This window comes from Phoxinus phoxinus (assembly GCF_949152265.1).
Source record: "Phoxinus phoxinus genome assembly, chromosome: 8".
NCBI lineage: Eukaryota > Metazoa > Chordata > Actinopteri > Cypriniformes > Leuciscidae > Phoxinus > Phoxinus phoxinus.
The window spans coordinates 15573292-15645380 of NC_136883.1; the positions used below are offsets into that span (position 1 = coordinate 15573292).

At 42.6% G+C, this 72089-nt stretch overlaps 2 protein-coding genes across 5 annotated transcripts in view; both read right to left on the reverse strand.

The window, feature by feature from the left end:
* dhx36 (DEAH (Asp-Glu-Ala-His) box polypeptide 36) overlaps positions 1 to 5251 on the reverse strand; it is a 57103-nt gene extending 51852 nt beyond the window's left edge. The window contains exons 1-4 of one of the 2 annotated variants that reach the window (XM_079621831.1): positions 4740 to 5251; positions 4057 to 4196; positions 3705 to 3936; positions 3566 to 3604 (exon numbers count right to left, since the gene is read on the reverse strand). In XM_079621831.1, the coding sequence (XP_079477957.1) occupies positions 3566 to 3604; positions 3705 to 3936; positions 4057 to 4196; positions 4740 to 5033 (705 nt within the window). In that variant the 5' untranslated portion in view covers positions 5034 to 5251. The remainder of the gene's footprint in view (positions 1 to 3565; positions 3605 to 3704; positions 3937 to 4056; positions 4197 to 4739) is intronic. The other variant, XM_079621830.1, reaches the window with a different exon arrangement.
* A 13908-nt stretch (positions 5252 to 19159) lies between these two features.
* Positions 19160 to 53923, reverse strand: LOC307003508 (putative G-protein coupled receptor 149). Of its 3 annotated transcripts, XM_079622020.1 has the most exons (5): positions 53400 to 53845; positions 52591 to 53321; positions 49838 to 50021; positions 49162 to 49601; positions 19160 to 21726 (listed from the first exon to the last, which is right to left on the reverse strand). In XM_079622020.1, the coding sequence occupies exons 1-5, from the start codon at positions 53527 to 53529 to the stop codon at positions 21136 to 21138; spliced, it is 2076 nt and encodes a 691-aa protein (XP_079478146.1). In that variant the 5' UTR covers positions 53530 to 53845; the 3' UTR covers positions 19160 to 21135. The 3 variants fall into 3 exon arrangements, with proteins under 3 accessions (XP_079478146.1, XP_079478145.1, XP_079478147.1); XM_079622019.1 differs by having other exon boundaries at positions 52591 to 53923; XM_079622021.1 differs by having other exon boundaries at positions 53077 to 53845.
* Positions 53924 to 72089: the final 18166 nt, after the last annotated feature.

A 72089-nucleotide genomic window follows, 5' to 3' on the forward strand; every position in this document is an offset into this window, starting at 1 on the left:
AATTAAAATAATAATAAAACGTCCATGTTTGGTAATGCTAATCAATAGTATTATTCATTGATTAATTAAATTGAATATCCCCAACTGAGCAAGCCAAAGGCAACAGTGGCAAGGAAACGAAAAACTCCATCAGGTGACCTAATGGTGACCTAAAACTCCATCAGGTGACCTAATGGTGACCTAAAACTCCATCAGGTGACCTAAAACTCCATCAGGTGACCTAATGGTGACCTAAAACTCCATCAGGTGACCTAATGGTGACCTAAAACTCCATCAGGTGACATAATAGAGAAAAAAAAAACTTGGGAGAACCCAGGCTCAGTCGGGGGCCAGTTCTGTTAGTGTGTTTTATGTTACATTTTATGTTATTTAGTTCATTTTTATTGCGTTATTTTAGTGTCATGCATATTCCCCAGATGTTTTTTTTGTCTTCACGTGTATGACCTTGTGCACAGTCTTGACCATGTTTTATGAACAGACCACTTTAAGATTAACTCTGACTCATCATGTGACTTTCTATTGTGCCACCTGTATTATTGTGGTGGTTATCGGTATATTTTAAAGTCCCCCTGTGGTGAAAATCAAGCTTTAAATGTTGTTTATATGTCTATGTAATGTTTTTAATATGCTTTAAGACAAACCATGTGCAAATTCATAAGTCAACACCATTGCTGAGTATTTCCTCGTTAAAACTGCAGTGAACCAAAGATAGTCTCAAAAATGCGGTTTGAAATCGCTGGTGTTTCTGACGTCACAAACTACCTTGTAACCAATCACGACAATGTGTGATTGTCAACAAGTGGATCTCTGAGCTGTGTGAGTGAGTGGAGGCGGGGCTAATTTGCATATTCATATAACTGCATATACAAAATGAGGCAAGGGTGTAGAGTTACATTTAAGCTATTTTAAGGCATGAAGAATTTTTTTTAGAGGAAAAAAACTTTTAAATATGTCATGTTGGTGATCAAAGATGAGTTTTAAGGTTTACAATGATTGACTACAGGGGGACTTTAAGGTACAAAGGCAGATTTTGGAAGTTAAAAGTAGGTATATTAACATTATACCACTTAATGACATATATGGTTATAAGTTACAAAAAAGGGTTTTTCCTGGCTCAAAACGAGGCGGTAAAATCCGGTCATGTATTTTAATAATAAGATCATTCAATTTGGATTTTTTGTAGACCATCATATAGCCTACTGTGTTTCCCACAGTATTTTTGTGGGTGGATCTCGGTACCTCCAGGAGGGTCCAGGGGCATGCACCCCCCTTGAAAAAAACTTCCACACGTAATAACCTAGAGTACTGTCTAACACTTGATGGCTGCTCTGTTAAGTCTTCGTTGCCGGTTAGGAACCTGGGTGTGCTCTTTGATACCAATCTTTCATTTGAAAGTCACGTGTCTAGTGTCTGTAAAACCGCATTTTTCCATCTTAAAAATATATCAAAATTACGCCATATGCTCTCAATGAAAAATGCAGAACAATTAGTTAATGCGTTCATGACATCAAGGCTAGATTATTGTAATGCTCTACTGGATGGTTGCCCTGCACGCAAACTACAAACTACAAACTACAGCTAGTTCAAAACGCAGCAGCTCGAGTTCTTACCAGAACCAGGAAGTATGATCATATTAGCCCCGTTCTGTCAACACTGCATTGGCTGCCTATTAAACATCGTATAAATTTAAAAATATTGCTGATTACTTATAAAGCACTAAATGGTTTAGCTCCGCAGTATTTGAGCGAGCTCTTAACGCATTATAGTCCTTCACGTCTATTGTGATCTTAAAATTCCGGCCAGTTAATAATACCTAGAATATTAAAAATCGACTGCTGGCGGAAGTTCCTTTTCCTATTTAGCACCAAAACTTTGGAAAAGTCTTCCTACCATTGTCCGGGAAGCAGACACACTCTGTCAGTTCAAAGCTAGATTAAAGACACATCTCTTTGACCTAGCATTCACATAATGCATTATAGACTTCGATAACTCAATGTTAGGCTGCATAGATTAGGTCAGCCGGAACTGGGATACTTCCCTTAAATCCTGATGTACTCGTTAAATCATAAGAAGAATGGCATGTACGCTAATTTTAGTGTCTTTGTTTATCCCGAGGTTTTCCCGCAGCCTGCCGGATCCAGGCCGTATCCAGATCTGATGAAGGACCTTCGCCTGGACCCGATATCAACGCAGTGCTGAAGTGCCAACTAGCCTCTCCTTATGGAGGATCCCTTCACCACTCTACAGATAAAGCGTTGTCGGGATAATTACGATTTCGCGTATCTACCCCGAAGTGATAAAATTCTGTATCAAAATTTTAAGGCCAGACAAGTAGTTTAAGGCTTGGTTTGTACGGAATTACAAATCTGTGCACATAACAATCTACATTGTTAAAAGCGCTAAATAAATTAAGATGACTTGACAGAAAATTTTGTACATTCTAACGATAAATTCATTAATCTGGTGCACTTTGAGTCCCCCGAATCTGCTGTTAAAAATAAATAATCCACCCGCCAACCGCCCAAACCTATGATATTCTCTGAATTAGATATCTGCATCTGATCACCACATTACAATTATTAAAATTCTCAGTGTTAAGCATGATAACAAAGTAAAATATCACACTGAAGCAGGCTGCTTTAAAAATAACATTTAACAACACAATAAAAGTTCTTCTTTTGGCAAAATTACATTTCCTTAATAGCCTGAACAGAGGCTCCCTTCAAACTTAAAATGTGTCAATGATTCATTACATTCACTGTTGGAAAACACTCTTATCAGAATTCCTTTATAAAGGCCATTTTTCCCCTCATTTTATTAAATGCTCCATCTTTCATTTCAAATTGAAACAACTTTGTTACCGTCAGTACATTATTATCAACTATAGGCTATCAATCACCACTTACATTAAATTAAATTAAATCAGAATCATCCTTGCGTTTTCGGTGATTCCAATTGTTTTAATCAGGGCATTTGTCCGGTTGGGCAAGTACAATTCTCTTTCACTTGTCCCTTAAAAAAAACACACACACGTGTCCCGGACAAGCGTTATTGTCGAGCCCTGATATGTTTTCTTTGATTGGTTTTCCCTATAGAGAATTACGTTGTTGAAAACGGAAGTAAAAGAGTGACGCGCGTTCATTGCGTTTTACAGTTATGAGAGATCTGTCTTTATTAAACTCAACACATTATAATGATTTATCTGTCATCCAACCCTCGCTTAATTGTAACGTTATGTTTTTATTACTTGCCCCGCTGACCCTATCCGCAAACTATATGGTTTGAGAATGGACACAGGCCGGGAACCTGCAACTTAACCGTCACGGTGGAAAAAGTGTGAGCATGTGACTGTCTGTCCGAGATTTGTTGAGAACCGGAGGCGGCACGAAATTTAACGGAGGCGGCTCCTCATAATTTTCTATGCACGAAAAACCCTGCAAAATATACAGGCATGCTGTAAAAATGGAAACATTGTCATAGTATTTTTACGGTGAATTTCTGGCAACCACTACAGCAAATTTTACAGTGATATAACTGTATATGAATCACAAAAGGAGACATTTACCTCTCTCATCCCATAAGAAGGTAGCTTCTCTCTGAATTTCTGAAAAAGGAAATGCCACATTAAAACAAAGTTATGGGCAAAAGCGCATTTCTTTTTTTGACACATGAAGGTTTAGTGAATAGTTCTCGGTCTGTCTCACCAGCATATCATTGTATCTAGCGTTATATTTTTTCTTCTCCTGATCTTTCTTGAGCTCCTCATCCAGGGAGGGTGTCCGCACTACATCCTGGAATAAGTATTCCAGGTCAGTGTCATTAAGCTCCTCTTTCACATTTGCTCCCAGCTCATCCTCCCGGTTCTCCTCTTTAGGCTCAATTTTTGGCACTTTCACAATGTTCTGCAGTTCCGGAGGATCATCTCCGTCAAAGTAACTTGAATGCAGACACAATTTCGTTAAGCATAATTATGGAAAACACTTTTAAAATACCTTGACATGTCCATGATTTCAATGACTATGTGGACTAAGATGATTGTACAATATTGTTTTGCACCTGTGGCCACTGGGCTCCTCCTTCACCCTCCAGCTCTGAGACGTGGAGGGATGCCCGTCTCTGCCCGAATCTCTTTGGACAGAATTCAGCAACTGAGTAATGTGCTGCTCTCGTGATTCATCCATCTGAACAACTGCCCTCTAAAATGACAACCATTATCAGTCTTAAAATATGCATAATCATATCATAGATATTGATTGGTCAAATAAACATTTTCCCAGACTGTTTTAAATAGTGTTGCACAAAATGGTACCACACAAAAACTTAATATTGATATACCCAACAAATGTTTCAGCATATTCGACTTTCTCGTGATCTTAATCCATTAGATCTAAAGACTTTTGCTTAAATGTTTGAAATTTGTTTAGTAGACACACATACATTTTTAGCAATTATGAGTTTCTTAAAAAATCTTACTTCAACTTTTTAGAATGACTTTGACCAAGTGGTGATGGAAATCAGCCACAACCACATAAGGTTAATAATACAAATGTGTTTATTTCAGTTCAGAAATGTTGTGTACATTTTTATATATATATATATATATATATATATATATATATATATTATGCCACTGACTCAGAGTGGTCAATCTCAGACAACACATTACTAAGTACTAGCCTAGAATTCAACATATTTTATAAACAAACAATCTGACACCACTGTAACCGTCTACTACTCACAGACTTCCTCTCTGCCTCAGATCTTTTAATGCCGCCCCATTTGGCATACCACAGTCCAATTTCTCGACCCTTTAAATGAGGTGGATGTTTGCCTCTTCCTCCTCCTCCTCCTCCTCCTCCTCCTCCTCCTCTTCGCCCCCTTCCATGTCCTTGCTCTTCCCTTGAGTCCCAGTCGGAGCTCCTCGGGTATCCTGCACCCCCACAGGAACCAGCCCCTCCATCCTTGGACCCTCCATCTCCGAACCGCCAACCCCCTCCTCTCCGACCGCGTCTATTACCGTACCCATGATTCATGCCGCCGGACTAATAGCACCGCTCAGCGATCATGTGAACCAGAGCAGTGCTGCAACTCTGATGCCGGTTTAAAGATGATAAAGTGTTATGCCTCTGATTGTCATTTATCACTACGTACTACAGTCCAACATAACGATATTTTCTCAAATATCTGAAATGTCGTACAAATATGACGATAAGGTAAAACCGAGGCGACTAATATTGACGCAAAGGTATGCGATTGGTGCTGGCTGCGCATGCGCTGTAAATCAAAAAAATCAAGCGGCTCTGCTGTGATGTGACTTCTTTTTTTCTTTTTTTTACTGACTTTTTTTACTCATCTAGATCCGAATCAAATAACAGGTAGAGATAATATGACAGAAAAAAAGAATAAAACAAAAATAATATACTTAATCTTGTTTTATTATTTATAATCTATATTCTTATTCACCCTGGGGAAAAAACACACAGTTTAATCCAGCCTAACACCGCTGAATTTTTTTCTTCTTCTAGTTTTAGCGGGTCTCCCAGTCTGACAAGCAGAAAAGTGCTCAAAACCAGCCAACATATACTGTATTCATCACTAAGAATAATGTGTTTTATTTATATTGCGCCTTTCAAGAACCCAAGGACACTTTACATGAGTCATTCCACGAAACCGGTACGATTTGGACGTACACCTTTTGGGATTGTTTTACCAATAAGTATTACTTTTCTGAACACCCCACAACATTAATTACATTTTTAACTTCCAGAAAAACATATTTTCCCACCTCAGGCATCAAATCCCTATTATTATTGGTAATTATTTTAAGATATGGACTATTTTAAGAGCTCTCTGAATATGATTATAAAATATATTTGTAATGAAATCAACATTTTCCTATTAATCAGATGTCCCTCACACTAATTCAGTAATTGTAAATGTAAAATTTAGCCTTAAATGGGCACTTTTTGTGACAGCAACCTCATCATTTTTTATCAAATATGTGGCTTAACTTCAGAATTTGAACTAAAAATCAGTATTCTTATAGCTCGGAACATTTATGACTAAGTTCAACAAACATTAAATTACTTATTCATAAACTTTAAAAGATAATGAATAAAAATGTAGGTGTGACGGGGTTGAGACTAGGGTAACAGGGTTGAAGATGGTAATGGGGTTGAAGAGAAAAATACAGCTTAACATATAGTTGTTTTTTTTCACTGTAATCTTTTCTATAAGCACTGTATTTCATTATGTAACCAAGAAAAACAACAGGTATAAATTGCAATTGCAACTCAGTTTTATTAACCCGACTGCAGGAAAAACAACAATCAATGAGTATACATTAGATAGAACATTATAAACGGACTAAATAGGTCATCAAAATAAAACATATAACCTGTGTGCTTTTTTGATGTGTGTGTTTGTGTGTTTTTTTGCATGTGCGTGCGCTTCGTGGCAAAAAAAGTAATGGGATTGAGTATGATGGGGTTGTGATTTTTTGCTCGAAAATGGCCACTGCTCTACATGTAGTGAATAACAGCATGCATGCTATTAAGAAATCATGTATATTGTTGAAATAACAAAGATAATTTTCACAAGTAATAAAATTCTATCTTTACAGTATTTGATGTAACGGGGTTGAGTCGTTGAGCTTGACTATCACAATTCTAAATAAGTTATAGTTATAAAAGAAGGTGGTAACTTGCCTGTGTCTACACACAATGTTGTTCAGAAGACTTCTATGATGTTACTTCCTGTTATTGACGTCACATAAGTATCTGTTCATTGTTTCCCTATCAAGGCTACGGAACTTCGACATTACGGATGTCGTATATGGGAACTCCTCTCCTCCTTCACTTCCGCTGAAATCTTATAGGCTAACGCCAGCAAAGCTGGCCAATTGACGCAAATATGCAAATACTGAAACCCCGTTGCAGTTATAATGCAAGTGCAGTGTCAATTACATCAGAATCTCTCTCTTCACGCTCAAATCGTGTGCTAGAAAGCTGATACTGAAGTTGCACCGGAGATACTTGCACTGTCTCCTGCATCCGATGGCAACTACTTGCAACCTGTGCTCGGTTGATTCGGACCGACAACACTTCCGTGGTCTCGTACATAAATCGCCAAGGCGGTGTACATTCCAGAGCCCTATTCAGGCAGGCGGAATCCCTTCTGCTGTGGGCGGACCGGTTTTTCCTCTCGGTGAGAGCGGCGCACATCCCCGGTGTTCTAAATCACGGGGCGGATATGCTCTCGAGAAGCGGGATTCCCCAAGGGGAGTGGAGGCTTCACCCCGGGACGGTTCAGCTGATATGGAATCGTTTCGGCAGAGCGGAGGTCGACCTTTTTGCGACGAGCGAGAACGCGCATTGTCAGATGTTCTTCTCGCTGTCCCGTTCCCCCCGGGAGGTGGACGCGCTGTCTGCGCGATGGCCGAGAGTCTGTCTCTATGCTTTTCCTCCGGTGAAAATTTTGCCCATGGTGTTGTGCAAAATCAGGGAGGAGAAGGCGGCGGTGACTCTGGTAGCCTCGAACTGGCCGAATCAGCCCTGGTTCGCGGATTTGGTGGAGTTACTAGCAGGGCAGCCATGGGAGATCCCGCTCAGGAAGGACCTTCTGTCTCAGGCGAGTGGAACGATCTGGCATTCCAGCCCCGGGCTGTGGAGCCTCCATGTGTGGCCGCATCAGGGTCGCTGAGCGGGCGGGACGTGCTGCACTCGCGAGTTTTGAATACCATCGCGGTGGCGCGAGCTCCGTCCACCAGGCACCTGTATGCTCTGAAGTGGGGTGTGTTCTCAAAATGTTGTCAGGATGTCGGTATAGACCCAGCGAACTGTTCTGTGTCGGATATTCTACGCTTCCTTCAGTACAGGATGGGTGAAGGGAGCCTACCATCCACTCTGAAGGTTTATGTGGCCGCTATTGGCGCGTTTCACCCCCCTGTTGACGGACAGTCTACCGGTAGACATGCGTCGGTGACACGGTTCCTCAAGGGAGCTAGGAGATTATGCCCTGCACGGCCGCCTTCGGTGCCGCCGTGGGATTTAGCTTTGGTCTTGGAGGCTTTGTCACGACCGCCTTTCGAGCCATTAGCCTCGATTGCCATTAAAGAGCTATCGGTTAAAACGGCACTGCTTCTCGCTCTCGCTTCGGCGAAGCGGGTTGGGGATTTACAGGCTTTCTCTGTAAGTGAAGATTGTATTCGCTTTGGACCGGGAAACTGTAATGTAACTCTCAGACCGAGGCCGGGTTACGTTCCTAAGTCGCTCAATACCCCGTTCAGAGCGCAGATCGTTTCTCTGCCTGCCCTGTCCGCTGAGTCATCAACCTCTCAGGGTTCGGATGCTCAAAGTGCTATTTGCCCAGTCAGAGTGCTCCGGGAATACATTTCTCTCTCTGCCGCTTTTCGACAATCCGACCAGCTGTTTGTGTGCTTTGGTGGGTGCAACAAAGGACAGGGGGTCTCTAAACAGAGGCTTGCTCACTGGATTGTGGACGCTATTGTTTTGGCTTATGATTGCCTGGGGCAGGAATGCCCCCTCAACGTGAAAGCCCATTCGTTCGACCAGGGCGATCGCTTCCTCATGGGCCTGGACTAAGGGTATGTCTATTCAGAATTCATGTCTTGCAGCTGGCTGGTCTTCTCAGAACACGTTTGCCAGGTTTTACAAGTTGGATTTCCTCTGTTGCGTCTCGGGTGCTTTCGGTGAGTTTATTTTATATAGCATTCTGTGAGCTGCTCTGCGCTTTGCTCATGAGTTGTTCTATGTGCTATTGTGTATGTTTTGCAGTTGTCACCGCTATGCGTTGATTTCTATTACTGTTGTTGCCCTGTTGCTCGACAGTGCAAACTTCCCTAGTTTAAACTGCTCGGGATATGCAAATTCTGGCAGTGTTTTGAGAGCTTGTGATTGGTCTCTTTGGACCAATCAGAGGTTTGAGGTTCGCTATTGGTCAATCTCGGCCTATCAGATGCTCGCATACTGGGAGGGCGGTCTTGGTATTGGGTTCTGTTGTTCTGTTGTAGTGGTCGCTATGCTACCACGGCCGGGATTCTATACAGTTCACATATACGACATCCGTAATGTCGAAGTTCCGTAGCCTTGATAGGGAACGTCTCCGGTTAATTTCGTAACCTCGGTTCCCTAAAAGGCAAGGAACTAGACATTATGCTCGCTGCCGTGTTCGCTATTGATTTTAGCGTTTGTTTCGATTCTAATGTAATTGACGCTGCACTTGCATTATAACTGCAACGGTGTTTCAGTATTTGCATATTTGCGTCAATTGGCCAGCTTTGCTGGCGTTAGCCTATAAGATTTCAGCGGAAGTGAAGGAGGAGAAGTTCCCATATACGACATCCGTAATGTCTCGTAACGTTCCTTGCCTTTCAGGGAACTGAGGTTACGAAAGTAACCGGAGACGTTTTATGGGGGAGAATGATTTGTGTAACGGGGTTGAGGGATTAGTGAGGTACGGAACTAAATAATGTGATTTTAATGAATAATCATGAATTTACTTAGAAAAAAACATTACCAGCAAAAAATCACAGATAGATATTCATAGGAATGGCAAAATGTATTAGCCTGGTTCTACCAGACTCTCGTACATTTCATTTGTATATAGAGGCCTCTCTCCATTGACAAGCGTTAACTTCCTTGAAGGCGGGTCCTCTGTTGAAGTTTAAAACTATTGGATCTGCCCCGAGTCACTCTGGATCTGCCATAACCAATCGCTAACGTTTGGTCGTGACGTATGACGACTCAAACTAGCACACGACCTCAACGTCATCGTTCTCAGCCACTCCCTCTGTTCACTGATTGGACCGGTTAAAAATTGACAGGAGAAAACCCAAGAATACACCACAATCCCAGACGTAGTTCTGAAGGAAAATTAAAATTGAGCGGAAGCACGTAGGAGGGCGGAGCCAGGCTAAAAATGTATGGTCTTTTTTCTAATTTTATTATTTACATCCCAAATACACTTTCATATCATAGAAGGCCTTGAGGGACATGACAAAATAGGTGGTGTCAACTGATAAAACAAGATAATTTCTAATATAAAGATAATATGTATGTCATTTGTTTTGTTTTTTACTTTATTAAAGGAGACATTTCAATTGATACAAAAAACACCCAATAGGTAAAATACACTTAAAAAGGTCAGAGGGACTCAAATCGTACCGGTTTTGTATGACTCACATAATATTGACAAATAACACAAATGATACAGATGAATAATCAGGGAACAACAAAGTTAACAAGCAGTCAAACAGTGATTATATAACACAATAACCCAAATAAGTATGGATCTGACAATGTTTAAAGTATGTAGGCAAGACTATGAAAACAAAAAAAAAATCAGTGTCAGTGGCTAAACTCACCCATGTAAATGTCTTAGATGTGTCTTGCATGTGATTGAATGCATCAGAGGATCACCTCACCTTACTGAAACATCCATGAAAAATCCTGTTCTATCCCACTATCAACTGGAATAAAATCATTAACCGTTGTGGTTGAACATGATGTAACCAAATGGAGATAAAATGCATACCTCTTGAAAAAAACTTTTTTTCCAGAGAAACAAAAAATGTGAATGAGTTTTCCCACACTGATGATAAGGCAGTATCATGAAGGTTTAATGTTCATCTCAAGACCCGGGAACACTAATTATGTTCACTTGTGTAATCTTATAGAAACATTTAAAGTCTAAGATAAGTTATTGTCTCCTGCTTTCCTGCAGTATCGCACAGCAAAAAATACAGTATCAACAAAAGGAGGCAATTGTCCTAATGCTTATATTCTAATTGGCCTCTGCTCATATTGTCAACGGTGTCTTGTTTAAAGGCAGCAGAGCATACAGGCAGGGATTAACAGGGAGCTGAAACAGCGACTGTCTGAACAAAAGGCAGGGAGCTAATTAGAACCCTGTGGCGTTGTGGGAGAACTGCGTGGGGAAGGTGCGGAGGACTTATCCTGCGGAAGCTTCCAGACCCCGTCATGAAATATGTATTGCATTATTAAATGAACCTACACCCACCATTCTTTCTCTTCCTCTTTCTCTCACTTGTTATGTCCGCATTCTACCATAAACACACACTCACACCTTGAATTGTGTTTTCAAGAAAATGTGTAAACTTTAAAAATAGCATTGATTGATTTTGAAACATAGTTCTAGAACTTTTTGACTCCAAGGCCCCCACATTGTCCACAACAATATTCAAATAAAAAATGTATACTCTTTATATATATTTATAAAAAAAAAAAACACCCAAAAAAATTAAGGGAAAAAATGTCATCAACAGATTGAATTTAGGCTTTTATTCATTATTTCATATATAAACATTGATCAGCGAACATAAACAGAAGGTCAACCGTACTTGATGTGCAGGAACAAACCTTATTGGCTCTTGCAGAAGCTCAAACGTGCTGTGTATAACACACGAGAATGATCCTCATTGGTTCCCATTTACCATAACTGATGTGTGCGGTGCAGTGCGTTGATTAATGTTTATGTGAATAAAATCTGTTTATCATATAAAGCAATCATGTCTCTTCAGAAAATTTGGACTGAACCACTTCATATGGCTTTGTTTTTCGGCCGGAAGCTAGTTATTTTATTTTATAGTAAAGTAAAAAGTTTAAGTTTTAAATATTAATATTTTTCTTACATAAACTCATCGCTTTGCTTCACAAGAGCTTTATTAACCCCCCGGAGCCGCGTGGAGTTCGTTTATGATGGATGGATGCACTTTTTTGAGCTTCAAACAAATGGTTGCAATTCACTGCCATTATAAAGCTCGGAAGCGTCAGGGTGTTTATTAATATAACTCTGATTGTATTCGTCAGAAAGAAGAAAGTCATATACACCTAGGATGGCTTGAGGGTGAGTAAATCATGGGGTAATTTTCATTTTAAAGTGAACGACTCCTTCAATGCTGATGGTGAGGAATTACAGATGAAACGTCTCATAATGTACCTCAAACTGAGTAGCGGATCACTGAGAAATGTCCTGTTGAAGTCGTCCTTGCAATAGCGGTTCGGGTTGAATAACTAGTTATTCCAATGTTTCATAATTGGACTCGCGCTCAGATTGATATAGTAAAATCGACGTCATCGTTACTGTCTTTACAGTTTAATCGCTGAACTGTAGGAAGCCTCCGGACAGAGCTGACGTTCATTTACGGTAATGACAGTTTAGCTTCCGACAGGCGCTGTAAGCGGTAGACCAATCACAACAGACTGGGCCATCTGGCCAATCAGAGCAGAGCAGGCTCTTGGAAAGGAGGGGTTTAAAGAGACTGATTCATCCGAGTCGTTTGAGAATTATTGAACAATGTGGTGATGCACAATGTATATTATGAGAAAATTAAACGTTTTTTTATTTTTTTTACTTTTTATGCATGTAAACCTGTTGTAGGAGACATCCAAAACAAAATTAGGAGCCTTTAAAGGGGTGGTATAATGCCATTTTCATAAGATGTAAAATAAGTCTTTGATGTCCCCAGAGTGTGTATATGAAGTAGTAATAGCTCAAAATACCCCACAGATATTTTTATATAGCATGTTAAAATTGTCACTTTTTTGAGGGTGAGCAACCGTCGACCTACCAGTCGTTTGTTGTAGTCCTTAAAAAGCAATTTCTTTAAAAGAAAATATCTCCCTTTGCTTTGGACTGAGCGTAACTTTGCAGATGTTGTTTATGCTCAAATAGCAACATTACACACTAACTAAAGTTATAAAAGTGAAATCATAATCAACCACACCTTTAAAATAGCATAATAGGGGCACTTTAAGATTTGATTAATAGGCTACCACAATACCCATGTTTTCCAAGACAGGGAGCAATGGTTCTTCAATGAAAAAATACAGTTGTTGATTAGGTGAATTAACATGATGGAAGCATCTTAATTTTGGTTGTTTTAGCTTATTTTAATTCTTGTTTAGTCTTATTTTAGATAATTGTAAGTCATAGTGAGGCCCCCTAGTGGGCCCTGACCCCTTGGTTGAGATCCACTGTTCTAGACAAGGGGGTAATCCAGCACCCGGAAAGCGTACCTTCCATGGGGGCAGCCACTGGCTAGCAAGCCATCACCTGCTGTTAGCATTCCATTGACTCTCATTCACTTTGACAGCGAATAACTTTACATCTGAGGCGTTTAAAGAACCCATTTGTCCATTATTTATTTAAAAAGGAACATAACAATGTATAAAATGCTCCATTACCTTGTATATTATGGCCTCGTTGAAGCTGGTTTTGTAAAAATAGGCTAACGATTGCGTCATAACCACGCGACTGTCGCACAGTAGAGAAATTACCGTATAGACAGGAGGAGAAGCTCGTAGGCAATTGGGGGAACGTGGATGCATAAAGTCAAGGGAGAAGCCCATAGAGAGTGATAAAGTTGCTCCTGCTGCTAGCTCATGGACAGCTCCTCACACTCTCCTTCTCTGCAAGATTCGGAAAGGAATGATTCAGATTTCTCTTGGCACAGACTTACAACTGTCAGACAGGTTGCTCACGTCACATCTACGTCATCAAGCTTAGTTTGAGCCTGCGCAGAACGCTCAGCCATCAGGAAGTGAGTGCTTCTAATTGACTTCACTTTTCTCTGTTGAACTCTATGGGGTCGCTGTGTCCATTTCTTTTACTGCCTATGGATCTATCTATTTCTGAAATATTTAGAGAGTCCTTTGGATAATAAAGGTAGCCTACTTGTAAAAAAGTCTTTTAAAGGAACACTCCGACTTTTTGGGACTTTAGCCTATTCACCTTATCCCCCAGAGTTAGATAAGTTCATACATACCTTTTTCATCTCCGTGCGTGTTATAAGTCTAGCTAGCATACTAATCCAAATAAGTGACAAAATAACGCAAACATTTTCCTATTTACATGTTGTGATTTGTATAGTCACAGAGTGTACAAAAAACAAAGTCACATGAGACACAGACATATTTTAACCGTATAAATACTGGGAACTATATTCTCTGAAGGCGAAGCACTGCTACTTGGGCGGAGTGATAACCGCAGCACCTGAGACGCGCCGTTGTTTCTTCTGTCAACAAAACCAACGGCTCGTCTCAGGTGCTGCGGTTATCACTCCCAGAATATTAAAAACAGTTTATAGTTTTGATAACATAATTCACAAAAATATTCTAATTAAGACAGTTCTAAGAAAAGAAAAATGTGCTGTTAAATTTACCCTATTGTGAAAAAGAAGTACATGCTATTAAAAAAAAAGCTAACTTTAAAGAATATACTTAACAGAATGTAATGTTGTCAGGCACTTAAATGTTAACACACACATGTATTTAATTGCAATTAAATGTAAATATATTATAGCTTTTATTATAGCTAATTTATATTACAGGTTTTCTTTTACAGTTTGCTTACACACAATTTCACAAACTATGAGTCCTTTACTCTATTCTACTCACAAAACACACACACAACATGCAACAGTTCAAGACAATGCAACATGCCTCTCTTACAAACAGAGTAATTCAAATTGTTTTGTTTTGTTTTGTTTGTGAACTCATACAGGTTTGGAACAACTTAAGGGTAAGTAAATTATGACACAATTTTCATTTTTGGGTGAACAATACCTTAGATTTGTGGCCTTTTATTTTTGTTAATACTATATTATCTGTAAGTGCAGTTTAAAAAAAACACTTTAAAGATTTTAAGTACAATACAAGTGCACATTTAATTCAATTAAGTGCACCTCTTTTTAAAAATGGAAAGCCTTTTAAATTACTGAGACATAAACTATGTGACAACTGGCCTCAGTCTCCCCTATTAACACTTAGGCTACATGACACATTTTTTTCTAAGCTTTAATCATTATTTACAATTAATAAACACTTTCTCACTGACTGTTACGTATGCTCTGTGTCGTGTTTCCCTGTGACCTAGGCCCCGTTTACACGTAGGCCTACGTGGTTATTTTGAAAAACGGAGACATTTCCCTTCATTTACACGCAAGCGGAGAATTCGCCTCTGAAAACGATTCTTTCTAAAAAAAACTCCGGCCAGAGTGGAGATTTTGGAAAACTTTGTTTGCACATTTGCATGTAAACTGAGAAAAACTACTCAGTTACTATCGTAACCTCAGTTCCCTGAGAGTAGGAAACGAGTATTGCGTAGCTATACGCAGTGGGGAAACTCTTTTTCCTTGATTTACTGAAGCTAAAAATGTAAAACGCATTTTGCAACTGCACAGCTAGCACATTGAGTGTCTGGCTCACTCATTGGCTGTGCTGCGGCAAGGAGCGGTAGCTATATGCAGTGGGGACGCCATGTAAAACGCTGCACTATAAGTAGCATGGTTGCCTGCTGCAGCTCAGGACCCCTGAGCTCACAGAACAAGCCAGAAACCAAACATATAATTACCAGACCAGACACCGTCGGGTCTAGTAACATATATATATATATATATATATATATGTATATGTCAGAGCTAACCAACATAATATACCAGTAGGACTGGACACCGTCGGGTCTATTAGTATGGAGAATAACCGGCCAAAGGCGGGTTTTATAATAATGTAATGTGATTGTGCACAGTGACATAATTTGTAGACAAGACCAGACACCATCAGGCCTTGATCATACCGAAAATAACTTCGCCTGCAGGGAAGGTACCTCCATATTATAAAACTTCATAAATGTGGAAGGCGAGGACCAGCCGGCCGCATCACAAATATCCTGAATGGAAAACCCAGAGGACCAAGCCCAAGACGAGGCCATGCCTCTAGTCGAATGAGCCTTGATACCTATAGGGCAAACCTGACCCACTGAGGTATATGCCATAGATATGGCATCCACAATCCATCTAGACAGTCTTTGCTTAGTAATATAACTGGATAACCCTTAGATCGGCCACCAAAGCAGACAAAAAGCTGTTCTGATTGTCTGAACGACGCAGAACGCTCCAGATAGATTCTCAGTGCTCTGACAGGGCAGAGCAAATTAACCTCCCCATCCTCAGCAGAAGGGGGAATGGCTAATAGCGTGATAACCTGTGCTCTAAACGGTGTTGAGAGCACTTTGGGTACATAGCCATGTCTGGGTTTGAGGATGAACTTGGAGTCCTCCAATCCAAACTCCAAACATGAAGGGCTCACAGAGAGGGCCTGCAGATCTCCCATTCACTTGATAGATGCCAGTGCCATCAGGAGAGCAGTCTTTAGCGAGAGAGGTTTAAGATCAACCGACTGGAGCGGTTCAAAAGGAGGACTTTTCAGGGCCCTAAGGACCGTGGAGAGGTACCAAGGTGGCACGGATGGAGGTCTGGAGGGGTTCATCCTCCTAGCTCCTTTTAAAAACCATACCACTAGGTCGTTTCTTCCTAGTGACTGGCCAGCCACTGGAGCATGATGAGCTGCAATGGCTGCCACATACACTTTGAGCGTGGACGGGGAGCGGCCCGTGCCCTCTTGCAGGAAGGAGAGTATCACGGATACCTCACATGACCCTGGATCAAAGAGCTTTTCCGAGCACCAGCTGGAAAACCCCGACCACTTCTGAGTATACAGGCCCCTAGTAGACGGGGCCCTAGTCTCAGTGATAGTGTTCAAAACCTTCTCAGGAAGGTCCCTGGGTACCCGTTTAGGGGCGAAACATGGAGGGCCCATAAGTCGGGACGCGGATGCCATATCGTCCCTTTTGCCTGTGTGAGGAGATCTTTTCTCAGCGGAACAGGCCAGGGGACTCTGTCCGATAACTGAACCAGCTCTGGAAACCACGGTCTGGATTCCCAGAGCAGGGCCACCAGAAGGACTGGGCATCCGCTCTCCCTGACACCTTCTATGACCTGGGGGATCATTGAAACGGGGGGATACGCAGGGAAACGCATTGCCCCGTGAGAGCATATCCGCACCCAGATTCTGAATGTCTGGGATATGCACCGCTCTCAGAGAACTCAGATTGGTCTGTGCCCACAAGAGGAGGTCTCTCGCTATGGCGTACAGGTTGCCCGACCTGATGATTTATATAGGCCACTACTGACGTGTTGTCTGTGCGGATTAAGACATGGTGCCCCCTGAGGTTTGACTGAAAAGCTTTGAGGGCCAAACAAACTGCTTTCATTTCCAGACAATTGATATGTAAGCTCTGCTCCGTGCTCGTCCAGAGGCCGGAAGCAGGCTTGCCCTCGTCCCAACCTTGGTTGGATGCGTCTGTAAAAAACACTTTCTTCCTGGAAACTACTCCCATGGTCACACCCTCTTGGTACCAGTCCCGAGCCCGCCAGGGAATCAGGGTTCGTAGACAGCCATGATTCACCATGATGCGTAGGCTGCCTGACTGCCATGCATGGGTCGGCCCTCTGCGTTTGAGCCACCATGTACAGTTTGGCCTGGAAAGCCTGCAACACAGACATCGTGTGCAGGGCCGAAGCAGCCTGACTGGAGGCAGAGTAAGCGCGTCCGGCGAGGGCTGAGGTGTTTCGGCATGGCTTGGATGGATGAACCACTCTACTTTGCCAGATAGCAGCGGTGGTCGGGCAAAGATGAGCGGCCACAGCCTCTTCGAGGTGCGGCAATGACTCATAAACCTTTTCCGCCGCGCCGTCCATGGAGGAGAGCGTTGTGGAAACTGAAGAACCCACACATGCAGAGTAAGGTGCTCGCCTCTCACTGAGACGCTGGCAGCCGATTGAGTCGATAGAACCCAGCCATTCCTTTTCAGATGCTGCGATGGGAGAGGCTGCCCGTTGAATGCTGCTCGCTTAGGCTGAAGGGCTTGTTCGACGGCGAAGGCTTAAGAGGGTTTCAGAGACATGAAAGTTGTCGCTGAAGGAGTAAGATCTGCTAAAATGCGTTTTACATTTTTAGCTTCAGTAAATCGAGGAAAAGGAGTTTCCCCACTGCGTATAGCTACGCAATCCGAACGTGACCGTTCGAAAGGGAACTGAGTTTTAGGCAGCCGACGTCACAGTATGTGATTATTTTCAGGATTCTGATTGGCTAATGTTGGCTTGAGCTTCTCGTAACTCTGCCACCAACAGGTTTGGCATGCTCTTGACAGCATATACATGGGTTCGTGTAAAACACTTTTCTGAAAACTGACAGGTGTGCACAATGTTATTTTTGAAAACGGAGAGGGGTGAAATGTCCGTTTATGAAAATAGCCGTCCACGTGTAAATGTAGCCCAAGTTTTCCCCAATCTGTTTTATTAGTTATTTCTTTCACCTGTGTCCTGTTCATTATCTAATTAAAGGGATAGTTCACTTTAAAATTCTGTCATCATTTACTCACCCTCAATTTGTTTCAAACCTGTATTAATTTATTTCTTCTGCTGAACACAAAGAAAGATATTTTGAAGAATGTCGGTAACCAAACAGTAGACTGTACCCATTGACTTCCATAGTATTTTTTTTTCCTACTATGGAAGTCAATGGGTACAGTCTACTGTTTGGTTACCAACATTCTTCAAAATATCTTTCTTTGTGTTCAGCAGAAGAAATAAATTAATACAGGTTTGAAACAACTTGAGGTTGAGTAAATGATGACAGAATTTTAATTTTAAAGTGAACTATCCCTTTAAGTTCCTTTGTTTGCTCTGTGTATTTAGACCATGTGTTCTCCCGCAGTCTTTGTCCGTTCACGTTAATGTTAAGTGTGGTTTTCTCCGGGTTCAGTCATTAAAGACTATTATCATCATCCTCTCTTCGCGCTATTTCCACTACCACGTTACATAACACAGACATGTATTTGCTAAATAATATATAAAATAAAAAACATTAATTAAAAGCTTTAGATATTGAGCTGTTTTTGCTGCTACATAAAATGTAAGTTATAATTTGCAAGAGATGTTTTCTTAAAAACATCATTAAGTATCCAGACATGGGGATTTCTGTCTCATTTGCAGATGTGGATAATTTATACAGAGACCATGGGAGTCAGTTCAAAGAAGAGCTGTGGTACACAAATGGGAATTAACCCATCTACACTCTTAAATGAGGCTATTTTCTGTGAATAAATATTTAATGAGAACACTGGATAGATGAAAATAATATAGCATTAAGCCTCAGCTATTTTGTTGTTTGACAAATAAGACAAATAATATACTATTCTGAATATGCAATACGTGTATTTAAAAACATGTATTTTCACATTTGAAAATAATAATAAATAATGTCTACAGTAAATTATAAATAATTATTAGAGCTACACGAGCCTCCACGAATGGCCTTTGTATTTAATTTTCTCATTTTTAAATAGTTGTTCAACACACTGATATGGCAGAGCTCAAATGAAAAACAACGTAATCATGCCTGCATTTTACTGGGATCTATTGAATCATCCATGAATGTTCCATTTCAGAGCTGAATTTATGCCAGTATTAAATGCAAGCAAGTGGCCAGGGCCACATTTCTGATTGCAAATGCAGTGCACTGAAAATGGGGGAAAGGATTCCTAAGTGGCTCAAAAATGAGCACACTTGCACACACATTAACACATAAAATAGGCCCATGCATCACACTCACATCTACATTTGTGGAATGTTCCATTGACAGAATTTCTTTCTTGCTGCTTTTTTCAACAGTCAAGCCGGGAATGTAAGCAGAATGTAAGTTCAGGCGTTTAGTACTACAACAAAGATGTACAAACACCCACACATACAGAAGCAAGCATATCAGCATTTACATACACTCATACTAAGATGGCAACTAAAGGTATATTGTTGGCTTAATGTAAATCAAGCTTTTTTGACAGCATTTTTGGCATAATATTAATTAATTAATATCCACACTTTTCTAGTTTTCTTTTAAAAAAAGAAAGAAAGAAAAAAATAATCAAGGTTACTGAGAAGCTCTTCCAATGAAAGTGAATAGAGCCCAATTTTGGAGGATTTAGACGCATATGTGAAGGTTGTAATTTTTTTTAAAGCACTAACATTAATTATTCATTTAAATGTGTGTATTATTTCAGCTTCCATGTTGTTCTTATCATTTTTGTTGTCATGGCAACAAAGTTGTAAAATTGGATATAAATTTAAACAGAAGTCTTTTTGTAACAGAATTTTTTTCACACTGCTTAACTTGTTCTACTTAAAAATAATCCTAACACATTTTGTTCATTACAAAATATTACATTTATGGCAATCAGCATTACGCCACAAGTGCTGTCGATTTCACTTAACTTTGTTGAACCCAGAATATTCCTTTAACTAGTCCCACACACGAGATAACGAAGTTAATACACATTGATTATGTTATGCAAAACATAATAAAAAAATAAAAAAACAAAAATGCAAAAAAAAACAATGATTAACAATATACACATTTGAAATGTTTTATTTCAGTATTTCATGGTCTAAGCCTGAGCTAGAATACTAAAATGTATTTATTTTAACTTTTTTTCTTTCTTCCACGCCCTTGGAAACCTGTTCTTTGTCCATCTTAACAGACGAACATACACATTACTTATCCTTCCCTTTTCAACCCTCTCCTCAAGCCCCTCTTTCTACGCACTTATATTTGTATTCAATAAATGAAAGAACATCAGAGAAGTGAGTCCATTTCTCCTCCTTTGTACCCAATAACCTTTATTTCACATCACTTTCAACCACTCAAGGACTTCAGCCTTATTCTCCAGTGCTTCATTCATACCATGGTAGCCCCACTTCAAATAATCCAAGAGTCAACATTACCGCCGTGTGATCTATCCTCACTGAGGCTTGAAATTGTGGGCAAATCTGACTCATCTTGAAATTTGTTGCACCTCTGAGCACATTTTAGTTGCACTTTGCCTGATAAATCACTCCCCTTTCCAAACCTCCAGCTATTCGTGTGGCATGCTAACCTTGCATTTTAATTGTAAAAGCATTTACCATATCTCATCATGCTTCCAGCCGATTTTTTATCCCACAATTGCTTACTAAAGACAGCTTGGCAGATTAATGCCACTTTTGTGGTTCCTTGAACTGGATTTTCATATTGCAACCTCTGATTAAGCTGCTACTCTAGTTGTGCTTAGATGGTAAACAGATTTTTAGGTCTGGGTGCTTCAATCTACCCTGAACTTGCAACACTATGAGCTTTTGTCACAATCTTTCATCCGAACATTCTATACTTTTATACCTGTGACTTCTCAGCCCATTGGCATAGCCTGGTATATCTGGTTATGTCAGTTCCCCTGATCACCTGCCTGCCTCCTATAGGCTTCATTGATCAGCTGTATCTCTTCCTGGTAACCTCCAGCCTCCTGGTGCTGTCTCCGGCTGTTCTGTCTGTGCGCTTCTACCGTATCCGGAATGTGGATGTTGATGTTGTCCGTGTCCGGGTTACTCGTGGGGATCAACAGGGAGTATGAGGCTGTTTCGCCTAGGTCACATGACACAAAGCGGTTCTCACGACGAGAGTAGCGTAGCGAAGGCGAGCGGGCATGTGTGGATGACTGGCTGATATTGGAGACAATAGAGACGCTGTCCATGGCCTCTTCATTGTCACAGATCTCCAGAACTTCCAGGTGGATTTTTACATTTGTGTCTCCAACTCCCCCACCCCCAGTGCTGGAGTTGGGCTCTTCTGCACTAGGTTCATGACCCACCGATTTGGAACGGTACACCTCAATTTTCTTCACATTGTTGGAGGAGATCTTTAAGCCATCGCTGCTGACTTCATAGGTGGAGAGCGACAGTGTTTTGCCTGTGGGGGCATGGAGGGAAACGGTGCCCTGGAAGGCACACAATGGAATGGCCAACCCAGCCGTGGATCTCTGTTTAGAAATAAAAAGACAAATAGACATGCTGTCAACTCAAGCCAAACAATGTGATATGTTTGGCTCCATTTAATTACTGATGAAGAAAATCAACTGAAAACTTAAATTTGAGTAGTACAAGTTAAAGGCACACTATGTAACTTTTCGCCACACAGAGGTCGTTCATTCAAAACAAAGGCGTAGCTTGATTTCGTGGAATCATGGGAGTTGTTGTCCTCACCTCTACAGCCAGTGGAGAATATGATGGGACTCAGGCGGAAATCATATTCATGGATGACCAGTAATGTGTTATAGATTTATTAACGTTACGAAAGCCGTTGGAGCGGAACGAGGCCGCTGGAGCAATTGCTAATGAGACGCCAATATTGCTAATATTATGCCGCAGACGCCACTTCGGCTTCTTCTTTCTGTCGATTAATGTATCCAATCAGTTGCTCACCTGTCTAATAAAACATTATATATTAAAGCATCTTTGGTGTTTCCATGGTTTCTACAAAATAAAACCAGAAATCAAGGGTAGCGCGGGTATGATGTCATTGATAGGTGATGCAAAGATGGTCTGTGTCCTGGTTAAAACTGATTACTTCTTAATTTATTTATCTTAAATTAAGATTTAAACATTCTTACAAACATTTGGGATAATGTAAGTACACAAATCAACAAAATATATAACATTGTTCAAGTGGTTAGATTTATAGATCTAGATCAGGGTTTTTCAAATTGGGTGAATGTGAGCCTCCCCTTACTGTGCGTTCACACCGCACGCGGCGAGAGCGTCAAAGTGGCCGGAAGCCATTCATTTTCAATGAGAGCCGGCGGCGAGCTCCGGCGAGAGCGGCGCGGCGCGTCTTGGACGGCGAGAGCGGCGAGAAGAGTTGAAATCAAGTCAACTTTATGGTAATAAGCTATGACACGGTTCGGCGGCAACCAGCGGCAACCAATCGGAATGTAGAAGTCCTCCGCCTGAGAGGATAACAGAGAACACAATCCTGTAAACTTAGGTTCCGACCACATTAGTTCCTCAGCAAAATGGAGGAAAAGTTAATCATTTCTGTTGCGGGTTTCCCGTTATTGTACGACGTGTCCCTGTTTACATACAGGGACATTAATAAAAAGAACGACGAATGTAAAAGGTGTCTGAAATTGTTGGTGTTTTGTTACTTTCACATTTAAAATATTTTAATAGGTTAATTTATACCCTACGTGTGGCCAGAATGCACAAAATAGGATACTGATTTATGTTCAGTTCTTATTTGCTTTGCGGCTCCTTTAAATAAAGTTTAAAAAAAATCACGCATTCTAAAATATACGTCAGAGCGTCAGACCGTCCCCGAATCTCACGGCGTCGATGGCAGGGCGGCGAGAGCGAATTTTGCCGCTCTCGCCGGCGGCGGTGTGAACGTACAGTTAGAGTAGGCAAGGACAGCCGAGCCCCCCCTTCCCCAAAATCCCGTCCGCCTGCCCTAACCCACACACGCCTCGGCAGTAAATGCCATCTTCTGTGTGTTCCAGACAATGATGAATTTCAATAACAACTGATAAAATGTAAATATTTTTTTAATATTGTATTTTATTTCCATTTTTTTAAAGAAGTGCATTCATAAATTATTCTTTGCAACAGCAAATAACTTCCAACTTTATGCAGGCCTATTTGAGGCTACTTTTAAAAATCACAGAACATCAGTAGGCCTAACCCATAAGTCAACAAAACATGCTTAACATGTGAATGTTACAAGTGTGAAACTTGTGTCTGGGCCTTAAAGGGATAGTTCACTTTAAAATGAAAATTCTGTCATAGGCTACTCACCCTCAAGTTGTTTCAAGCCTGTATGAATTTCTTTCTTCTGCTGAACACAAAGGAAGATATTTTGAAGAATGTCGGTAACAAGACAGTTAAGTGGTCCCATTGACTTCCATAGTAAGAAAAATATATATACACTATGGAAGTCAATGGGACCAGTTAACTGTTTGGTTACTGACATTCTTCAAAATATCTCGCCATACTCCATACACCCATAGCGCCATTGTGCCATCTTTCTCTGTTCAGTAACTTCAGTCACATAACGTCACACTACAGAGAAATTAAGTTTAGTGGAGTTGTCATAGCGGTCTGCCCTGCTGATACTGCTGAGTTGCTGAGCTGCTAAGTTGGTTTGCATCTGTAAGCCTCGTATATCTTTCTGTTTTGAATCTCTGTTTACTATCATTCACCGTTGTTTAAGCTAAATATAACTTATTCAACATCTTATATTGACCTGTGATTGCTAGCTTCAATTTAATTCATTGTTAGCACAAAACGCTTGTATTTCACTAGTCTGTTAGCGTGCCATCAGTTCGCTTTTTATTTATTTAATTTGTTCGCGCCAGTCAACAAACACGGTAAGTCATGTCTTCTCCTCTTATTGTTACATGCACTTCATGTAACATGTATAACATAGCTTTCTCTGTCAGCACAGGATTTACATGTGATAAATGCAGGGAGATTTCAGAACTAGAGACACGCATCCAAACTTTAATTGAGGATAGTAAAAGTGCAAGGGCTTTAGATACTGCTTTAGATGCGACTAGTTTAGTGAACCCTGTACATTGTTCGGTTCCGGCTGAAGTAGAGCCCGTGCAGCAGGGCAATTGGGTGACAGTACAACGCTATAGTCGCAGGACAAAACACAGCTCTTCCGTTCCGATTACAATATTAAACAGGTTCTCCCCACTCAGTGAAACACCCACTGAGAATCCTGTTGAATGTGCCCTAGTTATTGGCGATTCTATTACACAGAACGTGAAAATAGGGACACCAGCCACCATAGTCACGTTTGCCGGGAGCCAGAGCGCCTGACATCAAAGCAAATTTAAAAGTGCTGGCTAATTCTAAACGTAAATTCTCTAGGATTATTATTCATGTCGGCACTAATGATGTTCAACTCCCCCAGTCGGAGATCACTAAAATTAATATTAAAGAGGTGTGTGAACTCGCAAGTACGATGTCAGGCACTGTAATTTGCTCTGGCCCCCTTCCTGTTTGCAGGAGTGATGAGATAGTTAGCAGATTGTCATCACTCAATGGCTGACTGTCTAATTGGTGTCCGCTAAATAATATAGAATTCATAGACAATTGGAAAAGTTTTTGGGGCAGACCTGACCTGTTGAAAAGAGATGGTATTCATCCCTCCTGGGATGGTGCTGCTCTTCTCTCTAGTAATATGGCATATAGTCTTAGAGCTCAACCATGACAATCTGGGGCTCAGGTCAGGAAGCAGACAGACTGGCTTAACCGACCATCTGCTAGCTGTCTAAAGTCACTCAAGTCAGATAAATTCCATCACATAGAGACTCTTTCACCTAGATATCATCATATAGAGTCTGTTCCTCGAATTAGAAAATACAAAAAATTCCCAAACCCATCTAAGGGTAAAAATTTAATTGATGTTCAAGATATAATACAAATGATAAAGCTCGGTTTGCTGAATATTCGATCTCTCACATCAAAAGCACTTATTGTTAATGATATGATTACAGACCATAACCTAGATGTGCTGTGTTTGACAGAAACCTGGCTAAAACCAAACAATTACATTACTTTAAATGAGTCCACCCCCCAAGTTTACAGTTATAAACATGAACATCGTCTGAAAGGCAAAGGGGGAGGTGTTGGTGTAATTTATAGTCATATTTTCAGAATTACTAAGAAGTCTAGTTTAAAATATCATTCTTTTGAAGTGTTGGTGCTTAATATAACAATATCTAGTGTAAATGATAAATCACGTTTGAGATTTGTGCTGGCTACTGTATACAGGCCACCAGGGCACCATTCAGACTTTATCAAAGAATTTGCAGACTTTCTATCAGAATAAGTATTGGCTGCAGATAAAGTACTAATTGTTGGTGATTTTATTATACACATAGATAATAAAAATATGCATTGGGATTGCCATTTAACGACATTGTAAACTCAATTGGAGTTAGACAACACGTGTCAGGACCGACTCATTGTCGTAATCATACTCTAGATCTAATACTATCACAGGGAATAGATGTTGATGCCGTTGAAATACTGCAGCAGAGCGATGACATCTCAAATCATTATCTAGTCTCATGTAAATTACATTCAGCCAAGGCTGCAAAGCCAACTCTGTGTTATAAATATGCTAGACCTATCACTTCTGCCACTAAAGATTGCTTTATCAATAATCTTCCTAATCAGTTTCATCATCTCTACAACCCAGATAGCTTAGAAGAACCTGATATTGCAACAGAAACTTTTAACTCTCTCTTTTCCAGCACTTTAGACACAGTTGCTCCGTTGCGCTTAAAGAAGATTAAAGAAAATAGTCCAACACCGTGGTACAACGAGCACACTCAGGCCCTTAAGAGAGCAGCCAGAAAAATGGAGCGCAACTGGAAGAAAGCAAAACTAGAAGTATTTCACGTTTCATGGAAGGAGAGCTCAATTGCACACAGAGAGGCTTTAAAAGATGCTAGATTTGCTTATTTTTCAACCCTATTAGAAGAAAATAAACATAATCCTAGGTATTTATTTGAAACAGTGGCTAAACTAACGAAAAAGAAAGCTTCAAACCCAGAAGTTTCAAAGCAACACAGCAGTAATGAACTTCTTCACTTATAAGATTGATAATATCAGGGACAAAATTATAACTATGCAACCAGCTACTACAGTATTGCATCAGGGAGTGCATTGTAGTCTCCCTGAGGAAAAATTCGATTCATTTATTGCTATAGGAGAGGAAGAATTTTGCAAACTCGTTAATTCATCTAAATCAACAACATGTATGTTAGACCCTATACCAACTAAACAACTGAAAGAGATGCATCCAGAGGTCATAGATCCTCTTCTTAATATCATTAATTTGTCTTTGTCTCTAGGATAAGTACCAAAAACCTTTAAGCTAGCTATGATTAAACTGCTTGTTAAAAAAACACAACTTGATCCAACAGAATTAGTCAATTACAGGGCGATCTCGAATCTGCCTTTTCTGTCAAAGATACTAGAAAAATTTGTATCCTCACAACTGTGTTCCTTTCTAGAAAGAAATGATATCTGCGAGGATTTTCAGTCCGGATTTAGACCGTACCGAGACAGCTCTCATTAGAGTCACAAATTATTTGCTCTTATCATCCGATCGTGGTTGTATCTCTCTATTGGTGTTACTCGATCTTAGTGCTGCATTTGACACTATTGACCACAACATTCTTTTAAATAGACTCGAACATTATGTTGGCATTAGTGGAATTTCACTAGCATGGTTTAAATCATACTTATCTGTTACGGGCGGACGGACACCACCCTTAACATAAAGGAGAGACGCACACAGACCAGCTCGTATCAAAATAAAAAGGGGTATGTTTATTAAACAGAGAGACATTCAAACTCATATAAACAAACAGCGGAGCTGGGGAACGTAACATTATCTGACTGTTATCAGTTTGCAGCAGTAAATGAAGAGATGTCTTATCGATCACAAGTTCAGTATGGCGTACCACAAGGCTAAGTACTAGGACCGCTGCTGTTCACTCTGTACATGCTACCATTAGGAGATATCATTAGGAAACATGGAATTAGCTTTCACTGTTATGCAGACGATACTCAGCTGTATATTCTTCAACACCTAACGAAACCTAACAATTCACAAAATTAACGGAATGCATAGCTGATATAAAAAATTGGATGACTAGTAATTTCCTACTACTCAATTCTGAAAAATTATTGGACAAAAAACGTCCTCACGTAATAACCTATAATACTGTCTAACACTTGATGGCTGCTCTGTTAAGTCTTCGTCGTCGGTTAGGAACCTGGGTGTGCTCTTTGATACCAATCTTTCATTTGAAAGTCACGTGTCTAGTATCTGTAAAACCGCATTTTTCCATCTTAAAAATATATCTAAATTACGCCATATGCTCTCAATGAAAAATGCGGAACAATTAGCTTATGCGTTCATGACCTCAATGCTCGATTATTGTAATGCTCTACTGGGTGGTTGCCTTACACGCTTAATAAACAAACTGCAGCTAGTTCAAAACGCAGCAGCTCGAATTCTTACCAGAACCAGGAAGTATGACCATATTAGCCCTGTTCTGTCAACACTGCATTGGCTGCCTATTAAACAATGTATACATTTTAAAATATTGCTGATTACTTACAAAGCACTAAATGTTTTAGCTCTGCAGTACTTGAGCGAGCTCTTAACGCATTATAGTCCTTCACGTCTATTGTGATCTCAAAATTCCGGCCAGTTAATAATACCTAGAATATCAAAATCACCTGCTAGGCGGTAGATCCTTTTCCTATTTATCCCCAAAACTTTGGAACAGTCTTCCTACCATTGTCCGGGAAGCAGACACACTCTGTCAGTTCAAAGCTAGATTAAAGACACATCTCTTTGACTTAGCATTCACATAATACATTATAGACTTCTATAATGTTAAACTCAATGTTAGGCTGCATAGATTGCGTCAGCCGGAACTGGGAACACTTCCCATAAATCCTGATGTACTCGTTACATCATAAGAAGAATGGCATCTACGCTAATTTTAGTGTCTTTGTTAATCCTGAAGTTTTCCCGCAGCCTGCCGGATCCAGGCTGTATCCAGATCTGACGAAGGACCTTCGCCTGGACCCGATGACAACGCAGTGCTGAAGTGCCAACTAGTCTCTCCCCTGTGAAGAGCCTTTACCACAGATAAAGCGTTGTCGGGATAATTTCGGTTTCGCCCATCTACCCCGAAGTGATACAATTCTGTATAAAAATTTGAAGGCCAGACAAGTAGTTTAAGGCTTGGTTTGTAGGGAATTAGAAACCTGTGCACATATAATCAAAAGCGCATAACTAGCATTTATTCTTAATGCGCACGTGAACGCCATCAGCGTTACTTACAGGTTCGCGTTTAAAGTCTGTGTAGAGAGAACAGTGTCGTCTTAGCGGCCTCTAATTTAATAACTAATGATCCTTGCGACGGAAGTAAATCAATCAAAACTAATCTTTTGGAAAATATCTTTATTAAAGAACCGCTATAAAGCCAAAACAATCTGTGTTACCTTAAATAATCCGTTTATTACTGTAAAGCCACTTTGAAACAATCTACATGGTTAAAAGTGCTATATAAATGATGACAACTTGACTTGACTCATTATAATTTCATAATAAAGAGAGACAATCGGCAAGGAGGCTGCGTAATAGATTGAAATGCCAGGCTTGACAGAGGACTGTGAATAATTCAAGCATTTTTAACTGATTTCATCTGACCATTCAGCACAGCAGCCGTTGATAAGGATCTATCCCTACCTACTTTCATTTCTTCTCTCTCATTACATTATAAAGGCTGAGAAATGAGATGTCAACATTAAGATGTGTGCCTCCAGCAGGCTTTGCCCCAAACGCAGCATATCATTCAAATGAAATAACGCTTATCAGAGGTCAGACACAGTGTGACTGGGGAAAGGGTATGACTTGCATGTGAGTTTACCCACCGGATGAGTTAGAGGCACTGGTGCGATGAAGGATAATAACCACATCAGTGTTGAGGCAGAAAAGCAGACAGAGAAAATGGCAAATGCAAAAAAGCTCCGACTTTTTATGATGTTTATGATTATGTGTGCGAGTGACCTAGTTTCCCATAATTCCCTGGCGAGTTGGTCTATATGCAGTGAGGGGTGTTGATGTAGAGATACTCGACCACATGCATCTTGCATCACACCTACATACATATAATGCTTTACTCACAAAGACAACTGATCTCTATTTACAGAGCAACTCATATTAATCTTACACAGATGACCTTTTGCAAGAGTAAACATGACCGGAGTTCTCAATATACTCAGAAATAGTAATCTGCCCCAGGTTAATCTGTACCAGTTCTGACCTCTCCTCCTACTCTGGGTCATCACCACTGGAGGATCTGAAGGTCTAAGTCGTGATCAATGAAGTCATCTAAGTCAATGATGACAAGAGCGTGATAGTAGAGAGAGCACACACCTCTTCACAGGATTATGGGGAGTAGACAGTTACGTATAATTGTCCAAAGTGTATTTTACAGGGGATTGCTGGAGTATCACAAGGAGAGAAAAAAAAATAGCTGGAAAATCACAAGCAGATCTAATAGGTAAGAGCGGGTAAGTAGTTATCCGTAGTTGAGATCAGGCCAGGGGTCCATTCTTCGTACCTAACTTAATACACCTGTATAGATGTGACATATGCTAGATCTTCTAATCATGATAACTGATCTCTGGCTAATTTGGTTCAAACATATTTGTGGATTTGTTTAAAATATCTGGACTAAGTTGTTTGAGATTATTTCACATTCTTGGGTTCATTGGAAAGGCCAGATATATTGATACTCGAAACCATGATCACCAATGCAGCTATTGGCTGACAGGAAGACAGCAACGTAATGACATCATATACAAAAAAAAAACACAACACCCATGACGAAAAACTGTCTGGACCTTTATAAGGAAACAGCCAAACAACTAAAACGACATAAAAGTTATAATACATCAATAAAACGTGTACTATTTGCAACTTGATTCCCAATTATTTCCATTATTTCACGATTTACAGGCTTTTATTTCAATGTTGTAAACTTAAAGTTTCTTATGGGTCAAGAACATTTTTCAAAAACAGCATTTTTTTATTAAGTTATCTGCACCTCCTGCGCTGCATCAATCCAGTCCCATAATAGCTGTTCAAATCAATGCACAGCTTAGATTAACTGAACATCATGTGTGTAAGACTCCAAAATTTGTTTTAGGTAATTATTCCCTCACAAATAAATCTCTCAATGAGTAAAACTGTAGGGCCTGGAGGCCAAGGCAGAGGCGTGGTAAAGAGCGGCCAAGTTTGAGCCAGGATGCCAGAGAACTGAGGCAGATTCGGTGTGATTAGAGATGGGAATTAATAAGAATTTAACGATTCCGATTCCATTATCGATATTGCTTATCGATCCGTTTCCTTATCGATTCTCTTATCGATTCTCATTGGGTGAGGGAATAAGTACAAATTTGTTTGTTTGTATTAACTTGCTTTAATATCTGATCAGAAGACACAGCACAGAGCACATACACACATTATGTTTAGCAACCTCAGAACAAATCTAAAAGTAGGTGAGCTACTTCTCAAAGGAAAGTCCAGGGACCTATAGCCTATAGGGCAGTGTTTCTCAACCAGTATGCCATGGCACGCTAGTGTGTGCCTTGAAAGATTATCAAGAAGAGTGCCTTAGTGCCTTCACATTCATTGGTCCAGACCAAAAAATAAATAAAACTGCCATTTTTGTGCCATAATTAAAACTGCCATAAAAACGAAAAACACAGACTGAAAACAGTCAAGGAAGAGCTTGTGCCTTTTGGAATATTAACAGTGCTCATTTGGATTCAACCTGAAACAAAACGTGTGTGCGTTAGTGAGTGAGCGAGAGTATGTGCGCGCGCGCGTGTGTGTGTGAGCTGGTGTGTGTGAGTGAGTGTGAGATAGTGTGTGAGCGCTAGTGAGTGTGTGTGTGAGTGAGCATGTGTGCATTTGTGTGTGAGTGAGCGCGAGAGAGTGCGTGTGTGAGCACGAGAGTGTGTGTGTGCACTAGTGAGTGAGCGCTAGTAGTGAGTGAGTGAGCGCTAGTAGTAAGTGAGTGTGTATGTGCGCGTGCATGTGTGTGAGCATGTGTGCGTTTGTGTGTGTGTGTTTGTGCAGGTGCGCGAGTGAATGTGTGTGAGGCGGCACGCGATGGCTGGTCGGAAAGCAACGTGGCGTCCCGTTAAAGGCGAGCGGAACCGACACGCGGAATTGTTAAGCAGGCATGCTAACGGTTCCAAGGAATTGATTCACTGGGCACCGGTTCTGAAGAATCGGTTCTCGGTTCCCATCCCTAGGTGTGATTGAGGACCAAGGCGGAGCTGGAAGGATGAGGGAGCCTGGTGCAGCAGAAAGGTTGACGGTCCCAGGTGAAGCCATGGGGACGAAGAGCCAGGGTGGAGCCGACTGCTTGACGGGCAAGGTGGACTCGGCAGCCCAAGGCAAAGCCAGGGAATGCTGGCAGGTCCCTTGTTGGGCGCTGGCTCTGACTCATGATGGACTCTTGCTTAGGTTCTGGGTCTGTGGTGGGCTCTGGCTCTGTGACCGTGATGGGTGGGGTAAGGGGCTGTCTGAGTTCGGGTCTGGCTCTTGACTTTTGGTTAGTTCTGGCATGTGAGGAGGGGTGGAGAGGGACTAGGGAGGAATTTTTCCTGGTTGCATTCGTACCGCCAGTAGGAACTCTGAAGTGACGTAAGCAGCGCTTGTTGTTGTAACATTTATTTTGACGGCACTGAAAACACCAGAGCCTGAGCACACAGTGCTCACATTCTCCGTCTTCATTAGTTTACGATCTGTCTAACAGTCCTGTCTAATACGTTATTGTTTATATACGGTCTACTTTTTTTGTATAACAGTTATATCTAAGTATTACAGGCCGTGTGGTTGATGCCCAATGTCGCTAGCTGAGCAGAAATGCATAATCATGTTTCACCTGGTCCCTCAAAGTAGCATTGGATGTTCTCCTTAGCATAAAGGTTGTGTTTTGGTGATTGAAAAGGACTGTATAATTTGACTGGTCTTTAAAAGGTTGTGGCCACCAGGGGGCATCGATTAGAATGCAGACAAGATGTTCCGTTTAGGTGGTTTATTAATATAAAGGTTTAAATGTGTGTGGTTCTGAAACAGAGATACAGGCATAGATCAGTAAATGTATACTCTCTATATAAATGTCAAATAATCATTACATGTCTTGCAAGTATATAATAAAACAAACATAATCAAGTAATTAAATTATAATTTTGTTATGTATGACTTAAATGCAGTGTTATAATAAATGCTATTACTAAGCAAATAAAAACTCAGAAATGCAAAGTACACTATATCCCTGTTCAAAGATTAATTTGCTGCACATTAACTGCAACAATATACAATATTCTAAATTCAGCTGAACATATAATAATTATGAGCTGCAGAGTTACTCCTTAAAATAAACATTACACATTGTGCAAGAACAACAGACGTTATTTCAATTCGAGACACGTAAGGCTTGCAGAGCAACAATTAGTTCTCAACAATTAAACACACTGGCGGCGCAAAGCTCCGTTCGCCATTATAGCGTAACATTATCATGAGGTAAAACTAACAACAAACATCAATATACTTACTGGTAGTTGCACGCACACAATTCTAGGAACTTATAAATAAGTACAGCAACACTATCTATCTTATATTAACTGTAAATATAGACTACACAGTCTTTCAACGCCAGCGCTCTCTTCCAAACTTTCTTGAAACTGAAACTTCAACTGTCTTCTTCCGCGAGTCGCAGAGCGCAGTGGCGCTCCTGATTGGCTGATTCTCAAGCAGCCAGTTTTATCTGCCTGATGAGGTCGTCCTTCGTCACAGGTTGAGAGGTCCATCTATCCATGTTCGTAGAGTTAGTTTGTGGAGTAAATATATAGGCTATAAACTGTGTGTACACAGCTTTTTTTGGCGGGTGCCTGTGTTTACATCACTGGTAGTTCCTATTGTGCTGGGTTCTGAAGTAGGAGCTAATTTAGTTCCCCAAAAAGGAGTTCCTAGCACCAAATTCGTTCCCAGTTCATGCAGTGCAAACGCGCCAAAAAGTGGGTGCTTCCGCCATTAGTTCTAGGAACTATGAAAAGGTTCATCTGGTGCGTGCGAAAGCCCCTAGAGCAGTGGTCCTCAAACTTTGGTCGCGTCCCCCTTTAAACCACATTTCCTCAGATTTATTGAAGGTTAAAATGAAAAGCGTATTACACCACATCGTATTGCGTAGCTATACGCAGTGGGGACGCCATGTAAAACACCGCACCATAAGTAACTGACCGAACATGAAACTCAGGACCCCTGAGTCCACGAAACAAGCCAGAATACCATATATATGTAAATATATGCATAATATACTGATAAGACCAGACACCGTCGGGCCTAAATCAGGTATATAATGATGCCACTAGCTCATACCCCCAATAACGTACCAATAGACCAGAACCTTCGGGTCTAATACATGTATATGGGGACCAAAAACAGCCAGAGGCTGGTTCATAGTAAGGGATAGTGTGCTTATGAATAGTGACTTAATTATAAAGATAAGACCAGACTAGTCAAGTCTTAATCATACAGAAAGGACCTTCCCCTGCAGGGAAGGAACCTCTTTGTAATGTTGTAAAACCTTACAAAAGTGGAGGGCGAAGACCAGCCGGCCGCAGCACAAATATCCTCAATGGGAAACCCATAGGGCCATGCCCATGACGAGGCCATACCTCTAGTGGAATGGGCTCTAGTGCCTATAGGGCAAACCTGGCCCACAGAGGCGTATGCCAGTGATATGGCATCCACTTATCCACCTGGACAGTCTCTGCTTCGTGACAGGAGCCCCTTTGGAGCAGCCATCGAAGCAGACAAAGAGCTGTTCTGACTGTCTATAGGACGCGGATCGCTCCATATAGACCTTCAGAGCCCTGACAGGGCAAAGTAAATTAGCTTCCCCGTCCCCATCGGAAGGGGGGAGAGCCAACAGTGAAATCACTTGTGCTCTAAACGGTGTAGAGAGCATCTTGGGCACATAGCCATGCCTGGGTTTCAGAGTGACTTTAGAGTCACCTATACCAACTTCCAAACAGGACGCGCTCCCGGAGAGTGCCTGCAAATCTCCCACTCGCTTGATAGACGCCAGTGCCAACAGGAGAGCGGTCTTTAGCGAAAACGGTTTGAGGTCAACCAACTGAAGCGGTTCAAATGGTGGACCCCTCAGGGCCCTAAGGACCGCAGAGAGGTCCCACGGCGGTATAGAGGGAGGTCTGGAAGGATTCATCCTCTTAGCTCCCTTCAGAAACCGTACAACCAAGTCATTCCTTCCCAGTGATTGGCCAGTCACCGGAGCATGATAAGCTGCTATGGCTGCCACATACACTTTGAGCGTGTTCCTGTAGGAAGGAGAGTATCACTGATACCTTGCATGACTGGGGTCTATCCGAGCACCAGCTGGAGAACACTGACAACTTCAAAGCGTAGAGGCACCTGGTAGACGGGGCTCTATACTCAGAAATTGTGTTCAGAACCTTCTCGTGGAGGTCCAGGGGTACCCGTTGATGAGCCACACATGCAGGGCCCATAAGTCGGGACGGGGGTGCCAGATTGTCCCGTTCGCCTGTGTGAGGAGATCTTTCCTCAGAGGGACAGGCCATGGGACTTTGTCCACCATCTGAACCATCTCTGGGAACCAAGGTCTGGCTGGGGCCACTAGGAGGACTGGGCATCCGCTCTCTCTCACCCGTTTGATGACCTGGGGGATCATGGAAACAGGGGGAAACACATACAGAGGGCAGCTGGGCCACGCATGGGCAAGCGCATTCCTGTCCTTCGAAAAGAACACTGCCCAGTGAGAGTTGTTTCTTGAGGCAAAAAGGTCGACTTTGGCCTCACCGAACACACTCCAAATCAGATGAACCACCTGAGGGTTTAGAGACCACTCGCCTAGGGGACTGTTGTTTCAAAAGAGCATATCCGCACCCATATTTTGAATGCCTGGGATATCTGCTGCTCTCAGAGAGCTGAAGTTGGCTTGTGCCCACATGAGCAGATCTATCGCCATGGAGTACAGGTAGCCCGACCTATGACCGCCCTAGCGATTGATGTATGACACCACCGACGTGTTGTCCTTAAGGACTAAGATGTGGTGTCCCTTGAGGTCCGACAGAAATGCTTTTAGGGCCAAACAAACTGCTGCCATTTCCAGGCAGTTGATGTGCAAGCTCCGCTCCATGCTCGACCAGAGGCCGGAGGCGGGCTTGCCCTCGTGTAACGCACCCCAACTTTGGTTGAAGGCATCTGTGAAGACCACTGTCCATCTGGAGGCCACTCCCATGGTTATGCCCTCTTGGTACCAGCCCTGAGCCTGCCAGGGAATCAGGGTATGCAAACAGCCGTGATTCACCGTAATGCGCATGCTGCCCGACTGCCATGCATGGTCTGGCACGCGGCGTTTGAGCCAGTGCTGTAGCGGGCGCATATGCAGGAGTCCCATATGCAGCTGCCATGAGACCGAGAAGTTTCTGAAACTCTCTGAGCGGAGTGCGTTGTATAGAGAGCGCACGCTCTGTTGTGAGACGCGCTCTCATAGTTGTAGAGTCTATAATTGTGCCCAGAAAGACCACATTCTGGCTAAATGTTTATTTACTCTTGGCCAAATTGATTTCGAGTCCCAGGCATTGCAAATGGCCGAGAATAAAATTCCTGCGCATTAGCATTTCGGCTCGCAACTGCGCCAAAACCAGCCAGTCGTCGAGATAATTCAGCATGTGCACGCCCTGATGTCTCAGGGAAGATAGCGCCACGTCCATGCACTTCGTAAATGTACGGGGTGCTAAGGACAGGCGCACGGTAGGACTGTGTAATGATAAGCCTTGCCCTCGAAGGCGAATCTCAAGAATGGCCTGTAATGAGGGGCTATCTGGATGTGAAAGTATGCATCTTTCAGATCCACAGTGAAAAACCAATCCCCTGGGTGAACTTGTGCGAGGATTTGTTTTATAGTTAACATTCTGAACGGCCGTTCAAATGTCTCAAATCTAGTATGGGTCTGATGCCGCCGTCTCTATTTGGGACTAGAAAATAACGGCTGTAAAACCCAGAGTGTTTTAGCGCGGGGGGAACAACTCTATAGCCACTTTTGCTAAAAGATTCTGTAGTTTGGAGCGAAGCACGTGACACACACTGCTTCTCACCGAAGTCTCGAGAACCGCCTGAAACTTTGGGGGTAGCCTCGCTTTATTGTAATTATAACCCAACTCAACACACCGGGAATGGCCTGCCAGGCCAGAGGCTTTGTGGCTAGGGTTTGACACGTTTAGAGACGGGCCACCTAACACAGGGGGACCGGATACCTTTATGTTGTGATTTGTGCACATACTAAGTGTTGGTTTGACTGAAGAGGCTTTCGCCTCAGGCAAGTCATAGTGACAACTTGGAGGGGGCCACCTAGTGGAGGGGGACCAGGAACCCATGTGTTGTGTGCTTGAAACATACTCTTTATGTGCTTTAATATTTTCAGTGGAGCGTGTCTCATGACGGGCTCAGACTGATTTGTGAACACTCATGTTTAACTCTATCAGAGCTGCGGTCAAAGCAGTGACTATCTGTCGTGGGCGCGCGCTTTGTAACGGGCCTGGTAACTGGTTTGAGAACATTCCCAGCCACCCGTGAGCAGGGGGCTGTAGGGGAAACATTTATTTATCGCTCTGTTTGAGCTGCTGTGAGAACAGCGTCTGTCTGCAGCGGTGCGCGCTTTAGAGCGGGCCCATTGACTGCAGCTATAATTCGCTGCTTGTGTTTATTGGTTCTCTGATAAAGCAGCGTTAGTTTGCAGTGGGGTGCGTGCTCGTAACGGGCCCTTGCTGCATCTACAGTTACCTAAGCTAAAAGAGGGAACTGTAAGGGGTTAGCGAACTTTCTTTGAAGGTGATGAATAACACTGGAGAAAATACTTTATCTGGAGAGTCACGCGGGAGGCGGGGCCGGCGTGGGCTCACCCGTTTCTGACGCTCATACGCATGAGACGAAGGGCAAGTGCAAAAGAGGGGCGCACATAACCGGGCGCGAGGGCGGGGTAGCTCACTGACGTACAGGAAGCTAGCTGCGAGCGCAGAGAGAATGACGGCTTGTACTAGCAGTGAGAACAGCCGTTGTGAGAGAGCAGTTTTAGCGTGGTTTGATTCCAGGCATGAAAAAGCATGTGTTGTGTCTGAGTCACGGAGGGCTCTGCGTGACATACAGAACGGGAGGGTGCGAGGGCGGGGTAGCTCTCTTGTGACGTAGCATTCTTGCTCTCTTGTGATGTAGCCTAGCATTCACAGAATGCATTATAGACTTCTATAACTCAATGTTAGGCTGCATAGATTAGGTCAGCCGGAACTGGGAACACTTCTCTTGAATTCTGATGTACTCGTTACATCATAAGAAGAATGGCATCTACGCTAATTTTAGTGTCTTTGTTTATCCCGAGGTTTTCCCGCAGCCTGCCAGATCCAGGCCGTATCCAGATCTGACGAAGGACCTTCGCCTGGACCCGATGTCAACGCAGTGCTGAAGTGCCAACTAGCCTCTCCCTATGGAGGATCCCTTTACCACTCTACAGATAAAGCGTTGTGGAAAATTTGTGTATCTACTCCGTAGTGATAAAATAAAATAAAATTCTGTATCAAATTTATAGGCAGGACAAGTAGTTTGTTTAGGCTTGGTTTGTAGAGAATTACAAACATGCGCACACATATTGAAACGCACATAACAATAGAAATAATTCTTGATGCACATTTGAGCGCCATCAGAGTTTCTCACATTTTCGCGTTTAAAGTCTTTTTTAGAGAAAACGGTGTCGTCTTAGCGGCCCCTAATTTAATAACAAATTATCATTTCGACGGAAGTGAACCTCACATAATAACCTAGAATACTGTCTAACACTTGATGGCTGCTCTGTCAAGTCCTCGTTGTCGGTTAGGAACCTGGGTGTGCTCTTTGATACCAATCTTTCATTTGAAACCAATGTTTCAACCAATCTTTCATCTCACCAATCTTTCACAGTCGTCTACTGTCTGTGCACTCAACAGCGACAACACTGCAACTTTATGACATGGAGTCTGCTAATACTAGGAAACGACTAGCACAACACAGACTTCAACACAAACTCCACATAATAATAAAAAACAAAAGAAAGCACGCGCACGAGCACTCGCTTGTAAACGTATTGGTTGCAATCTGAAACATCACCGCTAGATGCCGCTGAAAACTCCATACAGCACCTTTAAAAATATATCTGAATTACGTCATATGCTCTCAATGAAAAATGCAGACCAATTAGTTCATGCGTTCATGACATCAAGGCTAGCTTATTGCAATGATATTATGGGTGGTGGCCCTGCATGATTAATAAACAAACTACAGCTGGTCCAAAAAGCAGCAGTTCTTACCAGAACCAGGAAGTATGACCATATTAGCCCAGTTCTGTCAACTCTGCATTGGCTCCCTAATAAATATCGTATCATTTTTTAAATATTACTGATTACTTACAAAGCACTAAATGGTTTAGCTCCCCAGTAATTAACCCTCTGGGGTCGGCAATCACGCCGGCGTGATTTGCGCGATTTTTTTCACATAGCAGCTGAATATCTGCATTTACATCCTGTTTTCGTTCGAAGTCCAAAGTAGTCGATTGTCGAGTTCATGCGCATAGGTTTAGTTACCTATGATCACGCGCGTGAATTCGACAATTGACTACTTTGGACTTCGAATGAAAACAGGATGTAAATACAGGTATTTGCGCTGGCTGAAATAACATCATTTTTATTCATATCTTTCACATCTAATGCAGTCAGATTCACTCTGAAGGAATCACTCAACATGGCTGGGCACTTGTAATGACACATCAAAGATATTAAGAGGCTAAAAGCAGGTTTAAAACGTGCCACATTGAAGTCAACAGGGTGCAAATTTTAAAAAGAGGATAACACGGTGTAGGCAACACCGATTTTTGTCGTTGTTCTCTGTATTGACAGCACTCAAAATTTACAAAAAAATTAGCTCAATGTTAAAATTGACCAGAGTTCTCCTTTAAAGAGCGTATTTTCTGGTGTCCCGGCCACGGCCGATGGTGTTTCATGTGTAGTAAGACTGCCCACTGCTATGTGCCCATCCCTACACACAAACACGGCCCCGCACACAGGGCCCGCGCACATAAAATCGACTCAGCTCGATTGCGCTTTAAATGTAGCACATGTGCCCACAACCCAGTGCCCACTAATGCTACCTCCTGCTTATCACACGGTTTCTGTACAAACGAAACCAGCGTGCAGGCACTCTGCTCAGGCGAGCGATGCTATAAAGGTGGTAAACGTGCCCGCTCCCCCGCGCACGTCAAGCACACACACAAGCACTACGGTTCCCACGGAGCCCGTCCAGCCTCGGTTAACCACCGCAGAGGGGTCGAGCGCGGACATTCTGCCCGCTGTTATCAGCGCGGCCCCGGCCTCAGATGTTGCGAGCACGACATTTCTGTCACAGCTCACAGAAGCCGCTGTATCGCGAGTCGATCAAAGCGCCCTTCTCACCCCTAGCCCCTAGCAACCCGTGCAGATGCGTGGGCGAAGCTTCCCGGGGGTTTCAAAATGGGTGCTAAACATCATAAAAGAAGGCTTTTCGCTGCAGTTTCGCCGACGCCCTCGCCGCGCCTCGAGACTTCGGTAGACTCGAAAGTAGCACACCTACTTCGAGCCGAAATTCAGAAACTTCTGAGAAAAGGGGCTATAGAACCTTTATCTCAGGCTCAGAGCGAAGGGGGGCTTTACAGCAGATACTTCCTGGTACCCAAGAAAGACGGGGGTCTAAGACCCATACTAGATCTGAGGCAACTGAACAGAGCACTTATGAAACGCCAGTTCAAGATGCTCACGACCAGAAAAATCCTTGCGCATGTTCGCCAGGGAGACTGGTTTGTGTCAATAGATCTAAAGGACGCGTATTTTCAAATACAGATTGCGTCACGTCACAGGCGATTTTTGAGATTCGCCTTAGAGGGTCAGGCATTCCAGTACACAGTCCTGCCGTTCGGCTTGTCCCTGGCACCTCGTACATTTACGAAGTGCATGGACGCAGCGCTCATCCCCCTCAAACTTCACTCAGAGACCATGGCGCACAGAGCCATGTTACTGGATCACCTCGAGAATCTCGGTCTCACGGTGAACTGGGAAAAGAGTTCGCTATTCCCCAGACAGATTATTTCTTTTGTGGGAATAGAACTGAACTCGCTGTCAATGACAACACAGCTGTCGCCACAACGCGTACTGCATATTCAGCGCACAGTCAGCTCTTTCCGCTGCGGCGCTGTACTCCCTCTAAAGAGTTTTCAAAAGATGCTAGGTCTGATGGCCTCAGCATCATCAGTCCTCCAGCTGGGCCTGCTACGCATGCGCCCACTGCAGCTCTGGCTCAAAGGGAGGGTGCCTCACAATACGTGGGCCACCAATCGGCTTCGCCTCAAGGTCAATCAAGCATGCGTTACAGCTTTGAACCCTTGGAGGTCGAAAGACTGGTACCGTTCAGGTGTAAACCTGGGGACTTCCTCGAGACTGAGGGTGGTGTCTACGGACGCATCCAATGCAGGATGGGGAGCGCTGCTCGAGGGCAGACAGCTGTTTGGCCTATGGTCAGAGCGGGAGAAGCTCTTTCATATAAACTGCCTCGAGATGTTAGCAGGGAGCAAAGCGCTCACGCGTTTTCGTCCCCTGATTGCGGGTTGCCACGTCCTGATACGTTCAGACAACATATCAGTGGTATCCTACATAAATCTCCAGGGCGGCCTCAGGTCCCTGCTGTTATACAGGCTGACCAGACGCCTCCTGATGTGGGCGCGCAGAAACCTGCTCTCACTGAAAGCAGCGCACGTGCCAGGGCGCCTGAATGTTGGTCCAGACAGACTGTCCAGGAACCATGTTCCGACAGGAGAATGGTCCTTACACCCAAGACAGTACGGCTGCTGTGGAAGAAGTTCGGCAGAGCGGATGTAGATATATATATATATATATTAGGGCTGTCAAACGATTAAAATATTTTATCGCGATTAATCACATTAATCTCATAGTTAACTCGCGATTAATCGCACATTTTTATCTATTCTAAATGTCTCTTGATTTCTTTTTGTTCCATTATTTTTTCTCATTTTAATGCTCTTATCAACATGGAAAAGTGAATCGGCTTGCTTTGTGCAAATGTTTTATATTGAAAACAACATAGTGTGTTCAATTTCACACTAACATTCTCACTTGGAGCAAATAATCTCTCATACAATGTAACACTGTCCATCAATAAAAGGGTGAAAGAAATACTGACGAGGTAACGTTACTGATATTGACGAGTGGGCGTAGAAACGCATCAGCTGTGTGTGTGCTTGACCATCGAGTGGTATTTCAGACTGGACGTGCTGCGATGATACCTCAGTTCACAACGACACAACACACAGATCACTTTGGTCTTGTCAATTGAACCATTTGTCTCGTCTCGCGCTCATCATTCATCCTCTCAAAACGTAACGTTAAAGCGGGTCGCACACCGGACGAGAAGCGCAGCGCCTCGTATTTAAAATTCGAACACATTATTCTCTATGAGTGTACACACACCGGCGGCGCCATTCTACGTTTTTATTGCTGGCCATAAACTGAGAAAGCGCACGTCCGATGTGCGATACGAGTTGTCCTAGACGCGGCTCGGCGCTGCGCTTCTCGTCCACTCTTTGGCCGGTTCGCATCGCAAGCCCAAACAAGTGTGTGTGGCGTGCCTGTTGTTTTGTTTCTGGTCTAGCTAGATCCGCTGTGGTGTTTTAGTTTTAACAACGTTACTAGTTTTTGCAAAAGCATGTGAAAAAAACGACAAAGTTTGCTAGGCATTAAATCTCGCGATAAAAAAAATTGACGCCGTTAGAATGGGTTTGCGTTAACTCCGTTAATAACGCGTTAACTGACAGCCCTCATATATATATATATATATATATATATATATATATATATATATATATATATATATAGTGTTGGGTCCGAGTCCACCTTTGTCGAGTCCGAGTCGAGTCCAAGTCCTTAACAACCGAGTACAAGTCCAAGTCCGAGTCCAAAGAGGGTCGAGTCGGACTTGAGTCCGAGTCCTTAACATCCGAGTCCGAGTCGAGTCCGGCCGAGTCCACAAAGATTTAAATGATTTGAAATTGACCTTTCACAAAGACCCGCCCCTCTTGGTTACTGTTGCTACGTCCGACAAGCCATTCCTCTCTCACTCCACATGTTCTCGGTCGGAGCAAAGAGGACACTAACAATGTGACAACAGACAAGACAGAGCAGGGTACTTTTGGTTTGAAATAAAGTCTCAGCTTTCAATTGTTTTAATTTTTATGAAATTCAAATGATAAATACTGTTTTGTGGTGCTTTAATGTGTAGGCCTCAGTTCAAGCAGCACGTGAACTGATAATCTCTTCTAGTTATAGCACAAATTTCTAAAAAAGAAATCAATACACACAAGTCCACTGCCTTTAATCTACTAACTGATTTGGTTTGTTTGTCGAACAAAAATGGCGTGTATCTGCATTATAATTGGTCAGATCACCTGTCAATCAAATCCCGGCGAAAGGTCTCAACACTGAGCTCTTAAATTAATATTTTAAACCTTACAAAATGATTGCAATGTATAGTTACAGTCATACGTTTACCTATTGTACATCTTTTAGAATCTGCAAGGTAATGCTTAATAATGCAACACGATGCATTAAGAGCCAGGGGTAAACTTTTGAGCAAGATGATGATGTTTAAATTTTTCTTATTGTGTTGTACATGCCAATATCTTATTTAGCCTCTGAAGGGTTGGACTAAATTAATGAATGCATTTTTAAACAAATAAGACCAATTTACACCAATGATCCAGTTCAAAAGTTTACACCTCTTGGCTCTTAACGGATGCTTCCTTCTTGTGCATCACTAAATGTTTGCAGGGTTTGTAAAAGTTGTGTATGAGTCCCTCAGTTGTCACCAGTGTGAAAGTATGGATCTTACAATCATAGTCACTGCTAGTAAGGAGTCAAATATGCAGAAGATGCTGGAAAAGCAAAGAATGTGCAGGAGCTGGATGATTTTTCCTTAAACATAAAAAAAAAAAAAAAAAAAAAAAAAAAAAAAAAGTTGTGGATCATTCAGACACAATATTAAAATCGAGCCTATGTAATTTGTCTTTATTTTGTGTTTGTATTTTATTTAGGCTATTAAACATCTGTTATGTGAAAAAGCTTTTTCAGGGCAGTACTAAATAGAAACAATGTGTATGATCCGACTTATTAAAAAACATATAAAAATAACATTTTGGAGATTCTGCAAGGAGTATGTAAACTTATGACTAAAGTATAAATGCAACAAAAATGATAACATTATCAGACGCCAAAATGTTGCTATGGTTATCACGGTCTTATGTTGCTATGTGTCAAATCATCGCAATTTCATGACTCAAAGGACAAAAATTAAGTGGATTCAATCCCACATTTAAATGCAGTTATCACTCTTTATAACTTACAGTGTGAACGTAACCACTGGTCCTCTAGAAGTATGAAAAACAAAACTATTTAGATTGTCAACAGCGCTCCCTTTAAGCCACCATCACTTACCGCGTTCGGCACTCTCCCTAAAACTCTCGTCATAAACACTGACTGAAGTTGTCCGCACTGCACAGTGAATATCTTATTTATATTGCGTCTAGAGAGACTTTGTTGTTTATGAGGGGATTTGCGAAAGGATAAAGCTCGTGCTGATTCTAAACATACATTTTGAGCGAATTATTCGCATGCGGACTCGAAAACGCCTCTGATTTGCCACTGTGTTTATGCACTTAACTGTGATTGGCTACAATGCTCAACGCTGAAACAACGTTGTTTCGTTTCGTTTTTGAATAAAAAAAATTCACAAAATTTCGTTTTGTGTCATCCAGTGCCCGGACTCGACTGGACTCGGACATTTTTCCGAGTCTAAAATGTCCCGAGTCCGTGTCAAGTCCGAGTACAAATTCATTCGAGTGCGTGACAAGTCCGAGTCCATTCAAAATTGGACTCGAGACCGGACTCGAGTCCGAGTCCGAGTTCGAGTACCCCAACTCTATATATATATATATATATATATATGTAAGAGTTTAAATAATGCTGTTAAATTCATGCATTAATTGGGAAAACTCGACATTAGCTGTTGCGTCACTCGCATTTGTGTGCGTGATATTGCGGGCGGAGCTACGTCACCACCAGCAGTATCTCACATCTCTCGCTGCTGGTAAGTTGCATCAATAAGCTCTGCGTCATTAAAACTGAGTTTAGATTGTTTTCAAGAGCAAGGTTGGACTTTAATGCTACACACAAGTTTACTTAATTTGTCTGTCAGTTACTAGTTCTGACAGTCGAGTCAAATATGTGTTATTTGCGATGATAAAATGGATAGTGTGTGTTAACCTGCTTGTGCTAAGCCTCGTATTAGCTTCGTATTTCTTTATGTTTTGAACCTTCATTTATTATAAATTCTAGTTGTTTATACTACTAAATACAGCTTACCCAACATCTCAGATTAACCTGACATTGCTAGCTTCCGTTATTGTCAGCACAACACGCTAACTCGCTAGCCTTTTAACGCACCACCCGTGCGCTCAGTTATTTATTTTTCTCTCGTGCGCCCGCGCCTTTGAGTTCATAAAAGCCTAGGTGAGTAACAATCAGTCAACAAACACGGTGAGTAATGTCTTGTCCTGTTATTGTCACCTGCACTTCATGTCACATGTTTACCATAGCCTTCTCTGTCGGCAATATAGGATTTATATGTGATAAATGCAAGGAGACAGTCAGGCTGACGGAGAAGATTTCAGAACTAGAGACACGCATCCAAACTTTAATCGAGAATAGTAAGAAGAGTGCTAGAGCTTTAGATACTATTTTGGATGCGCCTAGCCTAGTAAATTCTTGACATGAGTCGGTTCCGGCTAAAGTAGAGCCCGTGCAGCAGGGCAGATCAGAGTCCTGCACGGGTTCGGGTACCCGACGGGTGACCCGCAAATTTTGCTCAAACGGGTGAAAAATATCCAACTGTGTCGGATACGGGTGCGGGTCGGGTCGGACACGGGGAAACGCGGGTCTAAACACGGGTTCAGTGAGATGCGGCACCTTGTAAAAGGTCCAAGTGATCTGAGGGCGCGCGCGCTTCCTGGTGTGTGACGTGTGTGCAGACTGGTGCATAGATGTATACACTAGATGTTGCCTTGGCTACGGCAGTTCATTGGAACGAATGTCTTTAATGCGAAATCTAGTGTATACATATCTATGCACCATTCTGCGCACACGTCACACAGAAGGAAGCGCGCGCGCCCTCAGATCACTTGGACATGGCTTTGTTACAAGAGGTAAAAACGATATAAATACTGTTCGTTTTCTCACACAAACCGCTCGTTTCGTGTCTTAGGCCATCAATGTGTACTTACATTTACGAGTCATTAAATCATGTTTCATTTGGACTTCTCTGTGCATGCTCTTTGAGGTGGACCCCATAGACCTGCATGATATGACTTTCAGACAAGAATGGTTTGACCTAAAAATATCAAAATTGAAAATACTGTGGAAACAAAGACACCTACATCTTGGATGTCCTTGAGGTAAGCTAAAACATATCAAAAATTAATTTCAAAGTGAACTATCCCTTTAATGCAAACACAGCCACAGGGGAAAAAAATAATTTTTATTAAATAACATTTGAAAACCTGTATAAACTGAACACCAAATAACAATATTAACTATTGAGAGGTGATGACTCGTTCATGAAAACGTCACAAAGAAACGGGAAAAGTAGCCTAATGATTATTGAATAGGCTATATAGGCCTATGTCAAATATAGCCAGGACAGGAGACAGAGCTGTTTTCTTTCGTTTTGAATTGTTTTGTTTAAAAGTAGGCTACACATTTCAAGCTTTCTATATGTTTCTCAGGTCTGTGAGGCATGTAGCTTATACGCTGAGTTTCAGAACAATTAGTTCATGCGTTTATGACCTCAAGGCTAGATTATTGTAATGCTCTACTGGGTGGTTGCCCTGCACGCTTAATAAACAAACTACAGCTGGTCCAAAACGCAACAGCTCGAGTTCTTACCAGAACCAGGAAGTATGACCATATTAGCCCCGTTCTGTCAACACTGCATTGGCTGCCTATTAAACATCGTATAAATTTTAAAATATTGCTGATCACTTACAAAGCACTAAATGGTTTAGCTCCGCAGTACTTGAGCGAGCTCTTAACGCATTATAGTCCTTCACGTCTACTGCGATCTCAAAATTCCGGCCAGTTAATAATACCTAGAATATCAAAATCGACTGCTGGCGGTAGATCCTTCTCCTATTTAGCACCAAAACTTTGGAACAGTCTTCCTAACATTGTCCGGGAAGCAGACACACTCTGTCAGTTCAAATCTAGACTAAAAACACATCTCTTCAGCCTAGCATACACATAACACATTATAGACTTCTATAATTCAATGTTACGCTGCATAGTACTATATAGACTTCTATAATTCAATGTTAGGCTGCATAGTTTAGAACAGCCGGGACCGGGAACACTTCCCGTAAATCCTGATGTAGTTGGTACATCATAAGAAGGATGGCGTCTACGCTAATATTAGTCTCTCTGTCTATCCCCAGGTTTACCGCTGTCCACCGGAACCGGGCCGTATCCAGATCTGATGAAGGACCAGCGCCAGGACACGACGCCGCTGACCTGAAGTGTCAACCAGTCCACTCCGACTTCAACCAACCGGACCTGGACAAATACTCTGATTCATTCTGAACTTCTGACCTGTAATGCTCCTGAATCATAATCATACACTGTTCACTCATTGGCCAGAGGAGAACTGGCCCCCCCGACTGAGCCTGGGTTCTCCCAAGGTTTTTTTCTCCATTCTGTCACCTGATGGAGTTTTGGTTCCTTGCCGCGGTTGCCTTACCTTCTGGCTTGCTTAGTTGGGGACATTTAATATTCAACAATATTATAGATCTGCCTTAAAGGTGGACGATGATGAAATTGTTTTTTGTATTATTTTCATGTTATCACTGTGAAGCTGCTTTGATACAATCTGTATTGTAAAAAGCGCTATATAAATAAAGGTGACTTGACTTGTGAACTCCGTATCTCTGTTTATTTCATTTAAAAAATCTTTTGGTCGTGTTTGTCCCAGGTATGTTTGAAATTTGGATTTGTCATGTTCGGTGTTAAAATATATTAGCGGAATTGAGTGTTAGCATTAACACGTGCTATATGGTCGCACGTGCTGAACTATATGCTTCTGAAAATTTAAAAATAGAGACTTCAAGCTTTGTAAAGACATATGTCTCATGTCAGTGTGGTAAGCATTCGCTGAGTTACTGATCATTTTCTGTCTCGTTTCAGAATGAACTTCACATTGAGAGAGACAGCAGAATGCCCATCATGTTTATTTTCTTTATTTTACGAAAAACAAAATTTTTTTAAATAAAAGAAGACTTTTAACAGTTTTGAATGATGTATAACACTTATATGTAAGATCAAAATCAACAGTATTTTTACTATTGAGACTATTTTTAGTCTCTTTTACACACGGCGCAACCGCCGACCCCAGAGGGTTAACCCCCCGGAGCCATGTGGATTACTTTTATAATGAATGGATGCACTTTTTTTGGGCTTCCCATTCACTGCAATTATAAAGCTTGGATGAGCCAGTACATTTTTTTATATAACTCCAATTGTATTCATCTGAAAGAAGAATGTCAGAATGGCTTGAGGGTGAGTAAATCATGGGGTAATTTTAATTGTTGGCTGAACTAAGGGATACAATTAACCAAGGAGACCTGAGGTCTAGCTATGACCAAGGAGCAGGACCGGAGCACACAACGTTTTAAATGATTTTTATAAGTGCAAAAACAACTAACAAATACGCATGGGCGTCGAAACGTTAGTCGTTTTGCACTAATAAAAATCATTTTAAACGTTGTGTGCTCTTGTCCTGCTCCTTGGTCCTAGCTAGACCTCGGGTCTCCTTGGTTGATTTCTCTGTCCTGTTCCATGAGCACCAACCAGGCTGAAGGGCAAGTGACCCCCTTTTAAGGGATACAATTATTGACTACAGGGGGAAATTAAGCTATTTCCTGTGAATGTGCGAGACTTCCAATTTATTAGCTACTAGAGCTAAATGTGCAGTAAACGATAAAACGATTTACACTACAAACCAGTGAGTTATGATAACCATAATTCATAAAAAAAAAAAAAGTTTGCAACATCAAGCAGCACAATGGACTGTTTTTGAACAGCTAAAATGACACCGGAAGCCTTGCACATTCACATATATATATAAAAAATGTCTGCATCCACTCTTACATAAAAAAATTTTTTCGTGCAGACTTTAAACTTTTTTGAACACATTCAACTGTAAGAAATTATTAAAGGGCAACAATTAATGAATTAATTAGGTAACAATTAATAATAATTAAATCAAAGTTGAGAAATTGGGATGTCACAGATAAAGAAAAAAATAATCTATCTTAAAATCCTTTTGCAATATTACTTAGAAAAGTATTAATGGTTTTGAAAAACATACCATTCTCAAAGAAGGTTTTGATTTAATGAGTCTAAAAAGGTTACTATTAAAGAAATAAAGTCAACCTGAAATATTCTGCAATGTCATAGGTCAAATTATCTGATATTTTCAAGACATTTCCACTCTGTGATATAATATCCTGTTCCTATAGTTTTCTTGTTACCTGACATCAAAAATTAAGTAACTGCACCCCTTAAATTTATTAAATTAAGTGTCCTCTTACCTGTCTGGGAGTCCTTTCTGATTTACTTCTGCACCACTCCCAGTCCGTCAACTCTATTTTACGACACTCCTCGTGGGACAGCCTCCTCTCTGGAATGTCAAATACTGACAAGTTGTCGAGGTGAAGATCCTCACCATCGCAGGTTGAACCCTGAGGTGAGACATTGCATGGCCTGTCCCTTTCTGTGGAGCTCTGAGGCTGGCTGTCCACTCTCTCCTCGAGCAGCAGCTCGCTGTGGAGGGAGCTGTCCTCTGCTGCCGCGGTGCTGAAATTACCAATCGGACCGCAGTCCAGCACTGCGGCTCTGCTTTCAGAGAAATCGCAGCTGTATAAACTGTTAAAAGAGGGTTTCTCGATGGATGGTGACTTGCCATGGGAGATCTTGTAAATACCATAGCCTTGCTGGAAGGAGAGGTTGAATTCAAATCTCCTTTTCTTTGCTGTAATAAACACATAGATGATAAAGGCATAAATGTGTAAAGGTAATTTTGCTTTGTTTCTCACACTCACATAAATGAGATTATATGTATATATACACACATATACATAATTTGTACAACCTAAGGTATTTTAATATGGATTGTTTAAAATAAACAACCTGATTCTTTTTATGAAACAATTAATATAATCAACAAAAAGATGTCAGGCTGATGGAGAATTTTATCAGTTTACCAACCAGTGGAAAGCTCAGAACTTAAGCCTTGGCGACAGTTGATGAAGCAGCCACACGGCAGATGGATCCAGCGTTCCGAAAACACAAACACAGGGGTGACCGCCGTGGAGAGCAAGGTCAGGAAAAAAAAGAAAGTCTCCAAGGACGAGCTGTGCATGTGAACAGCGTGACTCACCAGGATCTGGGTCTGCAAGGGTAATGTATGCAAGTGGAAAAAATAAAGGTAAATAACCAATCATCCCAGCATTTTTTAACAAACCAAATAATAATGAAGAGAGAAAAATAAGTGAAAATAAACATTTACAGTGACAGGTTAACAATGAATCCAGTTCAACAAGATGTTTTAAGCTGGTGAAAGGTTTTTCTTACGCACTGTAAATATGAAAAGATATTTGAGGCACTTTATGGGGTTTCTCAGATTCCCAAAATAGCAGAACTTTTATGAGAATCTAAAGGCACTCTTTAAAAGGCCAGTTTTCTGAGGAACTTACATGATGAAACCCATAAGTTCCTGCTAGAACTCTAAAGCCGGTTGTCAATGGTTCTTCTAGTAGCTCCATTGTAAGGGGCCTGCAAAGGCTCTGAGGCACTTAAAATATTTATCGAAGTTCCTTGAGTATACAATGAGGTTCTCCAGAGTTGTTCCATCAGTGTAGCAGTCTGAAGTACAAATCCAAAGATAGGGTGATTTTTTTTTTGTCTAATACCTGATACGAAGAACCAATGTTTAAATATTGTTTTATTTCAGCTTTTCGTCACAATAATAAACAATCATTAGACTACAACAATAAACCATAACATACATTATGATCCTGATAAAAAAATAATAATATTCATTATATTACATTACATAATATATATTCATTACATAATATTCAGTTTATTTAACGGATCTTCTATCGCCCTATAATCCATCGCGCTCTTTAAGATCGCTAAATTCGAGGCTTCTGGTCGTACCTAGGATATCTAAGTCCACCAAAGGAGGGAGAGCATTCTCACATTTAGCTCCAAAACTCTGGAATAGCCTTCCTGATACTGTTCGTTGCTCAGAGTCGCTCTCCCAGTTCAAAACTAGATTAAAGACGCATCTCTTTAACCAGGCATTCATATAAATGTTTTAATCTTACAGTTAAATCCGGCCTCTAGTTCATAACCGCCAGAGGAGAACTGGCCCCCGACTGAGCCTGGGTTCTCCCAAGGTTTTTTTTTCTCCATTAGGTCACCTGATGGAGTTTTTCGTTTCCTTGCCACTGTTGCCTTTGGCTTGCTCAGTTGGGGATATTCAATTTAATGAATCAATCAATATTACTATTGATTAGCATTACCAAACATGGACGTTTTATTATTATTTTAATTAATACTGTGAAGCTGCTTTGATACAATCTGTATTGTGAAAAGCGCTATACAAATATTCTTGACTTGACTTGACATTATTTAATTTCATTATTTATTTAAAGCTGTTCTGCAAACTAAATAGTGGTACATTTGTTTTAGTCTCTTTGACTAAGTTTGACAATTAAAATGGTTGCTATGCAAAAGTCTGAGTAGTTTCTATAGACATTAAATAAGTAAATAAGTACATTAAATAAAAAAGAACCCATACTTTACTACTAATGGGATGGGATTTATCAGTAGACCAAATATTAAAGACTATGTGTGAATATCATAAAAAAAAGTTGGTCAACCCCGATTATTTGTCTAGTCTAGAGAGGAACCCAAAATAGGGCATTCTGTAGGCCAGTGGTTTTCAGACTTTTTCAAGAGCGACCCTTTTTATTAATATTATTGACGCAACCCATAGGCCTATATACCGGTAGGCCTATTCTTAAGCCAAGCACACAGAATGCATTGGGGATAAAGGCGCATTTGACTATTCTCATTTAACACTGTTGTGCACAACTGGCATAAAAATTCAGCTCAGCACTTTTCCAAACAACCGCTTTTGATGATGCACGTGCACTGGCTGATCCTTGACGTGATCGCAACGCAAAGTTGATTCTACACTATTTTGAGATACACTCAAAAAAATGGAAGGAAGGTTGTGCACTTTACATAATATATTTATATTTAGTTTACTTATAATAATTGTGTTTGTTGACTTGAAATGTTTTTTTTTCTATTAAGGTCCAAGCAATTATGTCTCAACTTAACAGTAAAAAATCCTAACGCGTTGTCTAAACACAAACCATTTCTGTTAAGTAAAAAATTCTTACATCCAGAGGGTGGCAGTATAGTGCGACACCAACTGCCATTTTGCCCTAACTTAATTTGATTGCGTTCAATTTGCTTAAATATATGTAACATGTAAATTTACTTAATCCGTTTGTGTTGGATTACATGAATAATTTGTTGCATTAACTGAAACTGGGCGGTGCTTGTTAGTTCCCAGCATGCTTTGCATATGGTTGAATTAAGAGAGAATAAATATTAAAATTATGTGTTATTTTATGTTTGTGCGATGGAAAATCGCAAAATATACTCCGAAACTGCAAAGTATTTACTTACCATATATTTGAGTATTCACAATTAAACACATTGTGTTTAATTGCGTTATGTTTAATTAAATTAAATTTTCCTTAAATCATCCTGGCAACCTATTTTTGTCGTGGCTACCGTTTCTTTTTAGCAGTGTAACAATAATTTACCATATAGTGCAATTTTTGTCTATACTTGCCTGACTGAGACATTTTTAAGTCAATTAGGCCTAAATTATTTTTCTAGTGAAAATGTCTGAATATTGTTTTTATAGCTCTCACCATCATTGGCATCCACAGAACCATTCGAACCATGGCAAGAATCATCGAGAAGCGCTTTTGAGAGAAAAACACAGGGGAATAACGTGCACTCTGAGCTCCATCTTTCTGGAAATGACCGGTTGCTGGAGAATATGACAGTGAATACGTCTCCGTGTTGTTCTTAACACTGGCAATGTTCGAGTTTAATTCATTGTAGGCTCCCAAACTTTTATCCAAGCTATCCCGTGACAGAGAGGGGATCTCACGCAGCGGCGCCGACCCGGCAATTTCAAAATAGCTCGGGTAAAATGTTCTCAGGGCTTCCGTGGAGCACATGAGCTGGTAGAAGAGAGGAACCGAACAAACTACCAGCCCAAATAAACACAGTGAGTAAACAGAGAACAGAAGCAGCACGTACAGGCTGGCGTTCTCCGGGAGACAACCGAGAGAAGCGGGGGCGAAGCGGCCCCAACCGCACACGGGTAGGAGGCTGACCGTGAGACTCACCGTCCAAACCGCCACCACCGCCACAAACACCCAGAGATGTCGGTTAGGGGTTTGATACACTCCAAAGCGCTTTGTCACGTAGAAAGTGTAAGCAACTAGGAGACAGGCTTTCATATTGCTTGACAATCCTTGGAAAACATACAGGACTCCTGACAGGGTGCACATAGCGCCTGACCGGTTCGCCTCTCCGCTCCTCCATTGCAAGATCATGAAGAGCGTGAGCGGCACGACGCTGATCAGGTCGTCTATGGATAAAGAAGCTACTATCAGACAGAGGGAAGACTTAGTCCTCATCCTGAGCAGCGACATAAGCGAGTACAAACCTCCCAGGCAAGTGATAGTTGCGATGGAGAAGGATAAACCAAAGAGAAGGTGCCAGTTGCCCTCGACCGCGTCCACGTCCTCATATTGGCTGGTTTTGTTCGGAAAAGGTGAGGCACGTGTCGCCGACATTTTCCTTCAGTCTAACTTTCCTGACTTCACTCGTCTCATTCCCTCTAAGAGGATCCGGTGATCAGACCGAGCGCGTGAAAGTTTCCTTCAGCGACAGGCTCAGCGCGCCACGAAGTAGGCTACATATCTCCCATCCGTTGATCTTTATGCACTTGTGCTCAACAAATGTAATGCATAAAGGAACCATTTTTTTTTTTTTCGTTTAAACGGTTACTTGCACGATTGTGACGTGGTTTGCGCTCAGAGCATGTGTGGATAGATGTGTCGCGCGCGCGTAGGTTGATTGTGGCTCGTGCAGCACATCTCTTCAGTAATCAGTATGAGCTCTCAGAAGGGAGATATTAGTACAGGGGTGGAGCCACCTTCCTTCATCTGTCACTGCTGGACGAGGAACGTGCGCTTTGTCTAAAATCTAACATTCTATAGCTATACGTTTGTTACTAGAATAGCTCAATTAGAATTGCAGCGCTACAAATACATCATAGGCTGTATAGGTCATTAGTATTACAAAATACCGGTACTTAGTGTTTGAACACATAATGTATTCTATAAAATAATCCTGTTACATTTACGGGAAAATATGGCAGATGAGGTTGCCAGAAACGGGACGCCATGGTGGAGTAATTTATAATAATATATTTAATAACTGATGCCCAAAATTTACTTTGTACTTTAAATACTTTTAAAATATAATAACCACTATAATAATACATGATACAATTTCATAAAATTAGTCCTTTCTATCTATATCCATGTATAGCCTACAGCGCACAGTGTTGCTATACAAATATAGAACATCATCACAGTAACACACACAACCATAAAGCAATGCTATAAACTTTACTAGCATGGCATGTAATACATAAAAAAACATAATATGGATAAATTATAACACAAATAATAAGAAAATGTGATGTGTCATGCAGGGATTTGTATTGATCATTTTTCATGAATGATAAGTGATTTCTATGTGTTTTTAAATAAATATCACTTTTACTTTTTCCCCCCAATATGTTGTGAAAGTACAAGCCAACCAGTTGATTATATTTTCACCACAAATATAATGTAAGTCATTAAATATCTGTCTTTTGCTGTATTGTTCACATGAAGATAGCTATTCATTTTATTTAGCTATGTGATTTAGGGTTCAGTAGATGTACATACTTAATAACACTATACAGTATATGCAGCTACATTAACAGCATTATCTTAAATACAGTTATAGCCAATCTAAAAAAAATCTGAGTATTTATTGGATCGTACAATCGGTGTGATTTAATGTCTGTGATGCAGAATTCAAGACAAACAAATCATACATACAATGTTAGTAAATTAATCAGGCTACATACCATCAGACATCCCTCATAACATGCACAAGCCATGTTCTAAGAAAAAAAACTCACATTCGTGCAAAAATGTTTTTGTATATAACCAGACTTACTGTCTGCGAGACTGTGAGTCAAACTCAACTCAACTCTACTTTGATCAGCCTTCAATATACAAGCACAGACCTCCACTTCCACTTGTCCTTGTTGCAAATAAAGTGACATAACGTGAAGGCCAAGTATGGTAACACATACTTGAAAGTAATGCTCCTAATGTGTGTGCACTAACATCCAACTGTGGACACATACACCCAGAGCAGTGGGCAGCCATTTGCTGCGGCACCCAGGGAGCAATTGGGGGTTAGGTACCTTGCTTAAGGGCACCCAGTCATTCATTTCCTGCCGGTGTTGAGAATGAACCCGCAACCTTCGGGTTACCAGTAGGGATGCACCGATTCCAGTATCAGGCTTGATACTGTGCTCGTGTACTTGTACTAGTTAAAATGCTCTGATACCATCAACTGTTCGCCGCAGAGTGTGTACAGTACAATGTTTGTGACAGAGCAAACAGAGAGCAGAATGGATATATTAGAGAAGGATATCTATTAACAGAATGTTAAACAAATTTTTATATTTACGCCTATATAGCTGCTGTGCGTTAGCTGATAAACGAAACGCGGAGTGGATTGAGCGTGCAGTGGCACAGATGTGAGAGCTTGTCAAGAGCACATCCTTTTTCACAGACATTGCTGTAAAGTTTGTAGTTTGGTCGGATATGTCAATAGCAAAGAAGGTAAAACGAAGCATATATTACTTACAGTATGTTAACTGATGGTAAAAAGAGAGAGAGAGATGGCCTTTTACTTCTGATACATGCTCTTGATGGCTGATCGCTCACTCATTACATGTCATTTAAAAAAAAAAAAAAAAAACGCAACTTAATCCTACAGAATTAGTCAATTACAGGCCGATCTCGAATCTACCTTTTCTGTCAAAGATACTAGAAAAGGCAGTAGCCTCACAACTATATTCCTTTTTAGAAAGAAATGGTATATGCAAGGATTTTCGATTCGGATTTAAACCGTACCATAGTACTGAGACAGCTCTCATCAGTCACAAATGATTTGCTCTTATCATCCGATCGTGGTTGTATCTCTCTATTAGTGTTACTCAATTTTAGTGCTGCATTTGACACCATTGACCACAACATTCTTGTGGTCAATGGTCATAATAGACTTGACAATTATGTTGGCATTAGTGGAATTGCATTAGCATGGTTTAAATCATACTTATATATCCGTTATCAGTTTATGTTATCAGTTTAGTAAATGAAGAGATGTCTTGTCAATCAAAAGTTCAGTATGGCGTACCACAAGGCTCAGTACTAAGACCGTTGCTGTTCACTCTGTACATGCTACCCTTAGGAGATATCATTAGGAAGCATGGCATTAGTTTTCACTGTTATGCTGAGGATACTCAGCTCTATATTTCTTCACGGCCTGACGAAACTTACCAATTCACAAAATTAACGGAGTGCATAGCTGATATAAAAAACTGGATGACTTGTAATTTCCTACTACTTAATTCTGAAAAAAAACGAGATTCTAATTATTGGACAAAAAACGTCCTCACATACTAACCTAAAATACTGTCTAACGCTTGATGGTTGCTCTTTTAAGTCTTCGTCATCGGTTAGGAACCTGGGTGTGCTGTTTGATACAAATCTTTAATTTGAAAGTCACGTATCTGTATCTGTAAAATGACTGCTGGCGGTAGATCCTTTTCCTATTTAGCACCAACACTTTGGAACAGTCTTCCTAAAATTGTCCGGGAAGCAGACACACTCTGTCAGTTCAAATCTAGACTAAAAACACATCTCTTTGACCTAGCATACACATTATAGACTTCTATAATTCAATGGGCTGCAAAGATTAGGTTCTCTTATGGCGCTTTTCCACTGCATGGTACGGCTCGGTTCGGTTCGGTACGGTTCAACACGGTGCGGAGCGGTTCGGCTCGCTTTGCTTTTCCACTGCGTGGTACGACTCAACTCAGTACGGCACGGTTCGGTTCGCTTTAGCTCGTTTGCTTTTCCACTGCAGTTAGTACCGCTTCAAAGTGGGTGGGACTGATCGTTAAGTTGTATGTCCGGTGGTAGCCGTGTGCGGCTAAGAGCTGTGCTACTTCCGCTCCTCGGCAACCAACGAGAGGAACGTCTGCACCTCGTCCACTGACCACGATTCAGCCATTTCTTGTTTGATTTTTTTTTAACTTTTTTTGTCAAGTAAAAACTCTAAAAACAGGTGCTACCGCGTTTGCTGTTGTCTGGCTATTTAAATATAGCGGGTTTAGTGTCTCGTGTAGCAAATATACAATGACGCTGAAGTGACGATTTTGTCTGACCAATCAGTGATCTGCAGTGTTTTCACGTCACGTTTAGTATCGGTACGGTACGCTTGGAACCTCAACAGAGGTGGTACCATTTAAAGCGAGCCGAAGCGAGCCGTACCGTACCATGCAGTGGAAATGCGCCATAAGTGAGCCGTACCGAACCGAGCCGTACCGTACCATGCAGTGGAAAAGCGCCAAAGCGTGCCGTGCCGTACCGAACCGTACCGTACCATGCAGTGGAAAAGCGCCATTACGTAGAGTTCTCTCCTACTGCGTCGAAGCGACGCTACGGGAAAGATATTTCTTTTTCGAGATTGAAGCCAATTAATCCTTAATTTTGTAAAATATGTAAAACGCTTTTCTGTAGCATACAACCTTAGGCGGAGCAAATCGCGCGCCCATTGGCTGCTCCGCCAGAAAAGCACAGCCTATGCGAGGCCAGTGACGCCGACCAATGAGGGCGCCTCGTGCCCTCTGCGTCATCTCCCGCCAAAATGGGCGTGGTCTAGGCCTATAAATACGAGCATAGCTGTCTCCACTCTGATTTTCTATTCTTCACGAAGCTACACGCACCGTAGGACCGGATTCGAGCCACCACAGCCGTCTGAAACAAGCACCTCAGCAGGACGCGCCTCTTACCTGAAGCCGCTGGTCATCGCCGCCTTCAGTCGCCGTTCCCTGCTGCGCTTCTCCGGCGTGGAATATCCTTTACATTATGTGTGTGTGTTTTGTGTGTGTGTTCGCCGTCGCGTCACACAGTTTTTCCACCACTAAAAGAGCCGAGCGTCTTTTTCAAGATGTCTCGCACCTGCTGTGGCTCGTGTAGAGCCCCGCTCAGCGACGGGGACCACGTGCTTGTGTTTCCTGCCTGTGAGGATCACGCAGCTTCAGCTCTCGTCGATGGCGGCTGCCATCACTGTGATTTGATGCCTACGGTGACTCTGCTGACTCGCCTGGGGTTCATTTACTGAAGCTGCATCTTTCCGCCCGCTGTAGTGCCGCGCCGTGAAAAGCGCCGTGCTCAGCGGAGCCCGGAACCTCCCTCCACCACGAGGTGCTCGCCGCTGCTGCCGCCAGCTTCTCCGCCCGCTTCGCTGGACTCTCTGACCGACGGACAAGGGCCGCTGTGTGCCGCCACGTCCGTCATAAGACGAGGAAGGTGAAGCCGCGTCTGTGGAGGACGACTGCTGTTCTCTCCTCGCTTCGGGTAGCGAGGTATGGGCGAGCTCCGAGGATCTCCCCTCCCCCGCCGCTCGTGAGCGTCGACGGAGAAAGACCAGCATCGATGCGCTTACCGGCTGGATGGCTGCTTTTCTGCAGAGGAACGTACGTTACCGTCCTCACGACCCGCGCCTTTTTCTTCCTGAATTCACGAAGAAATCGCGGAGTCCCGGAAAGCCCCGTTATCAGCCAGGATGCGCACTTCTGCTTCGAGGAAAGCTACAGTGTTAAAATCCCGCCGCGGCCGGATTTCACTAAAATGTCTCGCTCGCACAGTCCCAACATACGCGACCGTGCCAGTGTATTTTGCAGTCACCAAATCGGCATCAATACCCGTTTGCCTGCACACAAACGCCGTTTTCACGACGCCCCAGGTAAATCTGAAAATGTATTTTCTGGTGTCCCGGCCACGGCCGATGGTGTGATGTGTGTATCCGTAATGCCCACGACCCAGTGCCCATTCGTACACACAAGCACAGCCCTACACAATACAGGGCTTGCACACATAAAATCGACTCATGTCGGTTGTGCATCACATGTAAGTTAGTGAACGTGCCCGCTTTTCAGTGCCCACAATCACTACACACGGCATGTCCCGTGGTTTCTGTAAAAACGAAACGAATGCACGGTCAGTCGGTTCTTATAGACAGTACTCTCTGTGCTACACGGTGTCCCGGCCACGGCCGATGATGTAATGTGTGTAACTATGCCCATGACTCAGTGCCCATTCGTACACACAAGCACAGCCCAACACAATACAGGGCTTGCACACATAAAATCGATTCATGTCGATTGTGCATTATATGTAGTGAGCGTGCCCGCTTTCAAGTGCCCACAATCACTACAAGCTACATGTCACACGGTTTCTATGAAACGAAACCGATGCACGGTCAGTCAGTTCTAATAGACAGTACTCCCAGTGCTATAAATGTACCCGCGTTCACGCACCCACATTTATTCTCAAACATGCCGAGCCGTACGGGGCTCGCACCGCGCGCTCTCTCTCTCAGCTGAGAGAGCTGAGCGCGCGCGGGCTGCCCGCTCGATTAAGCGCGCCCCCCGCATCATACGCTGCAATGGCGCCCATGTTACAGCACACGACTGCTCTCGTGTCGCCGCCATTTCGCGACCAGAGCCCGGTTTTTCAACCCGTTGTAGCAACAATGACTGCTGCTTTTGATCAATGAATCGTGATTCTTTAATACACTTCATTCGTTGTGTGACCAGATGAGAGCGTCGTCTCTTTCGTCCATTCCAACACACACACACACAAAGAGACACGTGACACCCAAAAATTCCTCACACCAAGGAACACATGTAACGTGACACCCACGTCTCCAGAGAGACACGCACACACACACACAAACGTTTCCTTAAACGAATCATATTTAAAACATTACCAAATGTATTCTGTGTTGCCATTTATATGTCATGACAGGTTTGGGAGTTACTGTAAGTTTTAATGTGTACTAATCAAAATCTAAATGCTTCTAATCTGTATATTTTATGTAACTTTGTTATTCCTAAACGTAACCTGAATGTGTTTGATACCATTTTAAATCTTGAAACCTAACGGAGTTGAATCTCGATAATAGACTGCAATGGTATGATTATTTCGATATGAATTCTTTCCAGTCATAGAAATGACTAGTCCCAAAGCTCTATCATAAATTATACAGCAGGGGGTCTCTTCTGACAAGACAAAGAAAGTTCCCGCTTTCGAAATGCTGAAGGCTATTGGCTGATCACGCCGAACGAAGGCGTGACCCATACAGTCTTTAAAAAGAAAGCCAGAGCTCCTCCTCCCTCTCTCGCGTCCTGCCTTCGTCTGCTCATCATGTGAAGTCCGCGATCGACTCCTCTCTGGAGTCCGCCTCCTTTTTATTTCCTTTATAAAGTTTCTTTTGTTTCATTTTCAAATTCTCCTTGGTTCGCCTTCACCTAAGAGTGAACGAATTTAGCGTGAATTATCCCTTCAGCCACTTCACTTTCAAGAAGCCTTCAAAACTCCCGCGCCCAGCGCGCCCCGGAGACAGAGCACGCACCCTGTCCGAGAGAACCTCCACGAGAGAACGCGCCTCAGCACGAGAACGCGCGCTCCTCTCAGATCCACACAAAGAACTTTGCAAGTATCAAACTCTAACGAGTTTTAATGTTTTAAGGTTCGATGCATTCTGTTGGCTCTCTCAAGGTTTCTGTGATGTGGTTGTTCACTCGTGACCATTCTCTCTCCCTCTCTCTCTCTCGCACTCAAAACGAGCGCACGCCCCTCCTCCGAACTTTATCTCTCTCACCTTCTCTCTCTCATCTGTTATTCGTTGTCTTGTATTGTTTACTGTAAATTAGGGCTGGGCGATAAAACGATAACGATAATTATCGCGATATAATTTTTCTCGATAAAACGATATCAAGAGTTCGATAAATGTTCGATAATGTTTTTGCGCCAAAAGCGGAACTTATCTCATTTGAACCGCGCGCGCCACACGGACCGTTTATCCGCTCGGCTCAAAGTCCAAACGGCAGCGCAGCGCGAGCTCACTAGAGCAGACGCGTTTACTCTGATCGCTCTCGGACACGAGATCCAGTGAGAGCGCTTGTATTCAGCGAGGAACACAAATGTCTCAGTGATTTAAACCAGTTTAAAGGCAGATGAAACAGCGCTGACGAACAGGAGAAACACTGTGAGCAACGATACAGTCAGAAGCTTCTCCGTCTAAGTTACACATTCCCATCGTTTACCACGGATTTACTGTAACGTTAGCCTAGTAATATTAACTGCACCATGAAATCTGGGATATATATATTGAATTGTATAATATTATTATTGTAGACAATGTATTAAAGGACTAATGGAATATAATTAGTTTTTAATAATGTATTTAGGCTACTGGTTTTCATAAATACCATAGAAACCATAAAGTTAAATTTTGTAAATAAAGTTCTGTGGTTATCATGATCTGAATGCATGATGCTGGATGACCAATGGTTACTTTTAATAAAACTAAAGAATATTACATTTTACCAAATAAAAATAATGTTGTTACTTTTTTTTAACAGATGTTAGGCTACTGTTTTTGTTAATGAACATAAATTGTATATAGTAAATCTGCATCATTCCTAACTCAAGCTAATACTACTGAAATAAAGATATTTATTTTAAGGAAAAATGACAAATGTTTGAATGTTCCACCTCGGATTTGTGAATGTTCACCTGTTTGGCAAGTGTTTGTCATGATATGTTCTGACAATAAAGAGTAGTTTAAAAACACAACGCTCTGGTTTCTACAGCTTTCACTTAGGAGTAAAAATCTGTCTTTAAACTTGAAATAAATAAAGATTTGACATTTATCGATAATTATCGATATCGACTGATATAAAAAAAAATATCGTGATATTTTTTTTTGGCCATATCGCCCAGCCCTACTGTAAATTATGTACATAGATATAATCGGTGTATAATCAATATGTGTAGTCCGTTATATTCTGTAGATTGCATTTATTAAAACAATATATTCAACTGTTTCTGTGAAAGGCTTGTAAAAATACAAACGTCAATGAGGTTCACGATCCGAGCTACCGCGCTCAATATTTACTACATTAAGTCGCTTTAATTTTATAAACACAAGGAAATTAATGTTCAAGGCCAGAAGGTTAATATTTCTTGGAGTTTATAAGAAAGGATAGCTTTATTGAGAAATTAATCACTTAATCTGACGGTTGGTCGCTGGACGAACAACGATTTGATAATTACATTAATTTCCCTTAAGGATTATCTCATAATCGAAGTTAAGTAAGATTATTGATATATGAATGAGGAATTATAATTCGTTGTGATTGATTATTCATATATTCATATAATCCCCTTTCACTTTCGACAATTTAATGTAACTGTAATATGCAAAATATTAATCATATTCATGATTAGTTATTAAAATTCCCTATGGATCATTTGAGCTAATTCATACGGACCCTGAGTCCGAAGCATAAGGCATATACTTTACAGTTTTGGTGGAGAAAATTACGTGCAATCTCAAACTTTGTGTTTTACGAGCAAATCAGTTTCAATCTGTCTATATTGTGTATTAATGTAACGCGCACGCTCCAGCGAGAGCCCACGCGCTCCCATTGAGGAAACAAGCGCGCCCTAGCGGGGTAAAACCACGCGCGCTCACTGAAGGACTGATAGAAGACACAAAGCCGATCTCAGTCAAAGCAAATTGACCCCTGCTAGATATGTTTAACATTTTCAGCCCCTGTTAATTGCTAAAATAAACTTTGATGTATTATATGAATATTGTTTCGGTAAAGAGAACAGAATCTCTGTACAGTCCGTACATTCTTAATATTGTGTTACCCACGCGCGCGCTCCAGCGAGAGCCCACGCGGCCCAGTGAGGAAACGCGCACACCCTAGTGCGAACCCACGCGCGCTCACTGAAGAACTGACTGGCGCAGAGCCAGCTCAGCTCAAGCATATTAACAGACGCTGGAAGTGGCAATGAATGTCCTAGAGGAAAGAATCTCTGTTCAGCCTGTAATTAATATTGCTTTAGCCCGCTTGAAATCAAACGAGTTTCTTTGTTCACGCGGTAGATTGGAACAGAGCGAGTCTCCTCCGTTTCGATAATAGGCCTAATAATAATATTAGATCGTTAAAATAACGATAACTCCTGGTCGAAAATTGGATAAGCTACCCATTTTGTAAACCTAAGACATTTTTAAATCATAAGTGCTATTGTGGTTAAATGTGTACGGGAGCCCAACAACAGATGATAATTCCTGTTGTTCACACTTGAGTAATAAGTGCAGTGAAGAAGTCCTGACACGTTCTCTCTTGTGCAGTATTAAATAGCACCAAAAGATCCGCAGATCTTGTTCCTTTGTGATTTTTATTGCAGAAAATCAGCGCGTGACCGAGAGTCACATTTAAAATTGGTTGTAATTCCACGGACTAAACACCAGAGGTCCTTTAGGTGTTTAAGCCTCAAAATACGCGCCCCACCGACGTCACCCTGCGTGAGCACAGCCTCCCACTGACGTCAGCCTGCATGAGCGCAACTACGCCATCTCGTGGCCGTTTCAGATAAGGCTCTTGTACTGCTAAATTCAAGTGTTCTATGATGAATAGTGAATTAGCTTATGTCTAAATTCTCAATAATTATTGGCATTTCCAGCTTTGCTCGTGCGAATATTATTTTGTGTTAGACAATTTTCCTGCTTTTGACTGGTACATTTACTTTGAGTTTGGTTCAAACAAGACTTGAATTAAAACTTAAATTAAATCCCAGCCCAGCCATTGAGAGCCCAGTTAGAGGGAAGTCCGCCACCTAGTGGCCGCCTCCCGCTAAAGCGGTTCATTCAACTCGCTTTTCTGTTTCCAATTCTGTGTGAATTGCTTTATTTCTGTTTTCTCGTCTGATTATTTTATAATAATTACTGATACTTTAATGCATCTTAATTATTGTACAATATCATTCTGATTTCTCAATTCCCTTACACGCGTATTTAAATTCGAGTTTAGACCAGATTTAAACTTTGGATTTAAATTGTGTTTGGCTGTCAGCCACTGAGATCCACTAGAAGGAAACAGCGCCACCGTGTGGCCTTGTGGATACTAAGTCGGTATCACTCTTTCTCCCCTTTCACTCTTTTGAAGTGTGTACTTATTTCATCTTTCCCTTCTGATTATTTCATAGTAATTACTGATGCTTTAACGTCATCTGGATTATTATAAAATATCACTCTGATTTTTACATTTCTGCACAGGCTTATTTAAATTTGAATTTAAACCAGTTTGAATTTAATTTGAATGAGTTTGTCTGTTCTTCTGGGGTCATCCTGTCTTTTCAGTACTTTATTTTATTTTTTATTTTTATTAATTTGTTTTTTCTCTCAAAAATAAATAAATAAATTATTATTACCTTTTTTTTATTATTCCTAATTGTTCTAATCTCTCTTTTAGGTTAGGTTATTCTGATAATCACCAACATTATCATAATTCCCTTTTTGTTTTACCATTATTTCAAAGCCTTTGCCTTTATTTCTACATACATAATTACTAAACTTGGTTAAACAAGAAAGCCTTAATTGACTTTAACTTTCACCTGTTTACCCCTTTTTGTGTGTTTATGTGTAGTTCTCCCTAGGGCGCTGTGGTGATTTGACAGTCATCTCTGGTTGGTTTCCAGCGAGCGGGGTCACCTGGTCGTCACGACCGACACCGGCCATGCGTGAGTCTCGGACTCTTCTGTCTCTTACCATTGGGGCGGCACGCAACTGCTACATCAGCAATTTAGCACTCCAAGGGTAAAGTCAACCACGCCAGCTGACACACAAGGCAATTTCGGGGCAATTACCTGAACCAGGGCCTGCTGCAGGGGCAGGGTTCCGGGGAAAACCCAATTTTGTCGTGCTGTCTGGCAGTTGACACCTTGGCGTTGCCAGGTTGTGCTTAAGGTCGCAAGTTGTTTGAGAAGGTCGCACCGTGGTACACAGAGTAACAGAGGGCCCGGGTCCACTGCGGGCGAGTGTTTGGGACCGTCGAGAAGGTTGACCGCGCCGCCGGCTCCCACCTGAGTGACCTCATTTCACCCCAGGCAAACTAAATAAGGTAAAACCCATACACTTAGTATAAGCCACAGAATATTAGATATTCCCCGGTCATTTAAGTGTTTGGCCTATATCCTTTTCTCCAAGCCTCACCATCCTCCTAGGTTTTCTACCCCGATAGCCCCCACTCACCTGTAGGCCCTATCGTAAACTCTGGCAGTGGTAATAGGCTTAGGCCTCCTTATTCTCTCTGACACATACCGTGTTACTATTGTTTGATCTTATTTCACTTTGATCTGTTCTATCCTTTGTTCTGTTGTGATTTGTTTCTTTCATTTCACCTAGAAACAGTAACCTGAGAGAGCCATCAAGAAAGCTAAGCAGTAGAGTGACCACCAGCAGCCGTGGCCACCACGTGACCCGCCAGGCTACTGCTCGTCACAACCTCTAGTGCAGGTCCTCAGACGACCCAAGTTAATTGGCTCCGCGAACTAACTGTTGGCATCAGTTAGCCCCAAAATTCTCATAAACGGCATAGCCGTATGATCATAGCGTTAACCTTAAAACGAACTTGCATTGGTCTCTTTGTGTGTGTGTTCTGTGTTCTCTCTCGCCCACAGTGTGCCAAGGTCACGGCCGTCCAGTATGGCTGCCCAGTGGGACGAACTCGAGTTGTGGTTGAGAGCCATGACGACCGACTTCCTGCCAAGAGACGCCGCTGACACAGAGCCCCTGAGCCGAGAACAGCTGGACACCGACCTGGTCGAACTGATGACCCACGATCCGACACAGAGCTACAACTACAAGGACTGGGCCAAGATCATCGGAAGCCTCGCACACAAACTCGTCGCCCAGGCACGGCTCAGCGAAAGGAGCCACATCAACCTGGAGCAGGAAGCAGCAGCGCTAAAGCTTCAAGCTGAGGAGGCCCGGAGGAACCAGGCCCACACCCAAAGTCATCATGACCAGCTTCTTCTCCAGACCGTGAAAGAGAACGCCACAGATCCAGAGCTACAGAAAGAAGTAGAAAGACTTCGAAAGGCCCTGCAAGATCTTCGCCTCGACACAGACCAAAGAGAACAGTCGGAGAAAGAAACCCGTAAAGACCTCGACGAAAGACTCCAACAAAGTGACGCTCTCCTCGAGAGAGCAAAGACTGAACTAAGAGACAAAAACGCTAAAGCCACAGCCTGTGAAAAACACTTACAGGTGGCCAGAGCTGAAATCCATGAGCTTACTCTGCAGAGACATGATCTCAGAGACGAACTTGACATTGTTCACAGAGAACTGAGCCATTTTTACAGACTTAACAGTGACCGGGTAGGGGAAACACACACCACAAAGTTTCCCCTGACCAGCCGGTACACACCAGCCAGCCAACAGAAACCCCTGTCAGCAGAAAGGGGGGAGCCCTCACAGAGAACACTTACCGCTCAACGCGGCACGGCTCCCAAAGCTGAAGGGGGTGGAGCTGAAAAGGGTCAGAATCCCCCCCAGACGGATTGGGCCCCCAGCAACAGCTCTTCCCCCACAGACTTTGACAAGTTGGCCAGAAACATCCCCACGTTCACTCCAAACCTTGCAGGAGGCCATGATGTACATGCTTACCTTCAAGACATTGACTTTCACCTGCAAACTGTCGCCAACGTGACAGCTTGGGACAAGTTTTACCTGCTCAGAATTACGTCTAGCCGTGACGTGCGCAGCTTCCTAGACCGTCAACCAGAGACTGTCAAAACGGAATACCTGCAGCTGCGACAAGCTTTGATCCGTGAATTCTCTGATCCAGAATCAGAACAAGGGGTCTTCACCGCCATGGACATCAAACAGGCCCGACCTGAACACCCACAGACCTACTACGGCCGACTCCGACACGCCTACTTCGGAGCACGAAACGAGCCCGGTATGGAAGATGATGTCAACTTCAGGACGCTGTTCCTCCGAAATCTGCATCCCACAGTGAGTCATCACTTGGGCGTTCTGGCCTGTCCACGTCGCATGTCCACCCAACAGCTACGAGACTTGGTCCACAAAGCTTACACCAAGCAAAAGACTATTTCCAAAAAGACTGTAAAAGACCCCACAATCGACTCTGTCTCTGAGCACTGCTCAGAGCTAGACACAGAGGGTGCCCAACAGCACCACAGTCACAGACTTTACCACAGAGAGTCAAGACCGTTCCAAGCCAGCGGAGGGCAGCACAACCGTGACGGTGCTCGCTCAAAGCATCGGAGCGAGCGCTCTAAGAGATTCTGGGACCAGCATCACCTGCCGTCCAGAACTCCAAGCCCCGAAAGCCGGCCCTGGAACCCCTCTCAACATGCTACTGGTAAGCCCAAGCCTCATCGCACACCAGAAAAACACAGTGCAGCCACGTCGGAGACAGCAGAGATCGTGAGGATGCTGAAAGAGTTTCTTCACAAGAAACATCGCAAGAGAGACAAGGACGAACCAGACATCTTATGTCTAAGCATAAGAACTGAAACCAACATCCTGTCTGACTGCCATCTGCCTGAGCCAAGCACCACGAACACTGCTCGTCCCCCACAGACTACCGAGTTAGCTGTCACACCACAAAGTGACAGCTCCACTCCAGCACCACAGCTGTCAGCTGCACACCCTACACGAAACAGCACAACCCATCACACCTAGGACCAACATCACAAAGTCCCAGGAAGTGCTGTTCCGGCTAGCTGCCCCCGCAGCAAGCCACACGTCCCTCCCGGGGGCGACCCACCAGACATTGTTATCAAATCGCAACCCATGAACCTTGCTGTTACATCACCACATAGCAGCTCTACTCACTCCCTCCATGCGACTGCCCCCCAGAACACTGTTTGCCAGTCACCAACTAGTGAACTCATTGTTGCATCACATACTGACAACACCTGCCATTCACTCCGGTTGACAACAACAGCCCCGATGCCACAGTTTCTGGGACACCTTCTTGAAAGGGGGGTGGCCAGGAAACCCTACCTAGCCTGCACTTTGGAGAAGGAAGTGAAACTTGAAGCCTTGATAGACACAGGAGCAGACCTCACTGTGATCTCATCTCAACTTTTCAAAAGACTCAAAGTCGAAGCTAAGAGACAGAATCGAACTCTTGAATCTCACACTTGTGAACTAAATGTGCATTCATACAGCCAAAATAGCATCCGGTTTGAACAGCTAACGCTAATCCACCTGTCAATAGGTTTTATGTCGCTGACTCACCCTGTGTACGTTTCACCAATGAACACTCATCCACTCATCATTGGCAAAGACCTGCTGGATCGTTTCGAGCCCTTACTGGACTTCAAAAAGCGAACTCTTTGGGCTCAAGTGCCAGAACCTCTCCCCATCCAGTCACACAGGCCACCCGAGCCAGACTGTCAGATCACAGAGGTCACGAGACTTTCCACAGAGCCAGACTGTCAGGTCACACAGTTCATGGGAACTCCCACAGCCAGTCACAACGACACAGACTTAGCACCAGGTCAAGTTTCAAGTTCGCTACCCTGCACCTTCCAGCTCACAAAAGACTTTAACAACTGCTGTCCCAAGGTCAAGACTGACCTGCAGCTACATGACCAAACTCATGCCCGCGCCAAGCCTGGCGCACTAAACAGAAAGCAGGGGTCACACCCGACCCACCCACCCGCCCTCACAGTTGCAGCGACTACACACTGCATAAGACTTTTACAGGCTACACTGCCTAACCCTGTGCCGCTTACGCGGGCTCCGCTGTCTGCAACACCCAACATAGCGGACATGCGGGCTTCTGACACCACAACAAAGACTTTGCATTGCCTCCACTTATACCCCTCCTGCCACCCTTGCACGCCGTCTAAACTCACTGACAGCCAGTGCCTCAAACCGCTGCATGACATGCACACGCTGCATGCAGACAACATTACGGGTTCTGCACCTGTTGACATCACAGCGCAAAAGCTTGTGATGAACAGTTGCAAAAGGGGGGTCATGCCAATGTTTATCTATGACGCATCATGTGCGGCACAACACAGCACCAGAGTCACTGACGAGACATTGAAGCAAGCGACCGGCTGGCAGAAAGTTGTGACAAAACGGGGGCCAAGGCGAGCTAAACCTAGCTGCCACCCACAAAGTAAAAGAACTGCCCTGCCCAACCAAAGACAACCCTCGTTTGCCTCTTCCTTCCCTTTCTCTCTCTCTCTCCCTGTCATCTGTACCAGGTTGCTGCTGTGGGTCGTCATGCTGTGCTGTCAGCCATCCAGAGGACAGCTGCCACCGAGAGAACAACTGAGACTCCTGATCACCGACTGCGGAACCTACACTCAGCGAGTGCATGGTCGACGCATCCAGCCCCGCCCGGTCTACAGAGCACACTACCCCAGCGCCGTAGCCCCATACAGCTGGGTAAGTGCCCAGTGGACAGAGGACTCCCTCTCTCACGCCAAAGCCAAGGTCGAACACCTGCTCAACCAACTTGAGAAAGTGACTGTCACGCAATCAGGACTCCTAAGCACCAACCACCGATCCGAACGGTTCCTGTGAGCGTTGCTCGGAGCCGTAGCTGCCGCCAGAACTCTGTTTAACATTGGTATGTCCAGTGTCAACGCAGCGGACCAGACTGTGAACTCAATGAAACCGCTGTTTAATATCTTCCAGAATGACTCTGCCCAGACTCCGCTGATTACAGCGCTAACGATAGACATGCTGTGGGAGGTTAGCTCCTCCCATGACAGCCTAGCTACAGGTGCATTCCCACCGTACCTGAAACTCTTAAGCCTTGTGCGAACTGTGCTGGCTTCCAGCATCACCACGCCAGCTGACCCTCTACAAACACACCTTGCTTACTCTCTGGGTTGCGCCACCCCACTTCACGTCAACCCCGAGCAGAGAGAAGTGGGTTTTCTCCTAAACCTACCCATCATCGAGTCAAACCAAACCTCCAGGCTCAAAGACATTGTCAACATCGGGTCCGGGAAAAGCAGGACCCATTTCAAGATATGCACTCCAGACGTGGGGGCCTACCACGACAGCGACACCCTGCTGTACCCGGCCTCAAACCTGCACGGATGCACCTTGACCAAAGACTTTCATTATCTCTGCCCTAGCAAGCCCTTCCTCAGAGACAACACTGAAGGAATCTGCGAGTTGCAACCCCTGGTCAGCCACACACGCTGCCCTGCTGAAGCTAAGCCTCGCACACAAGTCACAGAAACACAAGCAAAGATTGTAGGTGAACGATGGCTGGCTAACACACCTGCGCACACAGCCACTGTCACTCACGAACAGCATGATACAACCAGCCGTGTCAACCTGCTCAGCCAGAGTATGCCGACTCAAGTACCGACAGGTGCCATCTCACACCTCGGTAACCTGTCATGGTACCATCTTCCAAGCAAAGAGTACCAGACAGCACTGGAACTCCCATCCTTTAAGAACTACAACGTCACCTTAGATCCAGAAGGAGATCTCTGGTTTGAGAAAAGGGGGTCCCAACTCATGAACATTGCTCCTGTCAACACAACCCTCCAAGCCTGGGTCCAAACCTGGACCACAGCTGATACTGTGTTGTATCTCTCCACGGTCACCGACCACGCCCCGACACTCGCCTCGGCCTTCATCCTGCACCAGACGCAACGAGATGCAAACATCCACAGTCAAGCTCACGAACTCTGTGTCGGGAGGTTTCACACGGAATCCCCGGAAAGGGGGTGCCAAGCCACCGACCACATCATCATCATTTGAGCTGAACCCTCAGCCTTGAAACCACCTGTCATCCATTGTGCTAATTTGTTGTTCGATGAAGTCCATCCTCTGACTTAATCGAACAAAAAGGGGGAATATGTAGCAACAATGACTGCTGCTTTTCGATCAATGAATCGTGATTCTTTAATACACTTCATTCGTTGTGTGACCAGATGAGAGCGTCGTCTCTTTCGTCCATTCCAACACACACACACACACACACACAAAGAGACACGTGACACCCAAAAATTCCTCACACCAAGGAACACATGTAACGTGACACCCACGTCTCCAGAGAGACACGCACACACACACACAAACGTTTCCTTAAACGAATCATATTTAAAACATTACCAAATGTATTCTGTGTTGCCATTTATATGTCATGACAGGTTTGGGAGTTAATGTAAGTTTTAATGTGTACTAATCAAAATCTAAATGCTTCTAATCTGTATATTTTATGTAACTTTGTTATTCCTAAACGTAACCTGAATGTGTTTGATACCATTTTAAATCTTGAGACCTAACGGAGTTGAATCTCGATAATAGACTGCAATGGTATGATTATTTCGATATGAATTCTTTCCAGTCATAGAAATGACTAGTCCCAAAGCTCTATCATAAATTATACAGCAGGGGGTCTCTTCTGACAAGACAAAGAAAGTTCCCGCTTTCGAAATGCTGAAGGCTATTGGCTGATCACGCCGAACGAAGGCGTGACCCATACAGTCTTTAAAAAGAAAGCCAGAGCTCCTCCTCCCTCTCTCGCGTCCTGCCTTCGTCTGCTCATCATGTGAAGTCCGCGATCGACTCCTCTCTGGAGTCCGCCTCCTTTTTATTTCCTTTATAAAGTTTCTTTTGTTTCATTTTCAAATTCTCCTTGGTTCGCCTTCACCTAAGAGTGAACGAATTTAGCGTGAATTATCCCTTCAGCCACTTCACTTTCAAGAAGCCTTCAAAACTCCCGCGCCCAGCGCGCCCCGGAGACAGAGCACGCACCCTGTCCGAGAGAACCTCCACGAGAGAACGCGCCTCAGCACGAGAACGCGCCTCAGCACGAGAACGCTCGCTCCTCTCAGACCCACACAAAGAACTTTGCAAGTATCAAACTCTAACGAGTTTTAATGTTTTAAGGTTCGATGCATTCTGTTGGCTCTCTCAAGGTTTCTGTGATGTGGTTGTTATATGGTTGGTCACTCGTGACCATTCTCTCTCCCTCTCTCTCTCTCTCTCTCGCACTCAAAATGAGCGTGCGCCCCTCCTCCGAACTTTATCTCTCTCACCTTCTCTCTCTCATCTGTTATTCGTTGTCTTGTATTGTTTACTGTAAATTATGTACATAGATATAATCGGTGTATAA

What these genes read in the sequence shown, in the direction of transcription:
- LOC307003508 (XM_079622019.1), bottom strand. Translation starts at nt 53,529, where the DNA reads ATGTCGGCGACACGTGCCTCACCTTTTCCGAACAAAACCAGCCAATAT. An exon ending in TTCTGTGGATGCCAATGATG is followed by an intron (nt 50,022 to 52,590) that starts GTGAGAGCTATA and finishes TTACCCTTGCAG; the next exon opens with ACCCAGATCCTGGTGAGTCA. An exon ending in AAGTTCTGAGCTTTCCACTG is followed by an intron (nt 49,602 to 49,837) that starts GTTGGTAAACTG and finishes TGTTTATTACAG; the next exon opens with CAAAGAAAAGGAGATTTGAA.